Source organism: Vipera berus (genome assembly GCF_964194415.1).
Source record: "Vipera berus genome assembly, chromosome: 12".
NCBI lineage: Eukaryota > Metazoa > Chordata > Lepidosauria > Squamata > Viperidae > Vipera > Vipera berus.
The window spans coordinates 21,557,584-21,619,627 of NC_138215.1; the positions used below are offsets into that span (position 1 = coordinate 21,557,584).

General features: G+C 46.4%; 2 protein-coding genes across 5 annotated transcripts; both read left to right on the forward strand.

Annotated features, from left to right (window-relative positions):
• Positions 1–10,553: 10,553 nt before the first annotated feature.
• Positions 10,554–27,468, forward strand: WDR72 (WD repeat domain 72; the record flags this gene model as incomplete). 4 transcript variants are annotated; one of them, XM_081337117.1, is made up of 19 exons in its annotated part: positions 10,554–10,706; positions 10,978–11,084; positions 11,739–11,817; positions 12,979–13,153; positions 13,746–13,822; positions 14,916–15,035; positions 15,752–15,897; positions 16,133–16,229; positions 16,553–16,694; positions 17,340–17,564; positions 18,160–18,377; positions 18,582–18,777; positions 19,629–19,840; positions 21,277–22,088; positions 22,736–22,809; positions 23,703–23,785; positions 24,534–24,681; positions 26,124–26,249; positions 26,489–27,468. In XM_081337117.1, 19 exons carry the CDS (start codon positions 10,554–10,556, stop codon positions 26,542–26,544), a joined length of 3,246 nt encoding a protein of 1,081 aa, XP_081193243.1. In that variant the 3' UTR covers positions 26,545–27,468. The 4 variants fall into 4 exon arrangements, with proteins under 4 accessions (XP_081193243.1, XP_081193244.1, XP_081193246.1 ...); XM_081337118.1 differs by having other exon boundaries at positions 26,124–26,213; XM_081337119.1 differs by lacking the exons at positions 10,554–10,706; positions 10,978–11,084 and having other exon boundaries at positions 11,693–11,817.
• A 17,615-nt stretch (positions 27,469–45,083) lies between these two features.
• On the forward strand, positions 45,084–52,235 carry ONECUT1 (one cut homeobox 1; the record flags this gene model as incomplete). The annotated part of the gene is made up of 2 exons (XM_081337144.1): positions 45,084–46,107; positions 51,943–52,235. 2 exons carry the CDS (start codon positions 45,084–45,086, stop codon positions 52,233–52,235), a joined length of 1,317 nt encoding a protein of 438 aa, XP_081193270.1.
• Positions 52,236–62,044: the final 9,809 nt, after the last annotated feature.

Here is a 62,044-nt window from a genome sequence, read left to right on the forward strand (position 1 = left end):
TGCAGCAAATCCGTGAGGAAGCGCTTCACGCTGGAATGCCTTCCTATTGCATTAATTCTGCCTGGGTTTTGCAGGCTGGACACAAACCACCAAAAAGAACAGAACGAAACATTCTTCCCTCTTCTCGGCGACCAGCTGCACTTCGTTCCGGCTCTCAAACGAATCTGAACCTGGGACTCCCAGGCCGCTTCAGCCCCACCGCTCCCCGCATTTGGCGCAGGGGAGATGGCCTCCGGGAAGAGCTTCTTTCCTGCGGCGGGGCCAGAGCCGCGGCTCCGAAATCCCTGCCTCGGCCGCAAAGGGGCCGCGCCGCTCGGTCCACTTCAGGAGCAGCGCCAGCGACTGTCCGAGGAGCCGGAGGGCTCCGCGGACGGCCTGGGGGGCGACCATCCCCGCCGCTCTGGTCCCGCTCTCAGGGCTCCGGCGGGGCGGGGCGCCAGCGATGCTCCGAGGGAGGCAGGGAGCTCCGAAGGTGGAGCCAGCCCCACAGGGCCGGTCGCCCTCTCTCTCCCTCCCTCCCTCTCTCTCCCGCCCGCTCGCCGCCCTTCCTCAGCCTCCCGGGATCTCCAGAGAGACGCCGAGCGCGCCCAAGCCTCGAGCACGGGGCGGGGTCGCTGGCACCGAGGGGCCTCCTTGCTCGGCCCGCAGGCACTGGCCTCCCGCCCCCGAAGAGCTTCCGCGTCTCGCCAGCTTCCCGGAGCGCCCGCGCGGCAAAGCCTGGGCAAGGCCACCGGCCGGCGGAAGCCGCGGCGCCTCTCCGATGTGAGGAGGCAGCCACCCGCTCGGCCTCGCCCCCGGCAGGCAGCACCTGTGCCAAGGCGGACCGGGCGCGCGGGAACCTGGCGCGGACCTCACCCGGCCTCCTGCGCGCGCGCCCCGCGGTAGCCCCACGCGAACTTACCGGGCAAACTTGGGCGGCTGCGAGCCTGCAAACGAAGCTCCTCGGCCGGGCTGGCACAAGCGGCTGGGCTCGGTTGCGGGCCAGAGCCGCGGCCAGCACAGGCGCCGGCGGTGCCGCCCGTGGGCCCGCAGACCAAGCGACCGAGCGCCGACTCAAGTGCCGCGCCAAAGCTGCCTCCGCCGGCGGGCGGTTCCTCGGCGCGAGCTGAGAGCGCAGCCAGCTGACTCCCGCCGCTGCTGGTGCTGATGCTGTTAATGGTGCTGATGCTGCTCAGAAGGCTGAGCCCAGCGCGGGCGGAGCGCTTTCCTCCAGCGCCGCCCCCGCTCCTCGGGGGCCTCGTCTCCGCCCGCGCCAGGGGAAGCGCGGCCGCAGCTCCGGAGGATAGCGCGACGGGCTGGGCGGCGTCCGGCCTCGCGGTTCACCTGTGACGCTTTTCCTCCGGCGCTCGCGGGAAGGCTCGGCTGAGGCCCGCTGCTTCCAGCGCCGACGGCACTGCACCTCTGCAAAGCGCGGAACACGGTCAGGGCAGCTGGCCAGAGAGCTGGGGAGGCGCGGCCACCTGACCGGCCAAGGCTCGTTGAGAAAGAGCTCCTTCCCCGCGTGCCAAAGGCTAGACGCGGCGCAGCCCTTGAGGCCTCCTGGCGGCTCGGTCGGGAAGGGGGCAGAGGCCAAACACCCCCCCTCCCCGCCAGGTTTGCCGCATGTGCAGTGGAGCCTCTCCGGCTCTTCCGAGGTGTTGCAGTTAGGTGACGGAGGGGGGGCAGGGGTTCAACCGCTTGCACCCCCTTAAGTTACTGCAGGGGCTGCTCGGTGGGGAGACGGCTGCCCAGGGGAGCCTGGCAGAGCTGGCGCCTTGGAAAGGAGCCCAACGCTTGGTTGAGAGGCTTTCCGCCGGATTCCGGGGGAGCTCCAGACCTCGACAGCCAGCTGTTGCTGGGTTCACTTTGGGTGCCCAAGGCTCGCTCGCTCCACTGGAGCCAGTTTTGATAGACCCTCCTAAGAAAAGTGATCTGTTGTGGTGTTTTTGCCACCAGGTGGCCTGCGGAGTGCGAGTCGGTAGCGAGGAAACCAATGCCCGGGCAGTCCACCCATCGATTGCAGCCCTCAGCACATCCCAAACACTGTAAATAAGGACACCCCCATCTCCCTCCAGCCTTGGAGGGCTGCACTCTGGGATGAAGGGCACCTATCAGCTCTCTGGGCACCAAAGGCCACAGACCGGCCTTCATGTCTGTTTTCCTGCCCCTGCAAGCAATAGGACTTGAGGGTTCTGCTTCAGAAGAGGATAAAGAAGGATTGGCTCTGTGGGGTGAGAGTAGATCCTGTGAAGGGGTTTCCTAACACTTCATGTCAAAAGTGTAACCGCTAATAGAGCCATTTAGTAACCTGCATTTTTGAACAAGATCACCAAAGGGGAAAGAACTGTGTAGCTCCATTCAAGCAGAATTTGCACTAGGTCCTCTCCCAATGGGACCTTTTGAGGAGAACCTCCCCCAATTTGCTTAGGGCTCAACCTGTTGAGTTTGGGACTCCTCTGGCTTCCTTGTCTGAAGGGCCCTCAGAGGCCCCGGGAAATCTGATATGCTGTCGCTTGCTGGTGGCATCGCAGCAACCTGTTTTAGGATATGGCTCCAGAGAGCATCTGTTAAAGTCAATTACAAGATTATTGATCTATGGTGGAATTAAAAGACCATTGAGGACTAGTCCTGCCAACAAACTGTCTGGGGATTTTTATGGATTAGCATATAATAAAATAAGGTGCACCTTCCCTGCTTTCTAGCAAAGCAAGTGGGGAAGAGAAATATTTTTTGCCAGCAACTAACAAGTGCAGAGGACCGAGTGGTTCATCAAGCTCTAGAAAGCTTCTCAACACATCCCAAACACTGTAAATAAGGACACCCCCATCTCCCTCCAGCCTTGGAGGGCTGCACTCTGAGATGAAAGGCACCCTATCAGCTCTCTGGGAACCAAAGGCCACAGACTGGCCTTCATGTCTGTTTCCCTGCCCCTGCAAGCAATAGGACTTGAGGGTCACATCATCTGTCCTGCATGGGAACTTCCCTTTCCTATATTTGTGCCCTCCCTCTCCCCACCAGTCATCTCCAAAGAGCTGGGCACCTGTGCTTCAGTATCTACATGCATGTGACCTGGTGCCTCTGCATCTGCGCCAGCTGCTCACTTGCAAGGGCTTTGGAGAGAAAACAATGGCTTTGAAGCAGAGCAAAACAGAGCTTCCTACACTACTAGTAAGAGGTGCATTTGCAATGGAAACTGGTGGAGGAGGACATAACCCAGTCCTGCATTTAAGAAGAGTCTGGGGATGCTGGTGCTGGGGATGATGAGTGTCCTGATGATGGGGCAAGTGGAGGTAGAGTTTTGTCTCAGGTCTGGGACCAGAGCAGTCACAGCTCAGTCTTGAGAAGCTTGCGAACACCACCTGAGCCCCTTTCTGCAATCCTTGGAACATCTTCATGGAGCACTGGATTTGTATCAGTGGACTGGAAAAGGGAAATGCTCTCCCTCTCTACAAAAAGTAGGGAAAGGTTAGAACTATGGGCTCATCAGCATGAGATTGACACTCACAAAATTCTGGAACAAATGATTAAGCAGTTGTCTGTGAGCATTTAGAAAATAATATACTGCTTGTCAGGAGCCAGCATAGATTTATCAAGAATAAATTGTGCCCAAACAACCTGATCTTCTTTTTTGACAGGGACCAATTTAGTTGTCAGCAGGAATGTGATGGATATTGTGACTTCAGCAAAGTAGTCGACAAGGCATCCCAAGGTATATGACAAAATGGGGCTTGAATTCTGCTGCTGTTAGATGGACACAGCTGGTGGAAGAATCATAGCCAGCAAGTGTATGTCCAGGCTGGAGGGAAATGTTCACTAGCAGACTGCAATGCTCTGCTCTAGGCCCTGTGCTGTTCAATATATTTGCAGATTACTTGGATGAGGGTTAGGAAATATAAAATTTGTAAGCAATACAAAGGTGGGCCAATAGCTTGAAGGGCAATATCAAGATTCAGAAGGATCTTGGCAAGCAGGAACTTTGGGCAAAATTCAGCTAGAGAAATTTCAAAAGAAACATTCAAACTTTTGAGTAAAGAAATAGGGCAAAATATGAGATGGAGAAGGGTCTTAGATCAAGTCTTCCTTGATCTTTCAGTAGCCTTTGGTGCCATCAGTCATCGTAGCCTTTTGCAACAGCTTAAAGAAGTAGGCCTTTTGTTGGCATTTTTCCTTTGGTTCTAGTCAGTGTTGGTAGTGAGGAGAGGTCTGGCCCCAAAGTCTCTGCTATGCAGCATCTGGAGGACTCAACTCTTTCCCTGGTCCTATTTAACTTCTATATGAAGCCACTGGGCAAAGGAACTTGTTGATACAGAGTTAAGTGCCATCACCTTCTGATGATACTCAGCTATGTATGTCTGACAGGTTGTTCAAGGTTATTTCCCAGTACCAATAAAGAGAATCTCTCTAGTTCAAGGTCGATCTGTGGAATACTTGGTGCTCTCTGAGCTTGATTGTTTGCTTGCAGATGTTTCATTACTCAACATCATCAGTGTTAGTGAGTCTGGGGTTTGTTCCCTGCTTACATACAGTGGCTTGTCCTGCCAGTGTTGGAGCAATGTGGTTTTTCTCCTTGGTAGCTCCTTGATTCAAATATCTTTCACTTCTTAATGTTTGTCAGGTGTTAATCCCTGCTTATCTGAGCGTTAGCAACTGGAGAGGATGTCTTCTGGTCTTTTTGTTCTCTTCTTATTGTCTTTTTTGAATGGTGTGTAAATGTGATTTATTTCTGTTGATGGCTGATTTGTCTGAATGCCAAACTTCTAGGAATTCCTGAGCATTTTGGGGATTTAGCTTGGTCTAGGATACTCACACTTTCCGAATTGAAGCTATGGTTGAGTCTCTCTATGTGTTCTGAAATTAAGGAGTTTTTATCATGTCTTCTGGGTGTTCATGGGCACCCTCTGCTAGACTTCTGCGGATTTGTCCTAAAGAGTGGCTGTTGCAGGACTTTACTGCCAGCAGAGGCACAAGTAATGTCAAAACCAGCAGTTATAAATGACATTTTAGTCCCCACTATCTGAAATTAAGCCCAATTGTAAAGTAACCCTTACTTGTGGAGAAGGGGGAAGGAAACCCCACTTGACAGTGGGGGTGGAAGGGACTACAATATCTGCAGTTCCCAGCAAGGACCTGGTTCAAACTTCACTTCAAAAAGCTAATGTCTGAGCGCCCTCTTGTGGATTTGTGCAAAATTGTGATTTCAGTAGGATACCTTGAAAAATCAGGCTAAACCTGGATCCCTGGAAGGAAGTTAACCCTTGAAGATGCCAATTGAATGCTGTAGTTAAAATTGAAGAAGCTTCCAATTTATGAAGAATTTTGGCTATATTGTGGTTGGAGTGTTGCCAAGTATTCCTGCAAGATGATTAGGCATCAGATTCTAAAAAGTGGTTTAATTAACAATGAAGGCAAATATAATACATGTCCCAGGATCTAATCTGGGTCGCTCACGGGGGGGGGGGGACCAGAGGCTTGGCCTTCTGAGCTTTCGGACACGTGCTGGAGCCCCCATCCTCCGGGAGCCTCTCCCTCACCAGAACGTCTCTCTCTCTCTCACACACACACACACACACACACACACACACAGACTCTGCTAGAGAGAGAAGCTCCCCTGAGGATGGGCTCAGTGGCGTAGCGTGGGTTGTCAGCACCCGGGGCAAGGCAAGTAATTTGCGCCCCCTAACCCGTGGATTTTAGCACTCGAGTCTCTTCCACTAGATTAGTTAAAGAAACCCTTACCCCCTAAGCACATGTATTGTTTGTTATGAAAATACTGATGTAATTAAAGTAAAATGCATCTAATGCGCCCCCCCAGATGTTGCGCCCGGTGCGGCCGGCCCCCCCTGCACCCCCCACGCTACGCCACTGGATGGGCTCAACACAAGTCTGAAAGCTCAGAAGAAGAAGCCAGATTGGATCCTGGTTTAATTAAATTTGCCAACTCTCAGCCTTTGAAGTGCCTTTGTATTGGACAAAATTGGACAATATGATTCCATATGGTCAACTGAATGGCAATATATAATTAACAGCCTGACAGTGTAAATTTTGAAATTTGAATAGTTTATAATTTTCATTAGGTTTTTTTTCAACTTTCATTTTTGGTTTTCCCTCCCTCTTCTTTCACATTGTTTTCTCTTGGTTGTTTTCAACATATTTTTCTTTTTTAAAAAATGAGTTCATTTAGATTTTTCTTTCCACATATATTGTTTAGTTTATATTTGCTACCATATGTTTTAAGAAAATTTAATTGAACTTTCAGTTTAGGAAATTATTTTAAGAAAATTGAACTGAAAGTTTATAAAATTCAATTTTAAAAAGACCAAGTCCCCTCCCCCCCCAAGAAAAAACAACAACAAATCCCTGAGCATTGCAAAGGTTGCAAGACTGGCAGATTTCTAACCCTAAGGGAACTCTAAATACAATTTTTATTTGCACCAGATCAAACCCTCTATTTCGTATTTCCATTCACTTTTTATGTACACGGTGATATACACAAATGCTGACCCAAAATTCCCACAAGTATTGGCTGTTCTACAAACTGATCAGTTGGGAAAAGGGCCACTTGGGTCCCCAGTTTTGGCTCATGCAGAGACTCTTAAGGGCATCCCAATGGGAGGATGGTGGTAACTAGAGAAATATTGGGTTCTTAAACATTTTGGTCCTGGGACTTCTTTATCTTACATTTTTAAAATGACTGAGGACCCCAGAGAGATTTGTTTTATGTGAGTTATAGCTATTGATATTTGCTGTATTAGAAATTATAACTGAGAAACATTAAATAATGTTTAGTTATTTAATTAATACACATACACACAGGCACTGGAAGGTGTGAGGAGGCCTCTGTGGTTCTCTGGCTCCTTTGGGTCACTGCATTTGGTGGCCAGCAGCACAAGAGCAGCCCAATACGCTGGCTGGCCCGATGCACTCGGCTGCTGAACCCGCCAGGACAGCACCTACGGGGGGGAGGGGGGGCTGGAAAGGCTCTACTTGTGCCTTGTCCAAGTGTGTGGTCATCTTGCAAAGCAACTTCCTTTTGAGAAGTTCCTCTTTCAGCACCAATGTGCATTACGCAGAAAGGCTTCTGGCAGGAAGCAAGAGTTACACAATCTTCTCTGGATGTTCCCAAAACAAGGAAAATATGAAAATGAAGTAGACATTTTTATCCTCATTACATCACCTCCATGACAGGATGTACCCCTTGTTAAAGCTAGTCAGCCAAACCTGTCTTTAGGAAACTTTTCCTTTCTCTTATAGAAAAGTATAACATCCCTGGATCTGCTTCAATCGACTGAAAATCTTCCCTGCCAAACAATCAATAGAACTGCTAAAGATAATTGTTTTAAAATGCTTTAAGACTCTATTGAGGTAATGTAGAAGAAAGTGACCTGCAGTTTGCAATTTAAACAGAAAGGGAATGGAATGACCGTAGTGCCTCCCGAGTGTCAACTGGCACTCGGACTTCCCTTCTGCAGGCTACAACCTCCCCAGGGCTGAGCTGCAGAGGGAGAGAAACAGAAGCCAGCAGAGGCAAGTTTTTACTTGTTGAGCCAGAACCGGTTCTGACCTTCTTTGCAGCTCCCAGCCCACCTCGGAAGCGTGACTGGAGGCGGAGGCGGAAGGAGCAGTGGGCCCTTCCCAAGGACACCAGCTGAGCACAAGAGAGCTCTCCTCAGCTTAAGCTCTTGGACCGGATCAGAAGAGCCCCACTTTCAGGGGGGGAAACTTCATGCTGGTGAGTTGGGGGCAAAAGGATAGTGGAGGATCTCTCCTTCCTTCTCTAGCCCCACATAACCTCCTTAATCTCCAGATTTCCCATTAGCTCAGAAAGAGTCATTGGTTGCCCCTGAGCACAAGCGCAGATCAGGACAGGATAAAAGGAGGACGAGCTGCCACAGAGGCTGCTGGGGGGGGGGGAAGGAGGGGAGATGTGTGTGTGTGTGTTTGAGAGAGAGAGAGAGAGAGAGAGAACAAACCTAAAGGTCAATCTGAACACGGTCCCCAGTCCCTAGACTTGCGTAGGCTGCTCTGGGAGGGCAGAGGGGATTCCCTCCGCTTGTGGGGGGAAATGCAAAAATGTCAAAGAATGTCAGGAGCAGAGCAATGAACTGTGGTGTCCCCCTCCCTCTAGACCAGCGGTACATCTTGGAAGAAGGATGATTTTGTTTTCCTGTCCTGATGACCAATACTCTTGGGTCCTCTTGCAACAGGGGTAGGTGCTTCTGTGTGGCAGGAACCAAAGCAGGGCTGCAGTATCAAAAAAGCGGGCCAAGCACAAAGTGAGTCCAAGGTCAGAGTCCCTTTCCAGCCGTGGCTTCTGATCAAAGAGCATTTCACCACTGGCGACCATCTTGACTTGTGCTCAACTGTGTAGCTTGTTCCGTCCGTTCTTTTATAGAGCTGCCAGATCATGCTTTAGCTCCTGCCATTCAAGCAGAGGTGGACCTTCCTCTTTAGGCAAGTTTTGGGTGATCTCGCAGTGAGGTACCATTGCAGGGTCTGGATTGGATTGATACAGGTGGTTCTTTTACACTCTTGAGGCTGCTGAGCCTCTCCAGAATCTTGAGGTTGGGCGGTACAAAAACGCAATGAACAGACATGTCACCACTTCCTTCCTGATCAGAGGGAAAGTAATTGACACACCTTCATTCAAGTCGCAGTCGGCCATCAGCTTCACTGTGAATTTAGCTTCAATTATTTTGGTTTCATGGCAAACACCATCTTGGCTATGCACTTTCAGACCTGGCCAGTTCACCTCCTGTGTGATTTTGTGCAAACTCTCCCTGGGAGCCACTTTGATATTCTTTTAAAATATCGAAGTAGAATTATAAAAGAAGTGTGAGTATGAAACCTATTTTTTCAACCACTTATTCTTTTTAAATGGTTTAAAACAAATCACCCCAGGATAGTATGTATCAATAATCTGAGAATTACAACTAAAAAAACAGAAGAGGTTGTTTTACAATAGTTGGCAAAAGCCTCCCCATGCTTGACTTTTCAGCAAAGCACTTTGTGTGCAAAGGCCTTGTGTTAGTTCTGTGGGACCAGACACTGCCCTGAGGCAGAAGGAGGCCTGTGGAAACCTCTGGGAACCTGGGCGAGCATGCATTCCTTCTTGTTCTAAGGGAGGAAGTGTGCTCTTCCCCACAATTGCCGGGTCAGGTGCAACATAAACTATTTTAATTAATGATGTATCACTAAAAGACATGAGAAGACCAATTCAAAATTCCACCAACATAGAGTATTTCAATTGAATCATTGCCCTGTTGACTAATTAAGAAAATAGTTCTTGCTAAGGAATCCAGAGAAAAACCATTTCCCTCTGAGAAAGCTTCTGAGCAATCAGTCAAGAGTGGCAGCATGGAGTAGCATTTGTGATCAAAGCTGGAGAGGCTCTGGCTATGCTCCTCACATTGGTGCAGAGTGAAATTAGTCTTTCTTTTTTGAAGCAAAAGCTGTAGCAGATTCTAGCTCAGTGCCCGGCCTGGTCTCACAATCAGAGCAGGTACATGAGTGAGGGGCAGAACAGGGCACACAATCTCAGCCCGCAGCTGCTCACCGCAGGAAAAGTCCCTCCCATTTCTTCACCCCACACCTCCCCTGATTGGTTACATAGTGTCCGGTTTATTTATTTGTCTGTTTCTAAAGTTTTTTTCTGAATGGCCCTAAGCTTAGAAAGGGTATTCCAAAGAAATTTATTGAATCGAATGCTTTATTAATTTATTCATCCATTCATCACATTTATATAGACTGATTAAATAGACTGATGGTCACAGTTCTCTAAGCAGTTCACACAATACACGTACAGTGCAGTACGGATATAGCCTAGAAGAAGGTGGTGTTCAACAGGCATTTGGTTAAAACCAGCCTAGGCTGGAAAGAGAGAAGGAAGTGAGAAAGAAATTTAGCATTGCCCCACCTTGATTCTCTTGGATATAAAAGTGGGGAGAGAGGAACTCTGCCAGGCTTCCAAGAGTATGCTAATTATACCTGCAACAATAAAGTCAGTTCTGGGAGTTATGTGGACATTATTCACCAACAACCTAGCAGCCTACTTTGAACTAAACTTTTCAGACTTTTTTCAGATGGAGTCTCAGATATAACAAATTCCACTGACCATCTAGAAAGTTAAGAAAGCATGGATTACTACAATTGCAAATGGGCAGAGCAAATAAGTGACAATCTCCATTTCACTGAAGCCCAATTAAAAATAGCTGTGACTGGCTGACTCTGGTGAATTCCAGAAGATCCAAAGCTATGCACTGGGTCTCTTTTACAATCAAGCAAAATGGAACTGAATGCAGAATTGGCCCCTCTTTCTAAATCTGGGCAAGAAAAGACTGTGGAAGAGGCCAACTCTCTGATTTCTTTGTCCATTTTTAGACAAGTCAAGGTAGAAAATTATCTTATTTGGAACACTGACATTATGTTTGATTTATTGATAGTTGCCTAAGCTATGCAAAAGTCCAGATAAGGAAAGTCACAAATGAAGGATTAAAAAGCATTAACACAATGCAAAGGAAAACAGCCTAAAAAACTCCTCTCTACTTGCTGACCCTGTTTTTTCAGGCAAAGCCACTATGAGGAAATCCGTTCAGATGGTAACCCTGTGGGGAAAACAAGCCCCTCCCCACAGCATCACAGCTATCCTCATCACAGATGACCAGAGAACAATCGTCACAGGGAGTCACGAAGGCCAAGTCTGTCTTTGGGACCTGCTACCAGACCTCCAGGTGTGAAAAGTTCTCCTGGCTCCTTCCAGGGCTGCTCCCAGCACCAGCCTGGTCAGGAAAAGCTCCTCAATGAGGACTGCATCTTCCCAGGTGGAATTAGCCATTCCTTTTGGGATACCGTAACCCTATCACAGTCCGGGGAGAAGCAATTTCATTCTTCCCAGTAGAATGTTATTTTCCATTTATCTGCTCTGTAATCAAGAACATGCAATCTGTTATTGAAAAACAATCTCTTTGACTTTGTTATACAGTTAACTTTTTGCCCTTGTAGATGTCATCAAGGCAGATGCTTTTGGGGCACACGGCATCAGTGACATGTTTGGCGAAGGCAAGAGATTTTGAGAAGCAACCATACGTGGTCAGTGCTACTGAGAATGGGTCAGTCGCTTTGCATTTCCCATGACACCTCATCTATGGCAAGTTCTGAGTTGAAGGAAATAGACATGCTGTTTTGGAGCAGTAGAGATTGGTGCCTTGTGGCTTTTCTTACGAGTAATTCTTGCTAAGGTAGGCTAGGACTGGTACTAGTATCTCCAAGATTTCAGGTGAAAAAGGGGGCTAGCTGTCGAAGAGCCCTGGAAGGTGTTTTAATAAAAGACCTTTTCAGTGGGAGGCCCAAGAGGAAAGGGAAGACTGATCTTCTGTAATACAAAGAAGGGATATGAGCCTTGATCCATTCTCAAGAACACAAGAACCTTTGTGTAACCTGCCTCTGATGTGCCAGCTAATAGAAGCAAGATAGCTTGTTCAATGTCTGAGACAAAACCATTTTCTATGTTTTCTTTAAGACAGCTCATGGGGATAATGACAAAACTGTTCCTCTGTAGGTGAGGAAAGTTAACCCCTAACTATTATTTTAAAATGGATTTTATCATATTTCAATAATAACTGATTTCAGTGTAACTTACATGCTATATACTTCCTTCTGTCCTTAAATTTCAAGGTAAATCCCATGCGCTCTGTGTGCGTGTGTGTGTGTGCGTGTGCGCATGTGTGTGTATCATAGGACATCATCAATAGTTCTTTTGGCAGAGAGATGAGCATTTGGGACATTACCAGTGGACGGTGTATAGAGAATACAAGGCTTCCATTTCGGCACACAGCCATCTGTGTAAGTAGAACACATCCTTACCTCTGTTCTTTTGAGAATCATCTCTTAGCAGCTTATTCTTACACAGGGCTTGATGGTGTCTCCAGTAATTTGATGAAAAAATGTTCCAGATGTGAGAAAGGACTAAACAGAATACAGCCTGGGTTTTATACCTACATTTTTAAAAATTTGAGTAAAGGCTGTCCTTCCAGGGCACAACTAAATGAAGATCTCAGCAAATACTTAGAAGTCCATGACTTCTGGTAAGCACTGGGGGTTCACGAATGCTCCGACTGAATCTGGCATGCTGTTTCTTTTTGGGACGCCATTACCTCCATTAGCTTCTGTCTAGCACCGTGCTGAGTTGAAGCAGCTGCATTTTCTGCCTTCTTTAGCTTTGGAAGGAAGGAACCAATTGGACAAGACCGGGCCATCAACAAAGCATGCAGCTCCTGCTGCCATGGAAATGCAGCTGCGCACATCTGCAGCTCCTGCTGTGGTCTCTCTAGCAGTGGGACCATATGTTTACCTGCAAAGTGGCTGCAGGTTTGGAATTGGTCAAGAAGCCATTGGCCTCAGACAGAATCTGCAGATAGCACTGAGCAAAGTGCAACACCCTTGTTTCACTACACTAGCCTGCTTCTGTACTGCAGTGCCTGTTTAAGTGCATCAAATTTAGAATTAGAATTAGTATGCTCAGGAAACATTTATAATGGAATGCAGTCATGTGATTTGCTTGCATTGTGGGTGAGATGCAAAGAAGAGTCTCTTTTCTACTTGTGCATCATCTCTCACTTTTGTGTACTAGTGATGCTGCATTTCCATGGTACACTAGCATTTTTCTGTAGGACAAGGAGATGCAGGAAGAAGTATCCCCTACATGCATCTTTTGAACAGCACACAAAAGAGATCCACAGGACTTCCTTCATGGCTTGGAACAGTCCAGAATCAGCTCTAGGTCTAGGATGCTACTGTGAGCTGTCCAGTTGCATCATCTTAGTCAGCCACTAGAGGGCAGAATGCACTTGGCCTGATCTACCCGCCTCTGGGTTCTGCGGGTTGTTTGATGAAGGCTGTTCCCAGCTAATGTCTGGTAGGAGTCAGTCTCCGGATAACAGATGTGCTTTTTAGTGGGCTTGGGTCCTGCCAGCTAATCTCTCGTGTCTTTTTCTCTTTTTACAGTATTACCACAGCTCATTTCGCATGGCAGGAGAGGGCTGGCTGGTCTGTTGTGGGCAGTATAACGACATCCTTATTATTGATGCGATAACCCTGGTTGTGCTTCACACATTAACCTCTTCTTCCTCTTCAGACTGGATCAGCTGCATGTGTTTAGTGCGTTCTCTGAGGATTCAAGGTATATTTGCTATCAAAAGCATGCAACTTGGATGCTTCTATGGAAAGTTATCATCCATGCTTATCCATAGATAACATATGGAAGGATTGATGTAGAATTGTATTGGTATATCTATAATTTCTTTGGTGAGTGGGCGGCCACATGTCTGTTTGGAAATTATAGGAATTGGTCAGAGCTGCAGGATACAGTACAGTACTTGACAACATCATTGTCAAGAAGGCTGATGGTTTACTCCCAGAGGAACCTCCCTCCTGCTGGGAAGAAGGCTGGATTCTGTGGGACCCCTTTTCTTCTGGTCAGCACTTCTTAGGCCCTGGGACAATCAGGACTGTTGGTGCAAGGACAGTTTTGCCCGTTCTTGGGACCCTGGCATAGTGAGTGAGGGCAGAGCAAGCCTCAATTCTGAAGGATCAGAACAGGAGCTGGAAGAACCCCAAATGGGTGCAGCCACCCACAGACATGAAGCAGGACAATAGGAGGGCTCTCCTTGGAGGCCAGGCTTAGCTGCATGGGCAGGGTCATCTCGGGTGGGCAAGAGCAGCAGCACCATTTTCCTTGTGCCCCCTGCCTGTGACTTATTTCACTTTTCCAGAGGATTCTTTACTAGCCATATCTGCAGCAGGAGACCTTAAAGTCTGGGACTTGTCATCTTCGATCAGCAGGATACAGGTGAGAAGCAGCAAATATTCATGACCTGGGCCAGGTGTCTCTTTCTCTTCAGTCTGGCAATGTTGATTCAGGAGGGTTAGAAACATTCCTGTGAGTGGACATAAAGGGGCCCCAGGTGTATGGAAACTTCTGGAAAGTTCTGCATCCAGGCCCAAGCTGAATGCAAATCAAGTTTTCACCTAGAAAGGAGAGATTATAATTTGATAGCAAATTAAATTCCTGGATTTTACAGAAAAAACCCAGGTCAGGGGGTTTTTTTAAGGTCTAATTCCAATCACAGATAGATCAGAATAACTAGAAAATAATTTATCTTATAAAGAATTCCTAAGATTTGGTTGCAAATATGTTTCTGGAATAAATTTCCTAAAAGAATCCAAATCTTAAAACACATATTCTCCAAACTAGAAAATATGCACAACTTTCCAACTGTCCTAAATCAGATATTGTATGGCTTTAGGAGTAAGGCCTCACAACTGAAGGAGTGCAAAGGGGTTACTCTAGGACACGTCATGATGCACCAACATGAATTTAAGGGAAACATCAGTTAAAGTACCCGTAGTTTCTGTGCTCCCTAGACACTCCCACATGTCATCAGTCAGTCATATGGGGAAAAGTCAGTGAGGCTCCCTGGCCTTTGCTTTTTGTTTTGTGTGCTTGGTCCCTTGCCTTGGGTTTTATTTCACATAATGTGTGTGACAGGGTAGAGAGTGCCCTGGAGGTCTCCTAAAGTCCCAAACTGCCCCAGACAAGGCAGCATTGTTTAGATGTTGAAATCTTATAAGGGAACTGGCCAAGGGTTCTTATGATCCCTTAACTTTGCCATCATAGCTTGAGAGCATGCTAGAATACAAGAGAACTGAAAGGGAATAGATTGGAAAAGGAGTTCAAAATACAGCCATCCCCCTATTCTTTCCATTAAATCTGGTCAAATACCATATTTAGGAGAGGCAAATTCTTCCCTCTTAATCAAACCCATTGACCCATTGAATCAACTTTTACTTTATAGCCCAACTGCAGTGATGACTGATCATTGTATTTTTCTTTTTTTCGATTCCTCCCCCAAATAACCTTTTCTTTTTCTTTAAATGTGCAGGAGAAGCAAAACATTTTTGAAAGAGAATGCCAGCCCCTGGACTGCACACTCTGCAGCGCAATCCGATTTTGCATTTATACGGAGAGGCTTCTCCTAGCTGTATTTTCTACCTGCTGGAAGGTATTTGTTATACAGCAGTGCATGCAATATTAGGCATTTCCTTCACAAATAACTTCAAGAGCTTATCAAAATGCAGATGTTGAGTGAAAACTGAAAAATAATCATATACAAATTGTAATAGAGAATTTAATCATACAAAATGATTGTGAATAGGCTAATGTTTAATAACCAAATCAATGTGCAGACCAAACTAATGTTATTGATTTTAATACACATCTATTTTCCACAATTTGAAAAGCTAAATTAAAGCTATACCAGAATGTGAACATTCATGTTTCATTCCTTTACAGTAATAGATCCGAAGAAGAATTGTCTTGCCTTTGCAAAAAGCATCTTATTATTCTAGGTGTTTCCTTCCATGATTCTGACAACTTTATTGATTAAATAAGTTTAATTAAATGAACTGTTATGCCCTGAGCTGATGAACTGTCTGGCCAGGATGTTCCTGAACGTGCCAATGCTTTTCTCCAGTGCACTCGCTGGACCAAAAGACCACCCACCCACCCCACTCAGAAATCTTCCAGAAGGCATTCATCACACCCAGGTTTTCCACTGTTCCAAGATTCCTGAAGTGTGTCCTGCTTCCAAATTTACTTTGCTCCCATGCTCTGTAACTGCTTCCTCTGATGGGAGGGAAGCAGATGATGGGACAGGGCTCTGGCCAGAGGGATAGACATCTTTAATTCCCCCTTCCCTCTTTTTGTCTCTGGCTTCAGGTGTATGATTACTGTGATTTCTCCTTGCTGTGGACTGAGTTTAGCCCAAGCAGCCAGACCCTGGCAGGAGGGGAAATCCTCGCTGCCCACAGGTTGATCATTTGGACAGAAGACGGGCATGGCTACATCTATCAGTTGGTGAGCAGGTGAGACACACCAAGTGCAAGGGAGTTGGCAGAGCCCATGAAGCCTTTTGATGGCTTCTAAGGTCCTGACTGGGGGACCCTCCCTTTGGCCCAAGGGACTTTCAGTCAGGTAGATTCTGCCCTTGTGGGCCAGGAGGGCATATTTGTTGGGGCAATACCCAGAAGGAAGTGTTTGCTAACGGAGGAGCTTCCGTTCCCATGCATTGTCAGATCCTCCCTCTTCCCCTGTTTTTAGTGGCCTTTCACGGAGCATACAGCCATCCAAAGGAGGGGTGCTGAAAGAAACAGTTCGTCCTGTTTTACTCTCTTCTACTGAGGTGGAAGACAACAAAGTAAGTTGGCTGGATTTATAGAGACTTCACTGGGTTTCCATGAATGAGTGATTGGCGGCCATTCTCAGCCTCAGACCATTCAAATTTCTAGAGGAACACAAATGTGTAACAGAAGGTGAAATATCAATATCCCGAATGTGTGCATTTCTTAGACTGCTGTACCAATATGCAAGAAAACACAGAGAAAACTGTGTGAAGAGAGAACAAGCAGAAGTAATCTGCAAAGTGTGAATTGGGACTTGTGGGGGCCCCTCAAAGATGTTGAAGAAGTTGATTATCTGTCAGCTAACTCAATTCCTCTTCTGGGATTTTATTTTCAATAGAGTTTTTCTTACATCATGGGCTTCATAAATGAAAGGAAGGAACCCTTTTATAAGATTCTTTATTCTGGACAAGCTTCTGGGAGGATTACTTTATGGCATGTTCCTGATGTGCCTGTTTCAACTCTAGATGGCTCTCCAAAAGGTTAAAATATTTTTTATTTTAGTTTGCACTGGAAAAGGTGAAGATGGGACCTCCTAGCATAAACTCCCTTACTACTTTGCTTATTGTATTCAGAGGGTGATCTGGGTTTGGATATACATCCCTGCTAGATAACATAGGCATTGGGAAGGTAGACGGTCCATAGGGCAGTGGCTTCTCACCAGATCTTATTTTTCACAAAATAAGCCTTCTATGAGAAAACATTTGCACCATTTTGACTCTTCTGCTGGAAAAAGTGTGTAAAATATGCAGGTGACAGAAAATCTGGAGAGTAAATTCCTTCTCCTCAGGCAGAAGTAAGAGAAAAAGAAGTGCTTCTTTTCAACATCTATAGTCACCCTGTAGAGTTTTCTTCCACACCATGCAGGATGGCTTTAAAATGCTGAACTAAATTCCTGGGGAATAAAGGTCTTGCTGGCTAGTAACTAAGATGACTCAAGGCTACCTTGCAGGTTGATGGTTAGAGAAGGCCATCCAGAGGGATACTTGCACTCATGTTCTGCTTATTCTCCATCCAAAGGCTTTTGGTGGACCCAGAACACTAATCTAGAGGGACCCAACTCTCCTCAAGGATATGAACGGGGAAGATGCCATCTTTCACATCTCATTGGTTTTTCCTCTCTCCAGTGATCCCAGTAGCAGCATCCAGAACTCTGCAGGATAATTTCAACATCCACTGTCAGATAGCTAAAGGTATCCCTGATCACCCCTGGAAAGCTCCCATCACAGTTTCTACATACATTCCCAGCCTTGAGAAGCTGGTCTGCGGATGTGAAGATGGCAGAATTATCACAGTACCAGCTTTGCATGCTGCAAAGGCCAGACTGTTGGGAGAGGATTCTGTGCAGAAAGGTGAGCAGCTTTGCAGCATCTTTTTTTGACAGATATTTACAGGGGTGTCAAACTGCTGGCCCGCAGGCCGGTTGCATCATGCAGAAACCGCGCCCACCCCAGCTCCGGCAATGTGAAAAAAGTCACGATACATCGCAACATCTCATGTGAAGCCGCAAGTTTGACACCTGTGCTTTACAATAAGAAGGGGAGGCTTTGGTGCCCCTCCCTCACCTGAATAAAACCCTCCTCAACTCCCAGGTGCTTCAGGGACATGGCCATTCACTTTTTTTGGCGAGGTCCTTCTTGAATGCCAGAGCAATGGACACCCCCTCGCCCGCGCGGCAGCCATTTTATGTACCTCCCCCCATCTCCCAGGCCCAGAAAAGCCGCCTCTGGCTCCCCCGTGGTCGATCCGGGAGACCCGCTGCTTGGTTCCCCCTCTGGGAACGCGCTGTGCTGCCCACGCCTCTCGCCTGCTCCCAAGGGCCAGGAGGAGCCTCCGCCCAACCGGGCCTGCCTCGGCCACCTGGGCTGCAGAAAGGCGGCGGCGGCGGCTCCTGGCTGAACGGGAGGCTCTTTCGCTGTACTCCTGCCCGCCCGACTCTCTTCGCAGACGCCACCGCCGCGCCCCGCGTGCTGAGCGGCGCCGGCGGCAGCGGCGTGACTGCCCTTCTGGTGCTGCCCGGCCGGCCGGCGCCCTGCTGGCTGCTCTCCGGGAGCCGGGACTCCTGCGTCGTCTGGTGGGACCTCTTCACCGGGGAGGCGCTGCACCGCTTCGCGCTGGAAGCGGGTCCCGTCGCCCGCCTGCTCCTCTCGCCGGACAGCTGCAGGGTGAGTAGCGGCTCCCGAGGCGGTTCTTTGGGAGCCCAGCCAGGCGGGCGGGCTTCTGCTCCCCTCCAGGGTCGGGCAAGGTCTTGGTAAGGCGAAAGGGGGGCCGGCAGCCCTTCCTTCCCCGAGGCCGCCCGACACGTGGAGCTCTTCCCGACGTCCCTTTTGTATCCGGCCGAGAAAGTCTTCCTTGCCTTGTCTTTGCAGCGGAAAGGTCACCGCCTCGTATGCTGCCTATGCAGCGACCACTCCGTCGTAGTTTTGCACGTGCAAGAGCGCGCTTGCCTTTTGCGTGCGAGGAAACACCTTTTTCCCGTGACGGCGTTACGATGGCATCCCATGGAGAATCTGCTGGTCGTGGGGTGTGAAAATGATTCGGTCTACGTTTGGGACATTGAAACAGGTGAGGGAGGCGAGGCTGCTCCGGTTCGCCCCCCCCCCTTCTTCTGCAGCAGGCGCCCTTAGGAGCTAGTTATAATCATCGGCAGGAAAGGAACAGATGGACTCTCATCTGCCCCCTATTTTTCCTCGTACAATTCCTATTTGTGATTATTAGAGGAAGCAAAATTGGCCCCGAATAAATTTGCTTTTTGTCTCTCAGCCCCAAACCTAGACCTATTATAAATAAACTGCAGAAATATGGGTGACAATTAGATGGCAGGCAGCTATGACATCATCAAACGGCCACCAAGAGCATCAGCTCAGTTAGTGGTAAATTTATGGGCAAATAGTCATGGACTCTGAATCCTTATCTTGGTCTGTCCCAACAGAACCCAGAATTCAGTTGCAAAACTGGATGGCCACTAGAGGGCAGTGTTTCTTAGTGTTCAGTGAAGCTTAGGTAAAGGTAAAGGTCCCCCCCCCCCCCCGCACATGCATGCTAGTTGTTTCCAACTCTAGTTTCAAAGCCAAAGAGCCAGCGCTTGTCTGAGCACGGAACGCTGTTACCTTCCCACCGTAGTGGTCCCTATTTTTCTACTTGCATTTTTACGTGCTTTCAAACTGCTAGGTTGGCAGAAGCTGGGACGAGTAACAGGCGCTCACTCTGTTACTGACCCGCGAAACTACCGACCTTCTGATCGACAAGCTCAGCGTCCTAACCCACTGAGCCACCGCGTCCCTTAGTGAAGCTTACTTGTCCTGATTTGGGTTATCAGAGGATCACTGTCTATAAAAAATTGTGGCCTGATCCTGGAGAATGCAGGGAGAAGACCTGCTGCTGTGAACATCCACCTTCATTTCCCCTTTGCCTAGGAAGTCTAGAGCGCTATGAAAGTGGGGAAACAGCCAAAGCAATCCTTTCTTCCTGTGAAGATTCTGGTCTTATGGCTGACCCTCTTTATGCAGCCTTGGAAGAAGATGGCCACAGAGAGAAAGATCTGGGTGGCCCGTTGTCCAGCTCCTCGGCCTTTGGCAGTTTTTCCTGCAGCAGGCTTGCTCATCAAAGGAGGTCTTTTTCTCATCAGGTGAATAAATAGAAGGCTGCTGGGTATGTGAAGGAAAGCCTGGTTCTTTTGCGCTCCCTTTAGAAGCCTGCCCCCCTTTCTTCTCCAGGGCTCCTCTGATGACTCTTGCTCCCCCATCTTTGGAATGCCCCGTTCCAAGGACTTGATGGGTTTTAGCTACAGGTGGTGTTTGTTCTAAATCACTGTAGTGGTGGATTTCACCCATTCAAACTTGAGAAAAAGGCATCCTTTTAATTGCCCAATTGTTGAAAATGCATTACAGTACACTTATTAGCCACCTCACCCATAGAGACCTTTGCAGCCTCTCTACCTACCTGTGCAAAGTCTGGGCATTTTCAGATGTCAGTGTGCAAATAGTCATACCTTTCTATTGTGTTCTATTAGCCATCAATAAGTTTAGAGGAATGTTTTCAAATGAAAATGAAGTATTCACAAAGAAAAATCAATGGAAGCCATTGGTAAGAAAAGTGTGTTTAGCAAACAGGAAGATGCCCTTGAAAAGGCTCTATTGCTGCTGCCAATCATCCCATGAAGTCAGCCTAGGCAAGTAGTTCACAATTGTGTTATGTTTCAAGGGGTCTCGCTTCTTCCCCTCCCCCCCCCTTCAAAGAGCCCTCTTTGGGACACAGGGAAGAATGTGGGAGGAGAGGGCTTTTTCAGGAAAACATGCAACTCATCCACATCTGCAGACCTGAGGAAAAGAGCACAGGAGACCTCCAGGTTTTCCAGTGGTTTGCCTGCCTGCTCTTAGAATGGCTGGGATTCTGCATGTCTTAGAGCTAAGATTAGAATTTGCCTTGGAGACAAGCTTGTCCTTGCTTGCTTATTTGGTTTGTTTACAGGTTAAGGGTGGCCAGCTTCAGAATGCTGATTTCTGCCTCATGGAGGCTGGCAGCACTCATTGCAGAATTGCCAGAGTCCAAAGGGAAAAGTGGGGTCTTGATTGAAGGGGCTACTAGGGATTGAGGGAGGGCTCTTCATTTGACACCTGCTGCCAAGTGGATCTGCTAAGGAGAAGAGAGTTGTGTCCCCTGGAAGAGTGACGGGAGATCCTTGGACAGACTGTGCTTGTGGCCGATGACCCACATCAGCTTGGCTGCAGATGGACTGAGCCTAGAAATCCCTCTGACCAGTTAAAACTCCTCAGGCATTTCCTTTATGGCTGTTTCACTACACATTGGAAACATGTTTATGTCGTTTGGTTGTTGCTTCTCAACACTTGTTTACCATATTGATATGTCATTTATTCCTCATGTCTTTCTGTTTGGTGTTTTGCTATTTTCAATAGTGGCTTACTTTATACTTCTTTTCAAAAGTGAAATATTGGCATATTTACTGATTACATTCATTGTTACGTGACAGCCACCTGAATTGGATATAAATGTATATAAATATTTTGTTATATCAACTAAATTATTAAAACATTTATCTTTCAGTTAACTACTCTCTGCTGGGCTCAGGGGCCTTTTGCTGTTTGGCCATTGAGGGCAACATGGGACAGCATCAATGTCAACATGCTCCTTTTTGATTTGGAAAAACTGGTGGAATTGCTGTGCTCCTTTCAGGCCAATGGACTGAAGTCCTCCAATTCCTTCAGCACCCTGGACACTTTAAAGAGAGCCAGAAGCACAACAGAGAAAAGGACATTAATGTTAAAGAGAAACAGAACTGCTGGATCCCTCTCTCCAGTGGATGGGCAGGTCAGAGTGGCTAGTGAAGAACAAGACTCTGGGGAGGTGCGTATAGGTGGAACCCTGGAACAAAGTAATGGCATCAAAAGACGCAAAAAAGCAAAGAGTTCCAAGAAGATTAAAAGGCAGTCCTCGGGAAAAACCAGCCCCACTGTTGCCACAGAGGCAGCCAAACTCCTTTTGTCCTGCTTTTTCCCCTGGGGTGTGAACAGAGAGTTGGACGATCTTTGTGTTCAGTATTTAGGTATCTTGAGACTTTTATCTCCCATCTCCTTTGGACTGCTTTCAAAAGACAATTATCTTACTCTGATGTTACCAGGATGGAGCAGCCCTAATCCTCAGAAGGTGGAAGAGCAGCAGGAGGTAGTCAATCTATTTTCTAGCAAAGTGCTGCATTTACATAGTAAATACTGTAGTGTAACCCAAGAGCAAACAGACAAGAAGGATGGATGGAGAAACACTGTTACTTCTACGCAGCAAAGGCTAACTCTTGGCTATTTGTTGAGCAGGATGTCTTTAGTTCAAAGGATAATTAACAGGCCTTCAAAAAAGACCAGGTAAGACCTAGTCTAGCTTTTTCTGAAATAAAAATTGGTTTCTGTAGTTAGAAGAAACATATGGATGAACAGTTCTTGCCTATCATACATCATTCACATATATCCTGGGGTTCCTTTCTCCCCAGTCAGCTTCTGGTCAGTAGGCCTTTTCCTCTGAAAGGCTTGGGTTTATCTGCTTCCTGGGAGAAGGTGGCCTTCTGAGGCTTCCTTGCATGGTGTGCCCCACTCTCTTTCACAAAGGAAGATCTCACCAAGCACACACTGCTTCTAACTCCCCCCCCCCCCCCGCTTCAAGGACATAGTCAGCTCCTGGTTTTCACTTACTGACTTGTCTTCTTCACCATCATCATTGTAGCTTGTAATTCACCAGCTTGTTCAACCATGGCTAAACTATCCTCAACATACTTTAGAATATTGCAAGAGTCCAGCTGAGAATGAGGATTTTTCTCCTGAGTTGAGGCCTTTTCAGCTTTGTTTGCCTGCAAGATACACATTAAAGGAAGATACATGTGAGCTATCAAAGAGCTAAACTAAGTGGAATTAAATTAATAATTATATTGCGTTTACCTGCAGTCCCATAGTGACTGTTGGCACTTTTGCTATCTGTGTGAGGGTCCCTGAGAGACAAACGATTTCTTTGCTTTCAGCCTCATGAAGCGCAACAAATGGAGACCTGCAGCATCTCTGGTCTTGGATGATCTTAACCTAGAGACTTCTCCACGTGAGTCCTGGTGACACATCCACATTGGTTCCTAGGTGTATGATGAGAGGAAACCTTTCTTCCTGAAGGAAGATTCCACGGTGAAGAAAAGCCATAGGTTCCCTCAACCCTTCCAAGCCCTAAAATGTGCAGAAGCACCAGGTAGCCCAGAGGCCCTGTGGAAAACCAAGATCTGTCAGTATCTCCTTAATTTAATAATTTCAGCACATGGTACAATAGAACTGAACATTATTAAATAAAATATAAATTCTCCAATATTCTTCACAATAAAGATAAGAAATGGCCACAAATATAGGCAGGTTAAGAAAATTCCAAGACAAATAGAAGGTGCTGAAAAAATTGTAAAGGAGGACTTAAAATCATTTGGTGAGATTAATTAGATGTTTGATCTTTACAGGCTTTTGCCTCAGAGCAAAATGAAACTTCTCTTAATGCAGTTGTTTACAAAATGTTTGCTTTTTAAAATTAAGATTTCAGGAGCAATGGCAAATATAATTTATTTATTTGCTCATAGGCCAAAAATAGTAAAAGAAACACTTAGCATAGATGATACTAAGCTAAATGAAAGAAGCTATAAGGGAAAGTAGAAAGGGAAAGGCGCATGTGTGCCTGCGGGTTGGGGAGGGTTAGGAGGAGGGAGGCCCAGACTGTAGTTCTGCTTTGGAGTGACTTTGAGCCAGTCCCCAACCCTCAATCCTCCACTGCCTGCCACCTGCACTGGACCAATATGGTAGATTAGGGTCAGCATTCTTGTGCCCTTGTGAAAGGCCGTTCTTTTTTCATTTCACTTCTCATTCTTGAGCCAAGTGTCAAGGAAAGGGATCCTTTCTGGAGAAAGTTATATTCTGTAGGAACTAGATCCTAGCTGACAATGAATGTTTCTTCTGCTTCAGACATGTTGAGGTTTCCTGTTTGTGAGTCAGATAATCCTTCATTTGTCAAGCTAATTTCTTGCTGGAGAGACCAATCCATAGAGGTAAGAAAGGAGCACCATTCCAAGGGCTTAAAATCCCCCCAGGTTTCAACTGGGGGAACAGTTTTGCAGCAACTGGGTCAACAAAGTGGAAGTTAATCCTGGGTGGGGAGCTTTTCTTCTCTCCCATGCTGTGAGCCATTTCCTTTGTACAGAATTTGGCAACCACCCCCCAAGCTGCCTGATGCTTGATGTAGGAGTCCCTGGTCATGCCTCAGTGTTTACCAGGGTGCCTGCTCTGGCTGAGCCTTCAGCCTTTCAGATGAAGGGCAGCAGCTAGAAGGGGAGCTCAACAGAAGAGGCCACCGTCTGCTGGTCTTTTCCTCTAGACCCCTTCATTTGCAGAAGCACCATGTGGCTGATTCCATCTCCAAGCAGGGTACATGTGAAGCCTTGCTGGCTGGCATAGGTATCAAGACTGTTTAATTGTATATGTAAAAGCTATTTGTTGTAAGAAAAACTTTTGAAGAATTCAGGATAAACATTCTCTGCATATAGAAGAAAATATGTGCCCAGCCTTTTTCCTGATGTGCTAACTTGATAAGTGCATGGGATATTTTGGAATATTTTTCCTCCAGCACTTCCCTTCCACCCAGCATGCAGCTGGACTGTTGCTGCCAGTTGCCGTTGCTGCCAATTTAGCTCTTTTTGCTCCTTCCCTGAACTTCCCTTCTGGGGAAGCAGTGGGGCAAGGAGGCCTGCAGAACAAGTCTGTGCCAACAGAAATTTAATTCCTCTCTGTCTGTGACAGGTGATGGAGGCCACTCAGGCAACTTTGCTGGCTGAAGTGGAACAGAGCATACAGCAGAAGACCTTGGCTGGAGGCCATGGGCAAACAAATTCTACCAGACAGGGGACAGAGGGGGCCAAGAACCTACCTTTGCAGGGTACAGCTTTTGGTAAGGTTCACAGCAGTGATTTGGGGAGGAGGTACAGAGCAACCTGAGGCCTATTAGTAGGCCTATTCCTATTAAATTATGGAGGCAGAGGAGTGATGAAATCCACATTTACTACCCCTGTATTTACCTGCCTTCTGCATTAGGTAAACAGTGCCACCCCTCCCCTACCACTTCTTCAAGTTACAGCAAGAATTGCTGTCGGTTGCTCTCATACACGGCCCTAAGAGGATGTTCAGGCCTTAGATGCTGTGCCAAACCTTGTGGGTTTGAGCCTCTTCTTCCAGCAGTGGTGCTTAAAAAAGAGACCTGGTGATGGCACTGACTTGTGTCCTTGTAGGGTCCTTGTAGAATCTCTCTTCCCCCTTCCAAGGGAATGAAAGGACTGACTAGACTTGACTAGAGTTGTCCTTGATTTTTCTCAGTCAGCTGTGATTAAGACCTTTGGCCATGGACTGCGCTTCAGTCGGTGTCCATTAGAGCCATGCTTCAGATTACACTCTTTCCTGTAAAGATATACAACTCAATATAATGCTTTCTCATCCAACAACCATGGTTGCAGTCAACTTCTCTCACTTTGTCAACGCTCATTTACAAGTGCAGCTCTAACATTAGTGGTCAGGTATTAAAGAAAACGCATTGGAAGAGTCTGTAGAATTGCAGCTTATTTCACTCCTTGCAGAGAACTTAATGCAACATAAATCAGATTTGCTGTGCATTTTACACAAAATCCAATTGTCTAGGCGCCATACCAGGCATATCCCAAACCTTAGGAAGATAGATTCTAATAGGCCATCATTCAAGCCTCATGTGGAAGCCATATATTTGGGATGCCTGTGCATGGAATCTGATCCTTTAAAAATGTTCTCTTATTCCATGTACAATGTGTGCTGTGTGGAAGAGATAGTTAAGCATCCACGTAGCGTGGCAAGTTAATAATGACAGGCAATTCCTGCCGGTATTTGTGTGAACATCCCTCGCAACAAAATAATCTCTGCAATGGATTACAGTACGGTATGTGCATAGTCAGGGGAGTGATCTCTGAGGGCCTGCCTCTTTTTTTCCCTGGTCCCCTGGCATGGGGAGTCCAAGAACTGGGGGCTGGGAAGGACTGCAAGGATCATCTAGTCCAGCTGTAACCCTATAGGACCCAGCTGTGTACAGCTACTCCAATGTGAGGCTATTTTCACAGCTACTCTTCCAAATCCTGCTGGAAAACACCAAATTGGTGGCAGTGGGGAAGAAGACTTCCACTCACCTTAAAAGGTGCTGCTGCATTGGCTACTCTTTTGTAGTGGGTAACTGAACCCCACTGAGTGGAAGGAACACATGGAAGGGTATTTCTCTTTAATGTTCATTTATGTTCACATTCATTTTAATCTACTCAAGATTTGGAAGGGCGGGCTTGCTATTGAATGACTATAAGGTCTTGTAATTATTCCCAGGTACTATGGGCATGATCAAGTGTGAGAGCTGCATAACCACACCAAATGTTGAAGATAGGGAATGTTCTGCAGAGGAACTGGGGAGTCCAGGTGAGGTCCTGATCAGTGGAACCATCATGCCAGCAGGTACATACAGCTGGTTTCAGCAGCCTTTGTGTCAGATTTTGGTTGGACATCAGGAAAAATGTTATGATTGTAAGAACCATTCAAGCATGGAGCTGACTTTCTTAGAAAGTGGTAGACACTATTGGCTGGAGGTATTTAAATAGAGGCTGGGTGGCCATTGGTCAGAAAATTGTCAGAGAGCAGGTTTGTTCCTTTCAAATTAGATTATCAAAATCATAGTTCATATTATTACTCAACAGATGCAAAGAAGCCACTTCCTTGGGTGTCCAAACTGTGTTCCTGCAAGGTGTGTTAGAAGAGTGATTGAATTTCCCCATGAGAACAAAGAATTGTTGCAGACATAGAAGTGTCTTCCCTTCTTGGCTGATGCTGGCTTGGGAAGCCCTCCTGTTTTCTTCTCAGCTTACTCCTACATCTCTTCCTTCAATTAGTTAAATATACTCTGACTGTCATTGCAAGAACTTTGGAACATCAAGATTAGATTGACCCCAATCCTGCTGACCTATTGCAAACCGCTGAAGAACTGGGTATGCTTCAGGCCTTGGGGCAGGAGGTGTTTGTCAGTTGTTCGGGTTATCCTCATCAATCGCTAAAGGTTTTTATCGTTGAGTTTTTTAAGAGTTAAGACAATTTACAAAATGAACATGCCAAAAGCACATTTTATTTAAGAATGAGACTGCAAGCCTGGTATGTAAGAAGTTATAGTAGGTCTTGCACTGTCCTTGGGGTGCTTCATTCTCAGTTGTCTGTTTTCACTGCCTGTTTCAAAGGCTCCTACCCAACTTCTCAAGTACTTAGAATTTGCTTCCATGCTACACAAATTCTGTAGTTTTGAGATGGGGAAAATATCCTATTCACAACCATGTAAACTTAAATTTTTAATTTATAGTTTACTGTTCGATGGTCTTTAAAATATTGCAAGTGATTAAAAGGAGCGTAAAGAATAAATATAGCCTGTAAGGGGCCTCATGCATTCTTAATGGCAGCTGGTTAATCCAAAGTCTAGGTAGTGGATTTGAATGCTTGGAGACTAACCTCCTTGGCAAGGAAAGGCAATTTCTCCTTAGGGTAAATTATAATTCATTATTCTGTAATTAAATTAAACATCTGTGACTAACAGTATCCCAATTTGTCTGCAGGCCACTAGAGCTCCATGGCTCTTTTTTGTCTTCTGTAAGGCAGGCATTGGTGGTTAAACTGGCCAGGCATGCAGCAAAATATACCCACTTTTTATTTCTGGCCTTTCACCAAGAGGAAAAAAAATAAATAATAGATTCATGGAGGCTTAACACATTTTATCTTGTTCTGCTTGCATGTTTGTTCACTTATAAGATATATAAGCCTCCCATCTTATCACAAGATAACTCTAGGTGGTTTACAATCATAAATCATGTTCTCAAAGTATATGAGAGAAAAGACCAGGAGACAGGTTAATGGAAGTACGAGAACTGATATATTGCAAGAGAGATTTGGTGATGTCCCTGTAGAACTCTGTTTGGTGGCTTCCATCAGGATAATATTGCTAGTAGAGGGAGTGGGAAGAACCAAGGTCCATTTGTCCTTCTTTATGGAGAGCCATGAGTAAATACACGGATGCTCATTTGGCAGCCTCAGGGAGGAATAAAATTTTTTGCAAAGCAACTTTCTCCATGGGGCAACTAGCTTAGCTGCTTCTCTCTTAGACTGTGGATGTTTCCAAAGGTGTACCCATTTGGCTTCCTGGGCTTTTTATTTCATTTACAGTTGTCACTCTGTTCCCGGCAGCTTTGCAGCACTCTAGAGCAGGGGTGTTAAACTTCCAGCTCCCAGGCCGGATGTGTCATACCAAAACCGTGCCTGCCCCATTGCCGGCAATGGGAACAAAGTTGTGATACGTTGTGACACATCTCGTGATGCTGCAAGTTTCACATCCCTGCAGAGGGATCTGACCATACTTAGCACACTGATGCAGACAACAATCCCACCTGCTCTAGTTAGAGAGAAGCTCCCGGTCACCAACGTCTTTCCCTCAGAAGATCTTCTGGAAGCCAACCAGCCTGTCCTCAGAATGGAGGCTGTCTTGCCTGACTAGAGGAGCCCGCCCCCCCAGGGATGGAAGGCAGAAAAGGAGGCAGGCAGACAGGGGCCCTTCTCCTCCCCCCATCCTTTAGCTTAGACATGTCAAACACAAGGCCGGGGGCCAGATCCGGCCTGCGAAGTAGTTTCATGTGGCCCGCAAAGCCATCCTGGAAACAGTGAGGGAATGGCCCTCGCTGCCTTGGTCCTGGCCCAGGCCGGCTGGGAGCCAATGTACAATTTCATGATGGCCATCTATGCTGAAATCCATTCAGTCTTAGCTCCACAAGGCCATCTGGAAACAGCGAGGGACCAGCCCCTGCCACGTCAGCCCCGCCCCCTGGGTGCGCGCTGGGGAGGTATCACCCTTTGTGAGGAATGAAGAAAAGCACCATCGACTGGAAGTGGCCAGCACATGGCCTTGCCTACTTTGGGCAGGCTAGGGGCTGGGCAGCATTCCGCTTTTCTTCAGATTCATACCACCCAGCTCAGCCTCTCGGCACTGTGAGGAGAGCACGCCCTTGCCTGCCAAAACTGGGCAGGCTGGGGGCTGAGCAGCATTGTGCAGGTAAAATCGGCTGTCACGCTGCTCATGGCATCCCCTCCCCCAGAGCCCACCAAGCCGGATATGTGAAGTAGACGAGGGCCATGTGCTGGCCACTTCCAGGCGATGGTGCATTTCTTCATTCCTCACGAAGGATGACACTTCCCCAGGTGCGTTTCTTGCCTGTTTTTCTCCCTCCCTCATCTCAAATATTTTCCCACCACAGGAAGGAAGGAAGGAAGGAAGGAAGGAAGGAAGGAAGGAAGGAAGGAAGGGTCTGAGTGAAGTCCTGCCTTAGTCCTTCCCTGCTGCCCTTTCACCATCTCCTTGCCCCCTCCTCCTGGCCTATCCTGGGGGTCTCCCATCCTATTGCTAAGGAACCTTTGGATACAAAGCCAGGTCTCCTCACATGGAGAGGGAGTGGGCCTCCCTCTTGACTTTGCCCTCATACCCATCGTGAGCAACCTAGCTAAAGAGAGCAAGCACAGCAGCAGCAACCTCGAGGAGGAGGTAAGTGCAGCTGGGCGCCCCCTTGGGAAAGAGGGGCTGGGCTTAGTGCCGCAGGTGTTTGAGGGCTGGGCTGGGCATTTGACCTCCGTGCCACCATCCAGCCACCCCCCACCCCCACCCCCCGCATGGCCTGAGAGGAACAGTGAAGCTCCTCCAGTGGACCATGCCTTGGCACTTGCCCCAGTCCCATCTCCTTCTGCCAGAGACCCTCAGATCTGTCCCACTCCTGCCCAGGCCCCCATAGGCACCCTTGACCCGAACGATATAGAGCTGGCCATGCCCACCCAGTAGGCCACATGCACTCCAGCCATGCCCACCCAGTAGGCTGCGCCCACCGTGGCCACAACCCCCCCAGGGCAACCGCAATGCTGATGAAGCCCTCAGTGAAATTGAGTTTGACACCCCTGGTTTAGTTAAATTGATCACAGCTCTGTCCTATGATGGGGCTTTCTCTGGCATTCCAGGTTGTTCAGGGCTGGCAGTGAGTTGATAGGATGACTGTCACAACAAATCATTTTTGACATATATTCAGGTAAATATAAAAGAGCACCTATAAAAGAAAAGTGACTTTGGGGATGAAAGAAAATATCAGGAAAGATTATGTGGATCCAAAATCCCTTTGGCAATTTTTGCTCTGTGAAACTGACTAGTGTACATCTTGGTCACCAGATCCCTACATGGGTAGAAAAGTATAAAAGGTGAGAGCAGCAGGTAGGAACCAGAGGGGATTCGGATTATGACCACTTGCTTTCTGGGATTGAACTGAACATTTTTATTGTCAAGTTAGCCTTTCAAAGCCTTGTACTTCTCAAATGTCAGTGGTTTTAATGCAGTGGCTCTGATGGCTTCAGCATAACAGCTTTCCTGTATATTCCCACTCAAAAAGATATTCAAGATTCTAAAGATCCCCCCTGGAAATGGTTTCAGGTGGGCTATTATCTTGATAGTTTGTAATTGGCCTCAATAAACTGCTAGTTTGGCTGACTCAGGTCAGGCCTCTATGTCAGCTGGCTTGTGTTTAGTGACCCTGTTCCAAAAGTACATTGTTAGGAAACCCATTATGAACACTGCACACACTCAGGAGAAGTGGCAGTTTTGCAGATTGATGGTGCGATGTTGCCACTTTAGAGAAAAGGATCCATGAATTATTGACATAATGAGTTAATGTTCCTTGATTCTCCAATGAGGCTGGTGCTATTTAATGGCATTCTTAAGGTCCTTCCGAGGGAAAGAGAAAACAGTAAGAGTCCTACTTCACCCTGGGCAGATGCAAGTTTTCAAATGTTTAATAGGTAAGAACTGTATTTGTTTTTACTGAATTTATTTATAATGGAGTGTGGCAGGGGAAGAGCTTGTAAAAACAGTATAAACACAAAAGTTGTTTAATTTTTTTCAAAAAGCCTAACTACTAACTACTGCAAGAGGCGAAGCCCTTAGCAAGTTTAAATCAAGCCTGCTGGCCAATCTAATTTGTAGATTGTGCCTAAGGAGGAAACTTCATCTCCACTGAGTAGGGTTTGCAACCAATGATCTGCAGGGTACCTCCCAATTCTATGACTTGCAGCTCATGCAGGGCAAATTCTGCAGCACAAGTGATTACCTCTTCTACCCGATTACATGTTAATTCTACATAAACCAGCAGAAGCTATCTGAAGTGGGCATTCCAACCACAGGGGATGGTGGTCTTTCATGGCCCTGTAATCTCCCGGATTACTGAAGATCACTGTACAGTAATACAGTAATAAACTGTACACTGTACCCTTGAAGACTATGCAACTGAAGACTAAGCTTGAACAGTTGCAAAAATGTAGTAGCTCATGTGTTTGCAGTACACTCTCAATACTATAACATCTTTATTTTGGGAGCTATGTTGGTGACCAGTTTGTCTCTGAATGCAGTTCAAGGTTGGACTAGAAGATCTCCAAGGTCCTTCCAACTATGATGATGATGATGATGATGATGATGTTCTATACAGTTTGGGGCCTGATGTGTTTGGTGTTTCTGCCCATATCTCTGCTGAAGTTCTCCACTTACTGAGTAGCCCTGTGGGAAGAGGCCCAGCAGCAGGAGCTAGATCTGGGGCCCTTTGGCCCTGGCTGATGGGAATCTATAATCATGTTATTGAAAAAATAATGCTAGTGAATATTTAGAAAGATGGGCAATTTAGAAATGTTAGAATACTCAATACTCAATAAATGCTAAATATTAAACATTAAGCAGCATAGCTTGCATTTGCTTGCTAAATACAAACAAGAATCTAAGTCAGGGATTCTTGAGTCTCATCTTTATAGCCAAATCTGACTAACTGTAGACTTTACAGTTTGACTGCTGGTTGATCTTTAAAGATTAAATGCCAATCAGCAGTCAGGGTAGGAACCCAGACGGTTCCATGTCCAGTTTTCTGTGGTCTGTAAGCATGTCTACCTTGCTTCTGAAGATGCCAGCCACAGCTTGCATGTTTCCTGAAACATCAGGAAACCAGTAGTATTGGCCATGGTTACTGAATCCTAAAGCCCATCAAATACTGGCTGCGAAAGTATACATGAAGAATCTTTGTAAGTTTCAGAAAGGCAGGAAGCTCCTTCAGGGACTATGCAAAGAGAAAGCTGGGCATCTTCTTGGAACTTTCTGAATTTTAAGTTGACCTAAGTGTCTGAGGTGTTAGGACGCTGAGCTTGTTGATCAGAAGGTCGGCAGTTTGGTGGGTCGAATCCCGAGTGCCGCGTAGCAGAGTGAGCGCCTGTTACTCGTCCCAGCTTCTGCCAACCTAGCAGTTCGAAAGCACCTAAAAATGCAAGTAGAAAAATAGGGACCGCTACGGTGGGAAGGTAACAGCATTTGGCGTCTAGTCATGCCGCCCACATGACCACGGAGACGTCCTCGGACAAGCGCTGGCTCTTTGGCTTGGAAACGGGGAACCTTTACCTTTACCTTTTTAAGTGTCTGAGCTGAGCTTTTTAGGCAGCTATTATTGTTGAGGAGAAATGCCTTCAGTGGAACCCCTCGTTCTTGCTTTAGTTTTCTCCCCCTTCATCCACATTCCCATCGGGGAAACAAAATGATTCTCTCTGTTTTGTCTGGGGAATGGCCTCCTTTTGTGATCTCAGCCTTCCAGGGCTGAATTCCTATAGACCTGTCTTTTGGCTCGTGCTAGTGCCACTTAGCAGACTTGCAATGACAGTTGTTAAAATGAATTCAAATGAATTAATAATGATTACCTAATTATTCAGGAGTTTAGCACTTTAGAAGCCATTTCACAGTGATGCTGAGGCTAATGACTTCACTTATTTCCTATTGTAAATCAGTTGAGGGGGAGAAGGAAAGAGGGGAAGGAAAAACCCCGCCTGAAAGTGGGCACTGGGCTTTATACCACAATTAGCAAATCACACCAAATGGTGATTATAAATGGATCTTCAGTTGTGAACTTGTGTGGTAAAAGGTCTTCTCCGCAACATCCTCTTATTTTTTGTCAGCCACGCTGAGATGATCTCTTCATTGAGAAGACAAGGCAGTACCTATTTTTCCATATGTAATCCATATATAAACAGTAGCAGAATTAGCAGAAATGACATAAACTTAGACTGCAAACAGCACAATAAAACTTGAGCAATAATTCAACAACATGTGTCTTTTGAGCAGGTGGACAACATGACCCTTTGAGACCTGCAAGGAGGGCAGGTGGGATACCTGTAGCATCCCTGTTCTCACCGAACCCTGAGAGGCAGGAATCCTCCAGGTGGTGCCCATTCTGGGTAGCTGTGTTCTCAACAGAAGCCAGGGTTAGCTACCATCTCACACTTGCTTGTGCTTGCTTAGTCTGGCATGGACTCTGGGGAGGGTGGATGGGAGGGGAAATGCGTGGGGGAATCTTGCTTGAACCTGATTGGTCATGGGGGGCTGGTCAGGGATGGGAAGCAGTTAAGGGAGGGAAAAGTTGAACTTAAGGATTTTGGTGCAGGATTCTCAGTTCTCACTGTGCAGTACTGCAATGCACTTGACTTTTAATAAAACTATACCTTTCTCAACAAATGGAGCCAAGGATTGTTTCTATTTTAGAGGTTTAAATTTGTGGCAGCTGTGACACAGAAATTGTTACCTCTGGGTAAAACTATTCCAATCCCCAAAGGACCCTGCTTTTTTCAGATTGAAACATTTTTCAGTGGGAAAATGGGAAAAAGGCTTTCTTTTACATAGAAAAGCAGAGGCCAATAGATCTCAATAGATCTCAACATTAAAAGCAATTAAAAGCCTCTTTAAATATTTTTCTTTTCCTCTTTGCAGGCATCACTATTTTCTGATGTGTATGCCCAACAAACCTCTTCCCCCCATAAGTGATATTATTTGCTTCAAGGAAACCAACATATGAAAGTGGCCTGACTTGACAGGAAATTTGTTCCTTCCATTGATCTGTGGTCATAAAGAGCTTGCTGCCCATCTTGATGCAAAAGGTTATCGGGTTGATGCATGTCAGCTCCACAGGGATGTGGCTATGGTGACCTTTGGGTTTGGAAATAGGCATGCAGGGTGATAACATGAGAGTCAGTGTTAAGCAGCTCCCATCCAGTTGAGACAAGGGAAGGTTGTGATGATGTTCTTCTGAGTTTTTCAAACAGTATGACCTTATAGGATCCTATCAGCATGTCTTTAATTCAAGATATTGAAGACAGCATTCATTGATTGTGACATCTGCACTGAAAAATAGCTATGTAGTCTCCTATAGTCAGATGGTATCTTCCTATTGAAGATAAAAATAGCATGGGTTATTTACTCCTATTTCTAGAACTGATTCACACCGCCACAATGATATGGGCGATCTCTGTTCAAATGTATAGCCAAGCCATGCAAGTTCCCACAACTGAAGAATGGCTGTGAGGTGGAAGCTGACATCACTGCCTGTCTATGGCAACAGAGCTGAGCGGGGTGGGGGGGTGGGGAACAGGGGTTGGGAGAATGGCGATCAGGAGAGACTGACCTGGACGGCCTTTCTCAGCCTCCCACCTACCTCACCTCCAAGGGTTTTCTTGAGGGGCTGAGCGACCTGCGGCCTCTGAAAGGTTTAGTAAGGGGAGACCTCTTCCTTCCGGTCTTTCCCAGGTTCCCCCGAACCAGTCCGGAGTCTCTTAATGAGAGAAGCGGCCGGCTGCTCCTCTCTTAGGAAGGACCGATTGGCTGAGCTAAAGGCGGAAGGGAAGGGACGGACCTGCCTCGCTCCCACCAGGTCAGCCCCTCCTACGGACTGCAGCTGAGACTCGGAAGAAGGGCCGGCAGCCCCGCGGCCTCTGCTCCGGTTAAGAACCGCTCGGCTGCTCTTCCAGGGCAGGGCAGGCAATAGGCCGTGCCCGGGCATGGACAGCGCTACGGCTGGGCGACTGGGGCGTTTCGTGAAGCCTCCGCTGGTTCTTTCTCGGCGGCCGGCCGGAAACCGCTCCAACTCCTAACTCCACTCCGTCGAATTGGGCCGAGAGGCGCCCGAGGAGAGGAGTTCTCCTTTTTCCCGCTCCCGCTGGCGAAGTCCGAGTCTCCCGCCCTCCCTCTGAATTCCAGCGGGGAACAAGCAGTGAGTCGCCCCCTTCTCACCCCCGCGCTCAAGCACCTCTGGGGGCGAAAGGAGCGCGTTTCGAGAACTCGTCTCGCGGCTAAATGTTGCCAGGCACTTTTGAGTCAGCTTTGGGGTTGCGTTTGGTAGTTCCAGTCCCCCGGCCCAGCGCCAGGTCCCGTCGGGTTTGTTGCTTTGGAAGGGGGCGGAGAATGCAACTCCTCTGTCCTTTTCCTGAATGCGAGTAGTAGCTAAGACCATTTTCACTTTTTAGCAGGAATGAAGAAATTAAGGAAGAGGTAATAAATTTGTTTTTTTTTCTTTTTAAAATGTTTTCTACTGCAGGCCTTAAGTCATAGATTGGTAAAGTTCACTACATTTTGTAAAGATGAAGAACGTAAAGTGTCATTTTTTTTTTGGTGGCTAATCCGGCCATTAATTACATTCAGACCTGACGGCACTCTAGATACTAATCGATGTAGGCCACGTGTTGGGGGCCCCGCTAGGTGGCCACTTTCCTTTCTCGGTGCGGCTTAATCGTATCAACTTAAGTCCGCAGTCCGTTGTCGTTCCCCATTTGAATGCTCCCCCGCCTCTCCCAGAAATCTCCTCCGGTTAAATAGAAAGAGAAACAAAAAACGACCCTGTGCCTTGGCAGAAGCAAAGGAGGCGGCTCGGCGGGGATGACAAACCCGCTTCGTCGCTAACAAGTGGCGCTGGGAAACGGCTTCGTTTTGCAGAGGCGGGATTGGCTCCCTCGGTGATGCGTTTGTTTTTTTCAAGAGAAGGGAAAAATGCGGGGCTGTTTTTCTTAGGACAGGCCACTCGTAACAGACATGAATAGAGAAGAATAATCTAGTGTCAGAAGTGTGTAAGCTTCACAATGTCGATTTGCGTTGATTACTTATTCTGTCGATAATGACGATGTCATCCGTTCTATCGTGTCGGATTCCCGGCGATTCTATGGACCGACTCCCTCCACATTTCTTGATCTCGTACGCTTCGTCCGGTTGTTTTATGCTCTGACTGGTGTTGGCTTCCATGAAGTCAGGCCACCCTGTGGCCAACGCAAATTCTGTTCGCAGTACGTGATTATATTCACGCACTCGTCAAAATGGACATCTACTTCCTGGGCAGAGGAGGGAAAACGAAAGAAGTGAACGAGAAACGCGTTTTCTGGATTTCCTTATACACTGTGATTCCAGGGAACCGTATAAAATCTCTGACAGATCTCGCGTTCCCCAAAGTCAAGCTCAGGGAGGAGAAAGGGATTTAACAAGGTAGAGGACAGCGAACCTTTCCTGTAGTTTATGAAGTATATTTTTGCTTACTGCTTTGTAAGAAGTAAGCCTCCTAGAGTTACCTGGAGTCAGGCAGTCTGTAAGCTTAATAAAAAATTATTACAGAAAGTTCTATAAATTTTTCATAAAGTAGCCTAGCAATCTGGTGAGCGCAGGCCCCCTCTTAATGCAGATTAATCTTTCCCTCTTGGCTTTTGGGACTCCTGTTTGTTTGTTTTTAATTACCCGCTGTTTTTCGTTCGTGACTCTTCTTGGGCCATTTCCTCTCCCTCCCCCACCCCCACCACTTAATTAGCAGCAGGACTTGAGTTCAAGATGACCGCTCTTGAGCCAAGCTCTGTGGGGATCAGGCGACTGAAATCCACCTACATTTGATGCTTACTAAGCTTCTAGATTTGGTGACGGGAGCCCAGGTCTTTTCGCCCATCCTGTAGATATTCTTGACCTTCATTTAGGGATATTTAGAAACAAGATACTTCCCCCGCCCTGCGATTAAATACAGCCACGCATAAGGATGGAAGCGGGCCGTGAACCGGTTCTTGTCCCGGTCAGGTTGCCCGCTCGCCCCTTTCCGAGTCTTTGCGGTGGACGGCGCAGCATTTCAGACTGCTGAAAAGTTCAGGCGGGCAGCGACCTCGCCCACCGCCTCTTCCTGCTTGGGTGTTGCAGAGGCTTTTTTCGCTGTTCCACGACTGTCCTGCCCTGCCTCCCCCGCCATCCTTCCCTCCCCTCTCCCCACTTCTCTGGTCTCAGGACTACCTAGGTCGCTGCTTCTCATTGTGACTATCCGGCTTGACGAGTTGCGCCCCAGAACCCCATTAGTCTGCGTCTGTGCACCAAAAAATTCCGAACTCTGAGAGAGGATAAAGGAACCCTCATGCATAAATTACTCTCCGTGGGCTCCGTAATTCATGGCTGGCGCTACAGCAGATAAAAAGTTTATAAGCTGGTTGGTTCTTCGCTTCCCCTTTGCTATCATCCAGGTCATTAATACCCGCTATCAATAACCTCTGTCCTTCGAGCCAAGTGCCCGAAGATCGATCTGCGGCTTCTTGATCTCCGCCTCGAAAGATACGGAATAATTTTCGCATTACAGTCACTTGAAACTGCTTTTAATTCACATTTAAAGCTGCAACTGACTCTGCGGAGCTTTCTGCAAAAAGACTAGAAGGCGCCTAATTAATAATAAGTTAGAAACGAAGGGAGGCACCAGCCGATTAATATTTAATACCGGCATCTCAATCTCTTTGAATATGGCTACTTTCGAGCGTGGATCGCCCAGACCCTACCCGAAGTCTGCAATTTATAGCGCGCGCAGAAATGATTTAAGATAATGATTTTCCCCGAAATCTAAAGCTAAATTATTTAGTGTTTTGCAAGCTTCCTCAAGTTTCTTCCTGAGTGGGCGGTGCATTTAGGGGTAGAATCAGAAATCCTCGCCTGAGTGCTCCGAACCCTTTTCGAAAAGATTGCGGGCCCGGGGCTGGGTTAGCGGACATGTGACCGCTGGATCAGCTCGTGAGGTTTGTCTCCCGCACAGAAGTTCCCTGTCGCTCTGTTGGCTTATGATTTGCATTCGTTAGGGTAGGATGAGCACCCAGGCCCGACTACCCCACTTAACCTCCTGCTTCCTGTTCGCCTTGCTTTTGTGAACTTCGGCCGGGACCCCGCGCTGTTCCGCAAGGAGCTGGCCACAGCCGTGGAGCGCCAGAGTCCCTCATCTGCTTCTGCGGCGTGTTGGCTCTCTGGACCCATACACACAGCGAAGGATTTCGGGATCCCTCAAGTTTCAGCCCAAGGCGTCTTGGGTGATACTTCCTTCCAGATCAACCCCGATATGGCGCCTCTTGAACGGCGACCCGGCAAGGGCCGGCAAGGGGAAAAAGCTTCCTTCCGGCAGTTGGATCGCGGGCCATTCTCGCCTTTCTGCCGGCTCTGCCCAAATGTGTTGGTGGTCTCCAGGAGGGAACGAAAGCCCCACCATTCTGACAGTATTCCGAAAGAATCCTATCCAGCCTTGGAGCGCAAAGCCATCGAATTGGGAAGGCCGCCTCAAATGGCCCCGGCACCAATCTTGCACCTGAAGCGACAGGTGGTAACTGGAGCCGTGGCGGGATCTTTCGAGATTTAAAAGCATCTCACACGCGCTCTGGTCCACTTTCCTCTCGGTCAGGAGAAGGGCCCCAGGACAGAAAGCTCTCCCGTGCTGGCGCCCGGGCCATGGGGCCAATTCCGGGGCTTGGGGCCGTTGCCCCGATCAAGTCGCGGGGCGCAGGAAACGCTGCGTGCGCCAGAAGCGTGGGGCCAAACAGGGAGAATCGCAGAAGAGCGCTCCCAGGGAGGCAGGCGCGGGTTTGGGCTGTCGGTATTGATTGCTTTCGAAGAATTTCCCCTGCAAGGTTGCTGGAGCCCAAATCTGGATTTGTTCTCTTTCTAGTAGATTTATAATTCACACATTAAATCTAAATAATACAAGTGAATAGCTTTTTGCTGTCACTGGGTTACAATATTCTAAAATCGAAGTTTCAGTCAAAGCCCTAATGTAGTCACTTATTTATATTATTTTTTTTATCCCTTATGTGCATTCCTAAACAGAGGATCTGTTTTATTTTTTAAAAAGAAACAACGATCTATAAATAAATGCCATTACAATTTTAAAAACTATCTTTTAAAATCGTTTTCAATATATATCTAAAATCATAATATCTTGCAAACTCTGACATTCGTGACAATTCCAGATGAAACTGAAGGTTTTGGCTTAACCAAATGCCTGGTTAAAGCTTGCAGCCTGGAGGTTCTCCTACCAAAGGCCTACTCTGTGGCAACTGAAATGAAACTCATGGGACTGTTAAGCACTACAGCCGTCATTAAAATGTAAAATTTTACTATTTTTTGTGGATCCCCACTGATTTATCCTTTCTTTCCAAAGCAACAAATGAGTAGATGGGTGCCAGCCATTCCTCAAGGTGAACTTGAAGTTCACGCAATCTTTCCTGAGAATTCAGGGCCAGAATGAATAACGTGATCAATTCAACAGTCTAAAATTTCTTCAGTTTAAGTCATTCCAAAAGCTGGGAGTCGCCATTCTTGAGAGCTCCATAGATGTGGTGATGGGATTAAAAGATTTTGGAGGTGAGGGTAAATTGATAAAGAATGCTTCAGTCTGCAAAGTTATCTAATTCTGCCCAAGAGAACACTAAGTTTTAATCAGCACTTTTAATTTGCTGTGAACACACAGATGGTAGAGCCGTTTTGATAAGGGCTAATTGCCACAGGCAGCCTATATTTGGTTATGACATTTTTCCTTTGATGAAAAACAAATCAGATAAAGTAATGCGATCTTCTGATGTAAATTAGTCACAGCCATGTCATACAGAAATCCTACAGAAATTCTTGATGACAGCCCTAAACATGAAGAAATAAATGCAGGTTTACAACTTCTATGGTTCATATTTTGAACTAAAAGTTCCACTCATTCACCTACCACCCTCAAAATTGATCTAAATTGAGAATTTAGACTGGGCTGTGTCCAGGCACAGAATGTGTGATATGCTTCAAGAAGTACAGTTCCCGTTTAGCTTTACATCTTCCAAAAAAATCTCCAATCCATCAAAAATGGGCACTTTGTCTCTCATCCCAGTTCTTGTCATCAGAACACTATTGCCGCATTCATCCACATCCATCTCTAGGAACCATGTCTTCTGTATATCTTTCATGCTAAATCTTTCTGCCTCCATGGCCTGAGTTGTTATAATTCCTAAGTATTCCAACTTTCACGCAGCCTACAAGACTCTGTTCTATTACTATACTATGACATTGGCACTAGCTTTGCTGACATTACTACTCACCAATTAATGTGATTCCACATGGTTAAACATGCTGTCTTGTAAACACAAGCTCTTCTCTGTCACCATCACAAGAAAACTTTCCTTCTAAAGTACAGGATGCAGAGACTCATAGCCCACCCACTTCCAGTCCTATTTTTAAAAAAATCAGTAAAACTTGGCTGTATCCCTAGAACGTGGCTTAGTGCAGGTGATGGTCTCTTTTTGATGTTCTGGTGTTAAATGATTGCTCCCGTCTCAGACATCTGATTGTTTATTTTACAGTATTTTATTGCTGCATTTTGTGCAGCAATTACCCAGCTACCCAGAATTATAATAGATTGTGGGTGGATAGGTACTGTACTTTTAATATATTTCTTGTCAGATGAAATTGGTCTTATACTGAGATCAGGGTCTACACTTTGCCTGTCATTTCTTGAGTTGTACGCTATACTAATTTCACATTGTTTTCAATAAATGTTATGATTTATTTATTCACTAAAAACTTTAGCCCATTTTCTCTAAAGCACTAGCAGATGTATAAATTAAAATCACTCACAGTGCAATATAGTGTGATAGTAATGTAAGATGCATATAAAATCATAAACCACTAACAATAATAATACCCCCATATTTGGTGTGGATTTTTCTTCAAAAGCCTTCTGGAAAAGCCAGAAAATTCTCTGAAAGACCATTACAACAGAGGCCTTTGACAGGCTGTTCCAAAGGAGGGGAGCAGCCACCAAGAACTCTCCATGCTTCCTCCCATCTTACTTCTCAAAAGAAGTGGACCTTCAGTAGATGCTTCCATTTACCTGGTCAGCTGACAGAATTTATTTGGCACAGATGGAAATCTACCCAGGTCCTGATTCATATAGGTAACATTCAGTATCTTGAATTGCATTCAGAAACCACCTGGTCGTCAGGGCGGCTCCTGTAGCAACAGAATTATGTGACAGCACTGTTCTTCGTGCTCCCATTCCCAGGTAGACCAAATTGCAGTAACTGAATCCTGAGGTGAAAACATTGAGCGACTGTTTTCACTATGTTGTTCTAGGCCACGCTGAAACACCAGGTGAAGCTGGGCAAAGAGCTCCTTGCCACAGCCTTCATCACGTCCTCCGGCAGGAAACGTGAAACTAGCAGGGTTCCAAATTGTGAGGTTACTCTCTTATGGAGAAACACAACCCCATCAAAAGTCAAAGTTGGTGTCACCCCCAAATCAATTGGCTTCTAAGCCAATTGCTTGCTTTGCAAGTTCCAAGCACCAGATCAGGACTTCCACCATAACTCTTTAGCCTGGGGTGAAGATGTACAGCCAGGTATCATTAGCATACTTATGAGAACATTGTCCATACCAACAGATGACCTTTCCCAGTGTTTCATTTCCTGGCTGTTCATCTTTAGGGATCCTGGGCTTTAATCTCTGTTGGATCATTCAAATGTCTTGACACTCAGCTCCTGCTGAAATCTCACTCTCGTGATATATGGCTTCTTGTTACATATTGGGTTTAAAGGTTGTTACTTGTCACCACCCACGTTTCCCTTGTCACATGTCTGCTTACAACAGGTGTGTTATAATGATTAAAGTTCTGTACTAGGAGTGAGGAGGCCCAATTCTGGTCCACTGTCCCCCACAGAAGCTCCCTGGTGACCTGGGAGAGACATTCCCTCTGAGTTAGGTGGCGGTTGTGGGGAAAATAGAAGGACACACGTTGTCTTGATCTGCATGAAAGGCAGGGTGTAAATATGTGTAAAATCTTTTTTATGCTATGAATTTTCTAAGTTTAAAAGACATGGCTTCTTACAGTGTTTTTAAAAAACAATTTAAAATTTCATTCTTTCAACTTTCGTAGACTTGGAAGCTATTCTTGTATTATAGTAACAATATATTATGTCAATGTTTAATATCCATCTGGTTTATACAATTCTATATTTGCATTTATTATCACTACCATTATCTAATGACTACACTGGCATAACATATAGCATGACACTGTACATGTCTGTTGGAAGTAAGCTCTGCTATGTTCAATGGAATTTAGTAGGTAGTGGAATTAGTGGAAATGTAGCCTTAATTTCCAGTGGGAGGAGAAAAATCATGCTGTAATACATTTGTCTGAATGCCTCATCCATCCTCCTTGTCTGTATTTGTTCTCTTTTTGGGCTGAGCTTTACTACCATGCTCATAGGAGCACACATTCTATCATCTCTGCTTTAACTATTAATTATTAATGCAAGCTGGACCTTCTGCTGCTTTGTTCTTCATTTCACCCTCTTGGCCAAAGCCCAGTTACACAAAAGCATCAATAGATGCAAGCACAGAATTTGAAGGGTTCAGTTAAAAATCAACTCGCTTCCTTCGGTCCTGGTGAAACTAGTGGTTGATGCTTTCTGTTGTGTAGTGCCTTTAGCTGGGCATTATTCAGGCAAATGTTGAGAGAGACTGTTATTCTAGCTTCAAACTTTATTATGCTAAGTTGTTACAGCATGCAGTTTTCTTTCCCATAGCCCAGGAATAGGAAACTTCCACTCCTCCTGGCTGCACCATAGAACTTTTAGAGCTGTAAGTCAGGTCATGTCTCCTTCCCTTCCCTCCTCAGTTCACAGTGGGAAATCACAGCTCTAATCCCTTGCCATGTTCCTCTCCTAGCTGCTTGGCCCACTTTTGAAAAGCTGCAGGAAGATCACTCTTGCAGTGACTTCCCCTGGGAGCCCCTCCAGCTGCAGCTTTCATGCAAGAACCGCTTAGTTATTCTGGTCCGTTTGAAGCAAGTTATCCTGGCAAGCTGAATGACAACTTGAAGAAAATGAAGGGGTTGGTTTTGGCACACCTTTTCCCATGTCATCTGACTCTTTGGAGGGACCTGAAGGGGGAATCAAGATTGTGGGACGGCTCTGGTTTCCATTTCATCCCATGAGATAGTCTGGGGCTGCTCAGTTCTTCAGATTTTATTCCAAAGGGAGTTCTGGACTGCAGAAGTATGTGAATGTAGGATCCCTGCTGGAGGACATGATGAATGTAGGATCCCTGCAATCCTAAAGCAACAATATTTTCCCAGGATGACCTGGTAGCTGCAGAGAAGTGCAAGATGGTCCCAGGGGAAAAAAATACAACTATCATGTTCAAGTGCATACACATGATAGGTCTTTTTGCTCCTTTTAAAAATTATTTCTGCTCAGTCTTGTTGGCCATGATGGACAACCAAATGGCCATCTGCATTTAGGCCAAGGTACTTGGCATTGCTTTCATTGAATTCATCTCCTTTCATTGAATTCCTCCTTTCATTGAATTCCAAATCACTCTCATTTTTCAGGCTGTCACTAGAACTCATGAAATGAAACCAAATCAAGAAACTTCTGCAAACTAAATTGTTCCAACAGTGAAGTCCTGTAAGCCTATTGCACACCTGAGTGACAGAATGGGGGAAGCTGAGAACATTGTTTGGGGGCTGCATTGTGGCTTAGAAGACTAAGGGAAGGGTTTACCTTACGTTTGGCTCAGGTTGCCAAATGCTTTGGGCCAGTCCTGATGCTGTTATCCCCATCACTTCATGGCTTTGTATTCATGGGGTTTCTGCAGTCAGTGGATGAGACATAGCTTAGGCTCAGTCACTCCTGGAACAGGAATACCATTTGCAGAATTTTGAGCAATGAGTATGTAAAATGCATAAATAAACATGGCATCAAAAAGATTATGAAAAGTGATACCCTTTGAGAGCTTTGCAGGAAGAGGAATTATAGTTTTGCACGATTCTGCCTGTATCTATGCAATGCCCTGGCCTTCACTTCAGGGGTGTGTGTTTATGCCTGTGATTTATTTACACTATTATTGTCAGCAGATAATCACTGCATAGCAGCAATACTGAGCGGTTCCTGCTCTTCCTGATGAAGAATTAGAGCAGCATGTACCTTACTAAAGTTCCCTAACACCATTTCTGAAAAGTACAATTCATTTTCATTTCAGGAGAAAATCTTTCCCAAAAGACTCGGTATGAGGAACCAAGCGGAGCTTCCCTCAAAATTGTTGGGGAGCTTGAACTGGTTATTTAAGATTGGGGTGGGGGGAGACAAAGATCGAAGTCTGGAAGTCTGCGAGGAGTGGCTATGCCTGAGGAGGAACTGGAGGGGAAGTAAAAGACCTGAATTAGAAGGTCTCGGCCAGCTTTGATTCCAGCAGGGGTGCAATAAAATTGTATGTGTTTATTGGTTAAACTTGTTACGCTTCCGATGACCTGGGATGCGCCTTGGCTTCACACCACCTGCCTTGACCGGCAGGGTTGATAGCCGAACCAAACAGGGGCGAAGAGATGCCAGGCGGGAAAACGCCATCCTGAGCAAAAGGCTGCTCTGCGAGGACCACCCTTCTGCCTCGGCTTCCACTTGCCCGCCGCGGCCTCGCCGACCTCTTGTCCTCAGCGAAGCCGGAAGCGAGGCGGACAATGCGCCCAAGGGACGGGGCGGGCTTGCAGCCCCCGGGAGGACTGCTGGCTTGCTCGTTAGCGGCGGCCGCAACGCCCTAAATCCGTCCCGCAATCGCGCCGCCGCCGCCCTGCTCTAGAAGGCAGAAGCCGGTCGACCTGCGTCCCCGCCGGGCTCTTCCCAGTAGAGGCGGAGGGCCAGGCGCCCGCTCACCCCCCTAACCCCGCAAAGCTCCGGCCGTCGAGGGCACCGGGTGGCCGGGCGCGCGCGCTCGCAGCCGACGGGAGAGCGAGGCCGAAAGGGAGGCGGGGTCGAGGGAGCCTCAGCGCGCATGCCCGCCATCCGCCCTCCCGGGCTGGACCAACCGCGGGCTCCGTGTCCAAACCTCCGGAGCTGAAGAGCGCGGCGCCGGAGCTGAAGAGCGCCGGGCAGGCGGCGGGTCCCCCGGCGGGGACCACACTAGGACAGCTGCGGGGCTTCCGGAGGAGGGCCAGGCGGGCCGCGCCTCTTCAGGAGAGCCGCCGGGTTTGCGCCACGCGAAGTCCCGGCTCCTGCTTTGGTTCGGGCAACGGAGCATTGCGCGTCCTCGGCCCTGATGCATGGGCGGCCCACGCGCCTGCCCGCCCGGAGGTGTCATCGGCGATGGCGCACCTCTGCAAACTCCCGGGACTCGGCCGCCAGACGGGGGGGGGCGCGGTCGAGCAGCTGAGCGCAAGCTCTCTGGACCGCGCGTCGGGCGTGCAACCGGGCGGTGGCCATCCCTTAGCTCTCCCAACAGACGCCATGGCCATGGGTGGCGGCGGCGACAGCGGGGAATACCACTCCCAAGCGCATCACCGGAGCTCCGCGGAGGCCCCGCTGGCCGGACCGCTGCACCCCGCGCTGACTGGGAGTTGCCAGAGTCCCGCCGGGCTGACCGGGAGCAGCAGCTACACTACTCTGACGCCCCTGCAACCGCCCCTGCCGCCCATCTCCACCGTTTCGCCCAAGTTTCTTCACCATCCCCAGTCACACACGCAGGCGCATCACAGGTTGGCGGGCAACTTTACTCTCTTGTCCGACAATCTTTACCCCTCACCCTATCCCAAAGAAGTGGCCGGCCTGGGGCAGACCCTGTCCCCATTGGGCGGGCTCCACAACACCCAGCAAGCCCTGTCGCATTATGCGGACGCTGGAGTCGCCATGCCGGCCGAGAAAATGCTTACCCCCAGCGGCTTCGAAGCGCAGCACCCACCCCTCTTAGCCCGGCCGGGCGACCAGCATTTCACCCCGACTACAGCCTGCCTAATTCAACTTGACGGGATCCCCCGCCAACCTCACACCCACCAGAGCGCCCGAGGGCACGGGCAGATCCAGGCCTCTTCCAGGGACCCTAAGCCTGCCGCCGCCGCCGCGCAAGGGAGCGCCGGGAATCACTCAGGGCAGCTGGAAGAGATCAACACCAAGGACGTGGCCCAGCGGATCACCACCGAGTTGAAGCGCTACAGCATCCCGCAAGCTATCTTCGCCCAGAGGGTCCTCGGCCGCTCGCAGGGAACGCTTTCCGACCTGTTGAGGAACCCTAAGCCCTGGAGCAAGCTCAAATCTGGGCGGGAGACCTTTCGCAGGATGTGGAAGTGGCTGCAGGAGCCCGAATTCCAGCGGATGTCTGCGCTCCGATTGGCAGGTGAGGGGCAGCTATGTGGGCACAGGCTGAGTGGCAGGACCGATCTTCCTGGGACCCCATTTTAGAACTCTCGCAAGAGAGGCAACAGTCCCTCACTCTCTCACCTACGCCCGGTGGGAAGAGGAGGCTCTGGCCTTCAGGAAGCAACGGGACTAAGTCAGTCCTGTGCCAGCTGGGCCCGCCTACGAAGTCCCCTCCCTCATCCTGCCCAGTGCCAGGGACTGCGGGACGCCCCGAGATCCCAGGCCTCGCTGCAGACGTTGCTCTGGCGTTCCCGACAGTGTAGGGCCGCCTCTCCTTGCGCACGAATTCAGCCTCCAGACGGAAAGCTGCTGGTGCCTTTCTGAAGTGTTTCCAGACCGGCAGAAAGCTGGTGGGAGTTGGCTTGCCAGTCAAGTCCGGTAGCGCTTGGTTAGCTCTTCTAATTTTCCCGGTAAGGACAGAAGCCCTTCCCAGATGGTTGTAGGTCGCCTCCGGGGGTCTGGCTGGGTGGGCTGGCCGCGGGAAGGCTTTGCACGCAAGTTCTGTGCTTTGGAGGAGCAGGAAAACAGTCGGGGGAAGAAATGTTTGCCCCTTAAGTGAGGATCTTGACACCGAATGAAGTTTTGTGAGGCTCAGGCTCTTCCCTTGCCCAGAGGAAATTGAGGAGTTGGCGGGATCCAGACGTTGACGGAACGGGTTCCCTCAAGGCGTGCGGGCCACCCGCGTCGTGGAGGCCGACGGCGGAAGAGGCCAGGACTCAGAATTTAGGCGCCTCCTCGGCCAGGAGTTGCTTTGCTCTTGCTGAGGCTTCTTTGTTTTCGGCGGCTGCTGCTGGAAATCCTGGTTGGAGTTTGGTCCACCGAGAAGCAGTGAAAGCCACACAAAGTAAATTCGGTGGCAGCTCTCGCGTGAAGGGGAGCGGCTACCGGGGCTTGGGCAAGGCCCATTATCGCTGGAGGGGCAACTTTCCAAGGGGACGCTCCGGCGAGGACAGACCTGGGCCGCTCCGACCCTAGTTCGTCGGAGGGGCCCATGGAAGACTTAAAGCGCGCTATCGTTGCCTGCCTCCGATGGTGAAGGGCTGAGGGCGCAGGTGGCCGGAGAACGGCGCCCCTTAAACTGCCCTCAGCAAAGGATCGCTCGACTGGCTTCTTCTAAAGAAGCCCTCGCCGCCCTTTTCTCGGCTGATGCCCGAATGTGCCAGGAAGGGGCCTTTTCCGCTCAAGGGTCTGGCAGGGCCTGGGGAAGGAAAGACGTTTCCCAAGGGGTGTGTGTGTGTGTGTGTGTGTGTGTGTGTGTGTGTGTGTGTATGTCGGGACACGAGGGTCCTGTTTTCTCCTTTGCTTTCTGCAATCCGATAGGACAGAGCACGAGCAATACTCAGTGAAAAAACGCAAAACAGCCGCGTGGATGTCGTGGGTATTCAAATAAAGTCTGTGTTTGCGTTTATACCGCGTTCGTCTGGAGTCCTGCTGCTCGCGCCGGTGGCCTTCAAGAACCCATCCCGGCCGAGCGGTGGCAACTCCTGCAAGGGAAGGTGCGTCCAGAGGCGTTCCGCGATGTGCCGTCCTCTTTGGCTCGTCACGTCCGGAATTTAGCAGAGTTTGGGTCCCCTATGTTAACCCCGCCGCCACTGCCAACTTCTTGGCCAAATTTGTTCTTTGAAAAGGGTCGTTTTATATTTGATCCTATGAACAGTTTCAGTAAGAACCCCTCTGGAACCTGCTAGATAAGGTCAGGCCAAGAAATGCATTTCCTCTACAGTATACTTTAGTATAGTGCTCTTTAGTGCTCAAAAACTTAATGGCTTCTTACCTGAGAAAATTACGCAAGAAATAAATATCAAGTAAATTATATTTTTAATTTTCTTGTATTAATTCTAACTTATTCTAATTATCAGTATTTATTAGCAGCTAAATTTATATCCTGCCTTTTATGCAGGAGCTCAGTTGGGTTTTCATTTTGCTCCATGATAACCATCCTGTGTGGCAGGCTAGACTCAGGGAGAAGGACTATTCCAAAATCACAATTTTCCTGGCTTGGGGGATATTTGAACCTGGGTCTTCCTGCTCTTAAGTCCAGCCATTTAAATTGTCATATGATACCAACATATCTTACTAAATAAAGCAGCTTTCCATAAAAGAGAGTGTTCATTTGAGAAACAGTCCTGCAGAGTGCTCTGAAACTGTTTCCCCGGGTCAGAAGACGCCAGGGCTCTTAAAACAAAGGCACTTATTTTCTTGGCTTGAGGACTTGTTCGCACCTTGATGGGGAAACCTTGAGTCAATATGTACCGCGGACTGAGGCCCTTTGTCCATTCAGAGTTCTCTCACTTTGGGTTGTTGAGGGGTCTCCTTGCAGGACCTAACCCAGTCCAAGAGAGAAATATTTTCACATTCTGGTGAAAGAGAAGCTCCCTGAGGATGGGCTCCAGCATGAATCCAAAAAGCTCGGAAGAGTAAACCTCTGGTCCCAGTGACTGACCCAGATCGGATCCTTCAACATTATCCTGGGACACATGTATTTGCCTTCGTTCATAAACAATTTTTGCTGATCATTCCCTTTCCAAGAAACAACTAACCCTTTCCCCACAGTTAGGTTAAGCCCTGAATGCGATGGGTTCAGTATGGAGAAGCATAACACTGAGGAAAAATCCCCAGTTCTTTATTCAACCAGCTTTATATGAAGGAGGGACCCTGACAATAACAAAGCCAAGGGCTTTTTATAGAAGTTGAAAGCTGCACAGTGGACATCTGCATACATTAGTCTGTGCGTCTGGGTTTATTCCTAGTTTTAGGCAAAATGGACTTTCAGGAGGGCAGGAGAGCTGGGGAAGCCCTCGCAAAGGAGATGGAGGGTGTCAGCTGATGGAAGATGGAAGTTTGGGGTTTCTGAGCTTGTTACTATATTGCAAGCCACCTTCTAGGGCTGCCTGGGTGTACAAAGGCTTTTATTCTTTGGTTTAGATTGTATTGCAGGGGAGCTTCAGCTGTGCCAGGGATGGTCAATTTGGACCCAATGGGATTAAGCCAAGAGAGGACTTGGCTTGACCTTGGTCATATCCAAAAGAGGACACTTGTTGGTGCCCTCTCCACTGTGTTTGTTAGGTTTATTTTCTCCACTAGACTATCCCTCTCTCTCTGGAGGGAAACAATGTTTGTTGACCCATAACTAATCTGTTTTGTCTCTGTTGCATCACTTCTGAATCATTGCTATGAGCATGCCGGTCATATCTACAAAGTGATGGGCTCCCTCTTCTGCCACCCCTTTTCAGCACATTATCAGCCAGCAGAGATGCTGGCTCCATACGACTGAGCTTCTATCAGGACTTCAGGTTGGTTGGGCTGCCCCTTCTTGTGAGACCTCAGGCATTCCAATAATAATAGGAAATAAATAAATGATGTAAATGTAATTGCTAAGGGGAAAAGGAGACACCCCAAGACCCTATCAGGACTGTGTAGCTAGCTAGGTCCCCATTAAAGATGTTCAAATGCTGTGGGTATTCATGTACCAGAGATGGTTTGATAGTGGTCTCTACCAATGCTTGTCTGCCCATCCTCTAGAGATGCCTTGGAGAACAGAGGTGAATTCCAGAACTCCTCAGGAAATACTGGATGAGGTTCTTGTGAGACTGACTCCTCCACTTCTGAGAGAGAAGGCAAGGTCAAAGCCTCACTGACCAAAGACAGCGTTCCCATTTGTGGATACAGGCCCCCAGTGTAGGTGTAGGATGTTCCTAATGAACAGAGAAATAACTTGCTTGGGAAAGGAGCTATGCTATTCACCACAGGGTCTTCTTCTTCTTCCAGAGGATTTCATGGCTTGCAGCTGGTGGCCTGAGAGCTCTGCTCTTTAGATCTAATTGCTGAATTCAGGCAGTGGAGGAAGCTGGGGTGCCCGCTCTTATGTTCACTCGCCACCCTGTCCTCACTTTTAAGTAAAATAAAGATTTTTGTGGGAGAAATGCTTATTGCTGTTTTTTCTGGCATTAACATTGTGATCATTTCCCTAGCATGGACCAGTGTGGACACCAAAAGTGACTTGAATTGTGTAGTTTTCATCCCTGGTTCACTGGCCAGGCACTATAATAAATGCCGCCCCAAAGCTCATCTTTAGACTCTTGTACTCCTTTCTCATTTTCAGAAATGAAGTGCCACCTAGTGGAAAACTGGGAGCCCACATTATTTAATTTAATGGTAGTTGCTTCACTTAATTGTATAAAAAAGTGAGAAATATTGCACATCAGTACATTTAAATTGGGATTATATTCTGACCAGGGGCACAGTGCCTGTCACTGTGATTAATATTATTGGCACGTAGAAATACTTGTGGCAAAAAATAGAATTGAATTCAAATTTTCCTTTTTTAAAATGTTGAGGTGGCTATTGACTAGAACATTTAAAAGGTAATTTTGAATATCAAACAGATTTTCCTAAGTATTTCACATTAGATCAGATTGATGATTCATCTCAAAGGCAGATGGTGTACTCATAATAAAGTCATCAGTCATTAATCCGCTGGAAATGACATTTGTCCTTTAAGAGGAGGTGTGAAATCTCTACAAGTTTTTCAAGAGATTCTGGCCATAAATATGTTTTTTAGTATAGGCTGCTCAGCTTTGTTGCTGCTGCCAGGAACAGATAATTCTTGCCTTTTTCTGTGTATGTGTATGTCCTTAAAAGTAGGAAATGGTTTAACAGAACTTAACAGAATAACAGAGTTGGAAGGAACCTTGGAGGTCTTCTAGTCCAACCCCCTGCACAAAAAGGGGATCTTATGCCATTCTGGACAAATGACTGTCCAATCTTTTCTTAAAACCCTCCAATGATGGAGCCCATGCAACTTCTGAAGGCAAGCCGTTCCACTGATTGTTTTATCTGGTTGCGTTTGCCTGTTGGCTTTCACTTCTCTCTTAATGAGCTGACACAAATGCAAGATGTACAGTACTCAGTTTAAGATGTGGGATTGGAACCCAAGCAAAACCTCCCTGCACCTCTTCATGCAGGTATCTCATCTAGGGTTAGGAGAAAACGTGGCAGGGCCCCGCAATAGACACTCCATGCAATCAGCAGGGTTTAAATATTAATTCTCAATTCAGACATTCCTATAAAATGTTTTAGAGTGTCCCAGGAGCCAGAGACCAGGTCATTTCTCCCCGATGATGGTTTTGGCTCTAACTTTGGAAGAAGAGATCTGACCTTTCTCTAAGGACAGGAAATGTTCAGAATCTTTGAGAAGCAGGGATCCAGAATGTCCCAGGATTTCAGCCCTCTATTCTTGCCTCCTACTAGACCGACTTTGAAAGATCTGAGGGCTAATTCAGGATTTTCTTCATGGTTTCATGGATCTGGACATTGATATCAGGTCTTATTGAACTGGAAATTAGTGAAAATTAGTGCTAAGTAATAGAAAATATATGCACATTTTAAACTTGTAATATGTGTATGATTTTTGCTTTTTCTAAGACAAATCTGTTCAAAACTACCGTTTGAAATAATCTCACAAACTGCCTTCTTTTGGTCTATGTATCCCTGCAGAGCTTTTAATCCATTTCCCCACACTGAATTTTGATTGGCCTGTCCATCCTAATGGCTGTAGCCATTCAACTCACAGTCACTTACATCCTAAAAACCTTGGAAATTAGTAATATATGCCTGTCTGGTGAAGAATGAATTCAATTGAACTCCATTCAATGGTTTTTCTGATGTCTTTTTAGAATGCATTGTAAACATTTTACTTTAAAAATGCAGCCTGCCTTTATTAACATTCTTTTAGTAGATTGTTATTGGGGAAAAAAACCCTCTAACTCTTATCTACCCCAAGTCTGAAAGTTATTTCTTCATAATATTGCAGCTTGCAAACGGAAGGAACAAGACCAAGGGAAAGACCGAGGAAATGCACTCAAAAAACCCAGACTGGTCTTTACTGACGTCCAGCGCCGAACTCTCTATGCAATATTCAAGGAAAATAAACGTCCTTCCAAAGAATTACAGATCACCATTTCCCATCAGTTGGGGCTGGAGCTGAGCACTGTTAGCAATTTCTTCATGAACGCACGACGGAGGAGCCTAGATAAATGGCAAGTCGAGGGCTGCGCCGACTCAGGCAGTTCGTCCTCTTCTTCTAGCACTTGTACCAAAGCTTAAAGGAAGGGCTGCAAATGTAGTCTTGGTGGGAGAGCTTTAAAACCACCCAGAGCTGATGAGAGTTGGGTGATATATACAGTTATTATTATTATTATTATTATTATTATTATTATTATTATTATTATTATTATTATTATTATTTAAAAAATGAGCAGGACCTCAAGAAAGCAGGTTTATACTTAACTCATTATTTATGTGTCCAAAGAAGACAAAGACTTATTTCATCTGATTTTGAATTTGCTCTAAATTACAAATTTTCATAGAATGGCTTGCAAAACAAAATGGTTAGAAGGAAATAGAGGGAGAAAACTGATTTTTACACCTTCCCTTCATTCTTGCACTTAACCCACAGTCTTCAATCATCTAATGTTGGAGCATGGTGATAATTTGTTATCAAAATACATTTCCTCAGATATAGCTCCTCACGTCCATGGCAAAATCACAGAGATGAACATTTAGTGGATTCAATAGCAGTAAGGAAGTTTTCCAGGGCAATCAGAAGCCTAAAGCAGCAAGTTATTAATATTCATTTTAACAATATGGTTTATTTTGGTGGTCTGCCAGTACAGACTCTGAATACAAGTTGAAAGAAGGTAAAGACATTTTGACTTTTATGGAAACCAGTTACATTCTCTTTGTTTATTTAGTAATAGAGCTATTCTTTATCTTTCCCCAAACCATGGTTTCCTTGCAAAAGGATCAAAATAGTACCAAAGAAGATATTTAACATACTACCGGTATTTTGTTGTGATTATTTTACTACTTCAAAGCTATTTTTACATTCAATTCTACGCAGAGCTTAGGGATAAACTAATTAATAGTAACAACACACAAGGCAGACTGTTATTCTACCAGTAGCTGTGAAAATATTTTTCACTGATTTCCAGAAGCGATCAGAGGATATAGCTCACACCCATGTGAAACTCAGGTTGTCTTTCTGCATCTCAGACAATCTTTTTTATATTTAATCTTCTGCATAAGTGTACTTTAGTCCAGCTTTCAAATGCTGTCCATTTTAGATGCATGCTCACATTTATATAGTTTATGCTCATAGTATTCGAATGATTTAAAATGCCAAATCCTGGAACTCAGGCTTAGCTCTGAGCAGAAAACTGACAAGAAGTGTCATCCAAGATACTCATTATTTTATTATTATTTGTTTGTTTGTTGTACTATTACTCTCCCCAGTAATTGAAAGTAGATATGATTAGGATTTGGAAGTATCCATGCAATATCTACAGAAATAAAGAAAATGAATATCACTTCTCATGAGAAGACCTCATAAAGAAGTCTTCAGCATGGCCTCTTAAACAACAACCCAGCAACAAAGGAATATCAGATCTCCGGCCAAGTGGTCCAGGAAGACTGCAGTTTAGTCTGTCACCATGAAGGTGGGATAAAGAAGATGGCTGTACAATATGGTTTTTCTCCTGAGATAGTGATGTTGTGATGGCTTCAAAACCATCTGCTCTCACGGCCACTAAATGATCTGTATGTTAGGGGCATGTTCCCAAGGAAGCCAACTTTGGCTTTGTTTGCATCACATTTCTTACACAGAAAGTCATACAGATGACAATCTCTACTGCTCTATTGGAACATGTTGGAATTTGTGTGCAGAGGTAACTTTCTTGTCTAGTCAGCAGAAAGTTATAACATGAAAATTAACTCTGGCATTCTTCATTCATTTCTGCATTCATTTTTTCTCTCTCAGTTTATTGCAGACTAACTCAGCAGGCTATTGCTTACTTTATAGTGGAAGGAATACTTCTTCAACCATGCTAATGTGCATCATGTTCCCCGTCCCTTTTTTTTAAAAAAAAGGTCCAATGATGTGCCACATAAGCAGTCATCTGAAGTAGGATGGTTTCACGGTTTCATCCTTAACTTCCAAACATCTCAAATAACCTGTGGGATATTTGGGAACTTAGAGTGAACAAGTTAATATTTCCACTTGACTAGAAAAATGGTAAAATGGTTTGTTACTGAATTTTAAAAAGGCACAGGGAAAATAGGAAACTCAGGAAAAAATTATAAAAAAACATTTTTACAGGATTGCAACAAGCAACCTTTTATTTACAGTGCAAGATTGACAGTCATTGTGGCATTATAGTACTCATGGCAAATATAGGTAAAAAAATAGGCAATAAGTGCTATAGAATACGAAGCTTCTTTATTTGTTTCTATGGAGCACATTTGCTGACATCCTTATATGTGAATCTGACGTCACTTTCCAGCAAAAGCCAAGCTCTCACGGGGTCACACGGTATAAGAAAAGCAAATCAATACCCAAATTGTAGAAAGAAGAAAATCAGCAAACCCTGATCCTAATTATGACCATAGCATTTTCTTCTTCAGAAGAGTTGCTATCCAGGGCTGCTCCCACCCAGACCTCTGGTCACATATATGCATCCCCACTGGAGGGAGGCCATCTTTTTCAGAAGGTGGGGCTATGCTTGCATTTCCTACAAGTCCAATAAGAGCAGCCTGGAAGGCTGCAGAATCAGGGTCAAGACCACCTTGGGTAATTTCACCCAGCACAATTTTGACACAAACTACTGCGTCACTGAGTTTTCTGAAGAAAGGCTATTCTGCCTGTGCCCCAAGCCGGGTATAACTTTGGTGGGCCCAATTTTTCAAGCTTTTCTTCCATGATAAATTCTAGACCTTTATCAAGCAAAGAGAATGTAATGGCACATTTCTATCAAGCTGTTATACTTATATATTCAGGCACTTACAATCATTATGCAGATTTTCCTTTCAAAATACTATTGTGACATATGGTTGATTTTACAATAAGCACTGTAAGTTATCTGGAAGAAGCAAGTTTAAGAATACTTATGCCTATCATTAAAAAGAAAAAAAAGTGTTACCCCATGCTATTTATCATGTGAAACAGAGATGCTACCTCACTCCATTTTCCATGGGTGATTTTAATTACACTGATGAATACCAAAGATTTTTTTCACACATAGCCTGCATCTGAAAAGGGAACTTGTGCTGCTAAACCGTGCATTTTCTATCTGTAAAGTTACTTTTCTAACTGTACAACGGCAACATAATGTTTACACTATTCTTTCAATAACAGTACAAAAAAACCTTTTGAGAACAGGTTGCAAATCACATTAAATTGGAAGAGTGCCTTGCCTGAACCAAAGCATTAAACCACTTTTGACCTCTGTAGACTTATCTTACTGTACAGATACTCTCTGAATACCTCAGCCTAATGGAATGGACATGAAAAATAAAAGGAATAATTCTTCACAATGGTGCTTTTTGCCAAGTGGTCATAATATTAAACTTTCCTTGGTAGCAATCCAAAGGTTCTTTGCAAGGGGCTTGAATCCTCTGAACAGACAGGCTGGGCATTACTTTGACTAGCTGCTCCAAATACCTCATTGCATTAAACAATTACAATTATGTTATAGGGAGCTCTGCAGAATTAAGCAGAAATTGCCGTGTTTGCTTTAAGAATTGTATTATTTGTTCTGAAGTCATGATTTGTTAAGATGAGGCACTTTCTCATTCTTTTGCTAAGCTTGAGGTTTGTTTTTTTTAAAAAAAATTCTCCTTGGCTCAAGTTGCTGGTACACACACACACACACACACACACACACACACACACAATATTAATATATCCCAGGGAAGTAACTTTTTCTTGTTTGAAAGGTATTTTAGTGTTATTTTTACAGTGTACACTTGCACTCTTTATTTTCTACTATTTTATGCTTCCCTAAGTTTATTTAATTTTGTTTATGATACTGTAGTGAATACATAATCGTTACATCTTCTGTTCCATCCCTTTTGCTCCTGATTCCTTGAAATGCCTGGCTTCTTCAGGCTTCACACTCAACATTTTGAATATTCTGAGTCCCGTGCCTTACCTTCAAAGTCAGCTGCAGTACACTTCATTGTAAGTCTTCAAGGTAGTTCTTTGATCCCAAAGAAGGCAGAGTTGCACTCTGATTCTGTTTAGTGATTTGTATTCTTTAACATTTTGCGTATGGGTGAGTATAAAGAGACGAGATGGGAAAAGTGCTAAATATTTAAAAGCACTGAGATCTGTGCCAAACTTTATGGGCTTGCCCACCCTCTTTCTTTTTGCTGTTCACATAGAGTTACACATGTAAGAATAATGGAGAACATGAAAGCAAGTTAATCTAATCTGAATTTGGAAATGACCTACAATAAATAATACTAGCAATGAATACTGTTCATTGGGGAAAGATGCTGAATGGTTTATTAAGACTTGGAGTAAAATCTATGCTGGATTTAAAATAACACACGGATAAGGGATGGGTCAGGGTTAGGGTACATAGCGGGGAAGGAGGGGGACGGGGTGGGTGGGGCTGAGGGTGGTCCTTGTGTCGCCTCCAATATTAGACTTTATTAGCATTTTAAAAGGGGATATTAGTACTGTTAATATGGCAGTTATGTCAACGTGAACTCATAGAGCAAAATGAAAATCACCAAAAAATTCGGAATGCTTGAGTACGATAAGGAGGGCATTTACTTTTCTAGCCTGCCCTATCTATGTTTCCTGGTAAAAATACATAGGAAAATCCAATTGGCGGAAAATTCCATTTAGGGTTAGGGTTATTGTGGCTGCTTGGAACACAGGACGGCACTATTTTCAGTCCCCCAGGGACTACAGAACAGGCACAGAAGAAGGAATCCTACTTCAAAAGCCTTAAAAAGGTTTCTTTCTTTCGGTGGCTGCAATATACGCTTTGACACAGTTTTCCGTCCCATAGCATTAGCAATCGAGGGCATCGCAGTATGCCTTTTCGATGGCCTCAGTGCTATCTCTAAGGGACATGCCCTCCCTCGGTCCAAGCAGGTACGGCAACCACGAAAAGAAATCTTTTAAATGGCATTTTAAGATTATTATTCTTTATTAATAAAACCTTATTAATACTAGGCCATTTAATTCTGCGCCTGTGTCTCAGGAAAATGGCCATCTGTCACCCTATTAATATCAATAATGCGTTAATATTAACATTAAGGTAAAAGGTAAAGGTTCCCCCGCACATGCGTGCTAGTCGTTTCCGACTCTAGGGGCCGGTGCTCATCTCCGTTTCAAAGCCGAAGAGCCAGCGCTTGTCCGAGGAAGTCTCCGTGGTCATGTGGCCGGCATGACTAGCACGGAACGCTGTTACCTTCCCACCGTAGTGGTCCCTATTTGTCTACTTGCATTTTTACGTGCTTTCGAACTGCTAGGTTGGCAGAAGCTGGGACGAGTAACAGGCGCTCACTCTGCTACGCGGCACTCGGGATTCGACCCGCCAAACTGCCGACCTTCCGATTGACAAGTTCAGCGTCCTAACCCACTGAGCCACCGCGTCCCTAATATTAACATTAATAAGGCGTTAAGAATAAAGATGGTGAATAATAACCTTAAAATCCTATTTAAAAGGTGTATTTCTTTTTGGCGGCCGCAATACCCGGTTTGACCACAGCAGGGCACGCTTTTCCGTCCCATCGCATTAGTATCGATGCCCCCGTAGGCCTTTTGCCTAGGATCGGGACACCGAGAAGCGAAGCACCAAAGCGCAGAGCGTCAGCCAAAGCGTGGCCACTCTACGCTTCCCCGAAAGGGACGAACCGCTCTCGTCGGCCTTCTGCGCAGGTCCGCCGTCTCCTTCCTCTCGTGTAATTTCCGAGAGCCCTTCTCGGCCCAGCGGACTTCCTGTCCGTTCATATCGGCCGTCCCCCAGGACCTTTGTACTAGGACTTTTCCATCACGGCTGACTTCCGGTCCTTTCTTTTTGATCATTCCCCTAACTTCCTTTCAGAGAGTGAGATAGACCTTCTCGGCACGGCGGACTTCCTGTCCGAGCAAATTCGCTGCCCCCCCAGGGCCTTTGAAAAACGACCTTTCCACGATGGCCGTTTTCCGGTCCATCCTTCTTAGTCATCCTCTAACTTCCTTTCGCGGCGACCTTCTGGGCCCGGCGGACTTCACGTCCGATCAACAAGTTAGACCGTAGATTTAAAACACCATTAAAAAGGTTTATTTGTTTCGGCGGCCGCAATACCGTGTTTGACCACAGGAGGGCACGGTTTCGCGCCTCATACTATTAATAATGAGGCCGTCGTAGGCCTTTTGCCTAGGATCGGGGACACACGAGAAGCGAAGCCACAAAGCGCAGAGCGCCCCCTTCACAGAGACCTCGAAACGGCCGACTTCCTGTCCGTTTCTTTTAGTTTTCCCTGCCAACTTCCTTTCGCAGCGACTTTCTCGCCACGGCGGACTTCCTGTCAGCTCAGCCGCGACTTCTGTTGTGCTACAAAGATCGCGGAGGTCCTTTTTAGAGCCGGGGCCGGCGCTCAAGGATTTTGGCGACAGGGTCCGGAATGGTGTTCCGTCCCGTATCGGGGGTCTCCTCGAAGGCAGTCAAGCAAGGCAGCCGTTTAATGGTGTTATCCCGGCGCCCGACTTCCGGATGTAGAAGAACGAGCGGTATGGCGCTTCTTTGTATAAGATCTTAATAGGTTCCTCTTAAAAGCGTACCCCGCTCACTCCCGTCCACCAAACCAAAATGTTTTCATTCAAGAATAGTTTTGCTTGACCTGCCCTGCTATTTCTTTAAGGAGATTGTACGTACGTACGTTTCTTTTTAATAATAATAATAAAAAAATCGGAAGGCACCTTGGAGGTCATCTAGTCCAATCCCCTGCTTAGGCAGAACTTACAGAATCACAGAGTTGGAAGGGACCATGGAGGCCATCCAGTCCAACTCCCGCTCAAGCAGGAGACCTTACAAAACCACACACTTGGAAGGGACCCTGGAGGTCATCTAGTCCACCCCAGTGCTCAGGAAGCCCTATACCATTTCAGACAAACGGCTGCTCAGTCTTTTGTTAAAAACTTCCAGCGTTGGAGCATTCGCCATTTCTGGAGGCAGGTTGTCCCACCGGTTAATTGTTCTAACTGTCAGCAATTTTTTCCTTAGTTGGTTTTGGGGTGAGGCACATCATCACATTTCACATCATCAAGTGAAAATCGGAGGAATATTATGCCACTGAAATTAGTTCAAATTAAGCATCGGGATAAGTTTCAGGTGGAAACTCAGTTAACGAGAAGCACGATTGCCCTAGTCTTAAATCTTTGAGAGTTGGGCAAAGAGCCACTCTCCAGGGTCCCGTTGCAGAGTCTGGTAGCTGTGCAGAGAAGGCCCTTTCCTAGGGGCCCGACGCTTTACTTTCTGGCCGGGGTGGGTGGGAGTCAGAAATGACCTTCAGGGCCCTCTTAGCAGCAAAATCCAAAACAGAAAGGACACGAGACAGGCAAGCGGGTAGCTTTGCAGCAAGCAGGCGGCATACGAAACCCAGGGCGGTTCCGATAGTATTTTGGGTCCTTTTGAGTCAGGACTGTTTTGCCGAGCATAGGGGCAACTTCAGTAGCTGTTTTGCATTTGTCTTTAGCCCTCTTTTGGGCAAGAAGCAGTCTGTGTAACACTTGTTTCTCCCACTTTCTAGAAAGCCTTGGTGGAGCAGTGGGCTAATGCCTCCTTAAGTAACACCAGCTGCCTGCAATTATTGCACGTTCGCATCCCACCAGGCTCAAGGTTGACTCAGCCTTCCATCCTTCCGAGGTAGGTAAAATGAGGACCCAGATTGTCGGGGGCAATAAGCTGACTTTGTAATAATGCCGCTTGGGGGGGGGGGAAAGCCCTAATAAGCAGGCATATACATAGAATGAAGGCTACTGCTAAGCTTGTAAGCCGCCCTGAGTCTTCGGAGAAGGGCGGGATATAAATGGGATTAAAATAAATAAATAAATAAAAAAGCTAGGCCGCTCGATGGATGCAGGCGTGGAGTCCTTCTGTGAAGACGTTTCATCAGCCTGCCCCTTGGAAAGTGAAACGCCAAGGTGACCACCCTATCCTTTGGGCCACGGGGGACAGCGAGAGCTTAGAGTTTAGAGGTAAGGAGTCGGTGTTTTGTGTTACGTGCCTACAGTCCGCTCTGATCTTCTCGGCAGCACTCTCCATCGCTTCTGGCTCTGCCAATGCTGTAACTATCTGCTTTGTTGTTGAGATATAATGTGGCATCTGCCTTTTTCACAAGGAGTAACAAACTTTCCAGGCCCCTGCCGATAATTTCTTTAAAATAAAACATTTGCCTTTTAAAATACTGCCACAACGTTGTTACGCTCTGCCAGATTTTGTCTACGCTAGTTAGTAGCAGAATATCCACAGAGACCCTTATTGACTGAAAAGCAGTCCGGGAGCAGTTAGCCAGAGGGCCGCTCTGTAGTCACAGAGAGCCTCGTGAGCCACAGGGAAGCCCATCCTCTATCAGAAGGAAGAAAGAGGAAAGATGTTTTGCTAAAAAGAAAACAAAAAAAAATGTAAACTTTTAAGCAACTCTATATTCTCTCCAAGGGGACTTTTTTCACCTGCAGTCTCAGTCTGAGGCTCTGGTGTCTCAGTTTGCCTTTCCAATCCACTTAAAACCTTTACACGAAACGATCTCATAATTCAGTTCTCTTAACGGACAGGAGTAGAAAAGGAGTCGCTTCACCCACACGGCCTAAGGAGGAAGGAAAACATCTATTGCCCGATCGGTCCTGTCCTCGCCAACGTGGTTGGCCTCGGGAAGGTTCATTCACCCAGCGCTCGCCAGACCATCCACGGAAAACTTCAGGGGCTTCCTAGATCACGGTAGCCCCAGCATTCCGTCTCAGCTTAACACAAGGTGTACACCAGGCCGGCGCGGCCGATTCAGGAAACCACAAATCCCCACTCGGCTCAACGCGTGAACCCCGTTCGTTCAGGCAAGCTGCCGCCCTCGTTACCGCCGAGCAGGCCTCCTCGCCCGCGCCCCGGAGGCCAACCCTTCCGCCTCCTGGTATGCAAACTTGCTGCAGCCGTGCCTTTTCGTCTCCTAGCAGGTGGGTTCTTTTGCTCCGCTTTGATCTGCTCTGCTTTCCTCAACCCATTTTTTGCTGCTTTCATCTCCTGCCTTCTCTGTAAATGTATGTGAAAGCTGATGAGAAGTAAAGTTTTAGTATTTACCGAGAAAAAAAATATTGTTATATGTATAGTCATGTGCTGCAGCTGTAGATGGAGAAATAAGTCTGTGGAGCCAGCGTGAGAGGATGGGGTTTGGTCTTTGTGGAAACCGAGTCGGTGGAAAGATCTGAAGAGACTCTAAAAGGACCAGCCGTCCGCAGGGAATATAAATCCTTCCATTCCCCACTATCTAATCAGAGGCGAAGCGGGTTTTCAGACGAGAGGCGAAACATCTTCAGAAATGAACGGGATTCCGTTCGCGTCTGGAAAAAGGATCTTTGGGATAACCACGACTCGGACGACTCAAACATACAAAGAAAGCATTTGAAAATATTAAACACGGAACATATCGCTAGGGAACAAAAAAATCATTTTTAATGAGAAAAGTACATTTGTGGAAAGTAAGCTTACATAGCACATACATATATCTTAAGAAGGTAAAATATGACGTCTCATTCCAAATCCTATTTTGTATAATATATAGGAGTCAAAATAACATTAAATAATTAGGTTGAAAAATCAAACCAGGAGTACTTTAATTTTTATTTTATCGATATAATTAAAGCCTAAAGGTGAGGATCTGGAGAAAAGGCAACAACAAACCAATATCGGGCGAAGACGCATTTGTCTGCATTCTGCAACGGCCAAGCATTAAAATTAATTTATTCATATTCTAAAGATAAGATAAGCGGGGAATTTTCAGAAAAAGACAATTGCTTGCGTGCGGAAGGGTCAGTCTGAATTTGCATTCCCACATGCGTAAGAACGCACACACAACCGGAATAATTTAAA